Source organism: Physella acuta, unplaced genomic scaffold (assembly GCF_028476545.2).
Source record: "Physella acuta isolate Inbredline_101_S28 unplaced genomic scaffold, ASM2847654v3 ptg000715l, whole genome shotgun sequence".
In the NCBI taxonomy this organism is placed as follows: Eukaryota; Metazoa; Mollusca; class Gastropoda; family Physidae; genus Physella; species Physella acuta.
Window position 1 is genome coordinate 3,945 of NW_026732233.1, and position 66,056 is coordinate 70,000.

At 38.4% G+C, this 66,056-nt stretch overlaps 4 protein-coding genes across 9 annotated transcripts; 1 reads left to right on the top strand and 3 right to left on the bottom strand.

Moving 5' to 3' along the window:
* Positions 1–1,584: 1,584 nt before the first annotated feature.
* LOC131949816 (uncharacterized) lies at positions 1,585–7,966 on the bottom strand. Its single transcript, XM_059311802.1, has 2 exons — positions 7,897–7,966; positions 1,585–2,623 (listed from the first exon to the last, which is right to left on the bottom strand). The coding sequence occupies exon 2, from the start codon at positions 2,585–2,587 to the stop codon at positions 1,832–1,834; it is 756 nt and encodes a 251-aa protein (XP_059167785.1). The 5' UTR covers positions 2,588–2,623; positions 7,897–7,966; the 3' UTR covers positions 1,585–1,831.
* A 17,424-nt stretch (positions 7,967–25,390) lies between these two features.
* LOC131949820 (uncharacterized) lies at positions 25,391–36,568 on the bottom strand. 2 transcript variants are annotated; one of them, XM_059311811.1, is made up of 12 exons: positions 36,443–36,568; positions 34,546–34,670; positions 34,071–34,175; positions 33,539–33,593; positions 33,145–33,236; positions 32,566–32,686; positions 31,790–31,856; positions 31,352–31,379; positions 29,731–29,890; positions 28,777–28,909; positions 27,202–28,184; positions 25,391–26,590 (listed from the first exon to the last, which is right to left on the bottom strand). In XM_059311811.1, exons 2-12 carry the CDS (start codon positions 34,631–34,633, stop codon positions 26,506–26,508), a joined length of 1,917 nt encoding a protein of 638 aa, XP_059167794.1. In that variant the 5' UTR covers positions 34,634–34,670; positions 36,443–36,568; the 3' UTR covers positions 25,391–26,505. The 2 variants fall into 2 exon arrangements, with proteins under 2 accessions (XP_059167794.1, XP_059167795.1); XM_059311812.1 differs by lacking the exon at positions 36,443–36,568 and adding an exon at positions 35,890–36,274.
* A 5,031-nt stretch (positions 36,569–41,599) lies between these two features.
* On the top strand, positions 41,600–53,213 carry LOC131949817 (epsin-1). Of its 5 annotated transcripts, XM_059311804.1 has the most exons (11): positions 41,600–41,739; positions 43,712–43,773; positions 44,258–44,624; positions 45,071–45,307; positions 45,486–45,549; positions 46,669–46,868; positions 48,099–48,131; positions 49,512–49,773; positions 50,314–50,517; positions 50,975–51,133; positions 51,586–53,213. In XM_059311804.1, exons 3-11 carry the CDS (start codon positions 44,358–44,360, stop codon positions 51,789–51,791), a joined length of 1,632 nt encoding a protein of 543 aa, XP_059167787.1. In that variant the 5' UTR covers positions 41,600–41,739; positions 43,712–43,773; positions 44,258–44,357; the 3' UTR covers positions 51,792–53,213. The 5 variants fall into 5 exon arrangements, with proteins under 5 accessions (XP_059167787.1, XP_059167786.1, XP_059167788.1 ...); XM_059311803.1 differs by lacking the exon at positions 43,712–43,773; XM_059311805.1 differs by lacking the exon at positions 43,712–43,773 and having other exon boundaries at positions 49,515–49,773.
* A 433-nt stretch (positions 53,214–53,646) lies between these two features.
* Positions 53,647–59,772, bottom strand: LOC131949819 (glycerophosphodiester phosphodiesterase 1). Its single transcript, XM_059311809.1, has 8 exons — positions 59,732–59,772; positions 59,196–59,346; positions 58,337–58,640; positions 57,327–57,502; positions 56,229–56,334; positions 55,939–56,031; positions 55,077–55,288; positions 53,647–54,349 (listed from the first exon to the last, which is right to left on the bottom strand). Exons 3-8 carry the CDS (start codon positions 58,619–58,621, stop codon positions 54,217–54,219), a joined length of 1,005 nt encoding a protein of 334 aa, XP_059167792.1. The 5' UTR covers positions 58,622–58,640; positions 59,196–59,346; positions 59,732–59,772; the 3' UTR covers positions 53,647–54,216.
* Between the last annotated feature and the right edge of the window lie 6,284 nt (positions 59,773–66,056).

Below are 66,056 nucleotides of genomic sequence, written 5' to 3' on the forward strand. Positions count from 1 at the left end.
TACAACCAACCATACAACCAACCATACAACCAACCATACAACCAACCATACAACCAACCAAACAACAACACAACCAACCATACAACCAACCATACAACCAACCATACAACTACCCATACAACCAACCATACAACCAGCCATACAACCAACCATACAACCAACCATACAACCAACCATACAACCCGCCATACAATCCGCCATACAACCAACCATACAACCAACCATACAACCCGCCATACAACCAGCCATACAACCAGCCATACAACCAACCATACAACCAACCATACAACCAGCCATACAACCCAGCATACAACCAACCATACAACCAACCATACAACCAACCATACAACCAACCATACAACCAACCATACAACCAACCATACAACCAACCATACAACCAACCATACAACCCGCCATACAACCAATTATACAACCAACCATACAACCAACCATACAACCAACCATACAACCAACCATACAACCAACCATACAACCAACCATACAACCCGCCATACAACCAATTATACAACCAACCATACAACCAACCATACAACCAACCATACAACCAACCATACAACCAACCATACAACCAACCATACAACCAACCATACAACCAACCATACAATCCGCCATACAACCAATTATACAACCAACCATACAACCAACCATACAACCAACCATACAACCAACCATACAACCCGCCATACAACCCGCCATACAACCAACCATACAACCAACCCTACAACCAACCCTACAACCAACCATACAACCAACCATACAACCCGCCATACAACCAGCTTAACCCCACAAGTTGACATACCGCATCAGGACATGACCAATATGTTGTCACAAAAGATTATGTATATGATGGCGCGTGGCAGAGTACACAGACACCACGTGATCGATCCCCCCCCCCTGCTCCCAACCCTTTCCCAAGTGACCCCTTGTTTGTCGACGTATGCAACCAGCAGCCGATTTGTGAAGTACTGTACAAATAATGGCCGATATCAAGTTGTGTTTGTGAGCACACATTCCGGCGTGCATGGGACAAAGTGCGCATGCGCGAGAATTAGAATAACAAAAACCACGATCACAATAGCGACGCCATGACAAAACAGTGGATAAATATTGGCATCGGTGGTGGTTTAAGTGGGGGGGGGGGGGGGGGGGTGGGGAGGGGGGATATAGTGATCATGTCACCGCCTGGAGCACACTAATTTTAATGTCCCTGAAACGTTTTCCATTAGCTGTAACAAAATAGTCCCTTCAATAGATACAATGACCTTGGATAACTTTAATCTCGGAAGGATTATTTCTCGCCCCCCCCCCCCCGCCCTCTTCCGATCAATATCTTTATCATCCCATCCTCTACCGCCTCACCCACCCCACATCTCAACACACTGTCTCCTCTTATTTCTTTAATCACGTCCAATTGTAAAAAAAAAAAAATTAAAAAACAAGTTGGTACAAAAATACAAGTTTTATTTTAATTTTAATTTTTTTTTACAAAATAAAACAAATTGCAGTTCAGCTTAGGGTTAAATTAAAAGTATGGGTTATAAATACAACAGCTGAATTTGGCAATACATGAAATATCCATTATCTGGGTTAGAGTTACAGTTAATTAAAACAGCTGAACTGGCAACAATTGATCACATGACCGTGGCGGCTGGTTAAAAAAAAATGTCTCCTCACTGATGTTTGTACACACGCTTCACACGTGACGTGATGTTACCATAAATAGAAACTATTCAAAAACACTACCGGAATGAAGATTCGGTAACGAATCAATTTCCTCCATACCACGCGTGTTTAGGTATGTGTCGTATAGTTATGCGGTGATTGTTTTATTTTCTCCGGCAAGCTGTTTGTCACCCGTGTTTAGGCGGTGAAGCATGACGTCACTATAAGAGGGCGGGTTGCCCGCGGAGAGCGGGGAATCCCCTACGATATCCGCGTACTCGGGCGGCTTGGAGCTATATTTAGCCGCAGATTGAAACGCGGGGAGATTGTAAACCCCGAGTTGATCTATCGGCGACCGCGGGGGTTGTCTGACTCTGGTGCCATTTAGACCGGGCTCTGGAATTGATGACCGGGCCTGGTCAGCGCGTTCGATGGCGATGGTGCAGACGACCACGTGGCTGGGCGTGTCGGCGTAATCGAAGGACAAGATGGAGGCGCGCCTCGCCGGAAGTGGGCGCCGTTTTTGCATCGTCTGCACGATGTGGACGCAGCAGGTGAGAAGGTGAAGGCCGGAGGAGAGCAGCCCGCAGACGTAGTAGAGGGGGGCGGCGGTGTCCGTCACGAAGGTCCCGGCACCCAGTAGTAGAGCCGTCAGGACCAACCCCACCGGGGTCAGCACCGCCCGCGCCTTGACCTTGACCTCCGTGCTAGGCCCGAGGGACAGGGCGGCCAGCGCCCCCATGGTGCCGGCGCTGAGGGTCAGGGATGACGTCATGAGGAGGCTGGAGGGGAGGGAGGCCTGCTCCGTCCAGGCGAGGATGACGGAGATGCAGGCGGTGCCCAGGGCCAGGCAGTAGGTGTAGAAGTACAGGAGCAGGCAGCAGCGGGGGTCGTCGGACGCCATCGGCCTTGACCTTCATGACACGCGGAACAAGGTCACCTGCGTTTGTGAGAAAATAATAATGCATTTTTAGTGTGTAAACCAATTTGGGAAGCTATCGCTATAAATAAATGGCGTCGTTCGTTATCCCACGCCCCCACCCCCTCCCCTCATAAAATTACGTCACATGCTTCTCGATCTACTTTACTTACCCCGCCTCCTAACACACAAAATTGTTTTTATTTTTAGTTTTTCATAAAGAAATGCAAAAATCCAAGTTACGTTAGATTTGTTACGCCCTCCCCCCCCCCTACACACACACTGTGCTTCTTTCAGAGATTTTTCTATTTCGTCGGGTGATGTTGAACTTCATAAGTGGGGTGGGTGCACACACATCAAATAAAGTTACCCCCCCCCCCCCCCCCCCGCCCATAGATGAATGACGATAAAAAGTAAACGACTTCCTAACATGCCAATCAAATAAACTTAACAACTTCGTACAATCTACTGAAGACTTTATCGATAGAAAGGCACCATCCCCCCATACCTCATAGATAAATGAAGTAATATGTAAACAACTTTCTAACACCCAAATCTAATTAACTTAACAACTTCGTACAATCTAATGAAGACTTTAACGAAAGAAACTCGCCTATTCCCCCCCCCCCCCCCCTTTCCCATTTCTAAAGTTCTATTCCGAGAATTTTCATGCCAAATTCCAGATTTCCACACCCGATTCCCCTAAGGCTACGTCTAATCTAATTTCAAGCTCCCTTTAAACTTGGAGAGCCAAAAAAAAAAGATGAAAAAAAAATCTTCCTCACAGAGCATGTCAATAAATCATTATAAGGCTTTGGGAAGATTTGCTGTAAAGAGCACAGTGACAACACCTTTATAATTTTTGTTCGTTATAATGTTCGCTTGAAAGGAAACGTCACTATAGTGAAGGCTTGTATCTTTTTTAAGGATATAATTACTAGGAAGAGCTGCTTTTGATTTAAGTACGCCGAATAGGTTAAGAAATGGATCTGTTATTTTAACCCTTTATCTACTGACGGTACTTATAAGTACCACTTTAATTAAGTGCCTGTATTATTTTAAATTAAATACGAATTTTAAAAATTATTGATGTATTTTATAGTATTATCTCCCCCGAGTCGCCGGTAGTCGGAGGTATCAATGTTTTTAAAAAAATTAATGGTGTGGCGCTTTTTCAATGTCTTGCTATATCGGTAGTTCACAATTTTTCTGTACATTTCTCACACCCGTTCCTGATTTCCTTTTGTTTTACCTTATTTTTCAAGTTTTCAAACCCAAATATTTTTTATTGGCACCTTCAATAGTCAGGCAAACGCGTTTAACTTCTAGTTATACAAGTTTAATCAAATTGTCTTTGTATTAGATCAATGTTTACAAGTGGACTTATAAGTACCGTCAGGGCACACGGTCATTTTTTAAGGATTTTTTAGAAAATTGCAGATTTGTTAGGTGGAGTTACATAAATATTGTCTTGATAATTACTTATCGAAATGTACTCAAAAAATGATATTTACACATTTATAAGAAGGTTTGCATATGGTTTACCTAAGAAATATTGTAATTACATGTTAATTTCTAGTAGTAAAAAAATAACAAGAATAAAGGTATCAGTTGCAGGCTCGTTTATAAGGTTTAGTATACTTCATTTGTATACCAAAGCCTAGTTCAGGTTGTAAGATTTAATTTGTTAGTTATATTTACTGCAATGAACTGTCTTGCCTACAACAAATAGCATTTACATAATGTATACCTGTAGACTAGTAATAGTCCATACTTCTGCATATAGTATAGATCTATAAGGTAAATTTTAATCAGTAAACAGAAAAGAGTAATCCACTACTTCTTCCAAAACACATTGAGCTCACTTCTATTTATGAACTTTGCACTGTAGTGTAGACTTGTCATAACATTATAGTAGGCTACAATTATATTAGTATTTCTAGTAGTTGTGTGCTGAATGACTAGGCTTTTGTTTGTTTATGCGCCTCATTGTACTAGTTATTGGAAGCTGCCAGCAAAAGCATATTCATTCCGGCAACCGTTGCTAAACTAGAAAGACCACAGACAAGATTGAGGGAGCATGACATGTCGACTACTTTTGCTGTGTTTGAGGTCTAAGATGTGTTCCGATAGAAAATCCAGTAAAAATCGTACTCAAAATATACTTTTGTGCTGTATTTATGTGTGAAAATTACAAAAAGTGATTGTTATAATGATTGCCATTTTATTAGTTAATAAATTGTATCGTTTGTTCCTGTTTTGTAAAAAAAAAATTTTTGAAAAAAAAATGTCCTAGTTTACTGACGGTACTTATAAGTACCAATATCTGTTTGGGCCATTAAAAATTTATGAAACGAAATTTCCTTCGATATATGCTTTGAATGTGCCAAAAGCAATATAGTAACACATTGTTTAAGTAAAAATCTCATTCAGAACATAATTCCGTAAATAAAGGGTTAAGACAAATTACCCACCCGTTGTACTGAGAGCTATTTTGTATGAAGCTATTGTATGCTGTTTGCCTGTTTATTTGTTATATTGCTACTGTAGGCTGTTTTTTTTGTTATATTGCTGTTGTAGGCTGTTTATTTATTATATAGCTTTTGTAGACTTCATTTTTATATAGCTATTCTAGGTTGTTTGTTATATTGCTTTTGTAGACGCTGTGTTATATACTTATTTATGCTGTTTATTTGTTATATTGCTACTGAAGGCTGTTTTATTTGTTGCATTGCTATTGTAGGCTGTTTTATTTGTTGCATTGCTATTGTAGGCTGATCAATAAAGTATAGTTATTTTTTTTGTTTTTATACTTTTAACTTTTTTTTTGTAATAAATATATATCGTGGAGTGACGGGGGTGGTCGGATGGTAGAGCTAACGACTGCTACACTGTAAGTCTCGAGTTCGGATCCCAAACTTGAGGATGTTGGACGTCCGTGAGTTCACCCAGCTCTGATGGGTACCTAACTCACGTTAGGGAAACTAAGGCGGTTGGGCATAGTGCTGACCACACAATCCCCCATGTATGCCGAGGCCATTGAAACAGATAAACTCTACTTCATCTGCCCCATGTGTCTTGAGCACGAACGGGAAAAGTAACGCAACGTTCTTTTTTTTAAATAATCAACAATTATTTTAAACAGCTCATTAAAAATCCGCTTAATATTAAAAACGAAACAAACCAACATTTCTTTCATCCTCTTCGATTTTAACTCTAGTGCTGGAAGTGATTCCCTCCCGTTGACTCCGATTTAAGCCTGCTTTTCTATTAGGATTTGCTTCAAGAGTTGCCGTCCCTAGCTGACTAGCCTCATCTGCCTGATAGTTCGAACTCGAAACTTTTAGGATTTACAACCATGAGCTTTACCAACTCGACCCCAAATTTTTTATTTTTGTTGTTGTGAGTGACGCGTGATCACGTGTGAGCTGTCAACCAATCACAATAATGTTTGCCCCTATACCACAATGGAGTGTCGGCTGTGATTATCAATGTCGCATTTAACAAGTTCGCCATTTGACAGAAAACAATTTGCGCAGTGCCACCCACTTCATTATGCAGCGTGCATTCTGATAATCATAACAAAATATCGTGTCAACCCATCATTGGATGGCAGAATATGGGATTTTTTTACATGCATGTTTCCGTCGGAAATTAAAGCGATGTGCCAGATTTATTTTTTACAATAAATAATTAGATTGAAAAAAAATTATCCTTGTCGTTTTAGAAATAGAACTTATAGATGAGGAAGAGTGTGTATGTGTGTGTTGGGGGGGGGGGGGGGGTGGCTTGAGTTGGCCCCATTTTAAAAAATTGGAGGCATTCTCAACTTTGACATTAGCTTTTCAACCATTTCTCTCTAGATAAATTAAAAGAAAATGTGTATCGTCCTGGATGAATTACACACTGCGCACTCTCCCCCCCCCCCCCCCCCCACCTCAGTAACACATCGTACTTTTTATTCTTTTATCGTCATTACAATAATCAGAGGCGTAGTTAAGAGATGGCAGGTGGGGCGGTCGCCACAAGCGCCAATTCTAATGGAGCAAAAAAAAAAACAACAACGGAGTAGAAACAAAAATTTAAAGCTTATTATGAGCTGTATTAGTGAAAGACAAAATTACAGAAATAGACTACTTCCTTTCCTGAATGTTTTAGCTGAAAATAAAAAGATTATTCTGAGCTGCATTAGTGAATTCTACACAAAGTTAAGGAAATAGACTGCTGCTTTTCCTGAATGATAGCCAGTTGCTGAATCAATTATGTGGCGTTACAATAAAAGCAGTTAAGGGACAGTGACTAGTAAAAGGTGCTCACAAACTTTCCTAATTTGTGAAGAGAGGGGCGTTCTTTCGCCAAAGTAAATAACTATAAATAAATTAGTAATGGGGGGGGGGGGGGTCAAACCCAATAGTTTGCCCCTGTCGCCGGAATGAGTAATTATCCCTCTGACTGTAATTAGCTATAGTTTACCAGAGCATTTTGAAAACAAAAACCTAACAGATATATTTCGCACAGTAGCAAAAAACTGTTTCATATTAAAAGATTCAACTTGGCTGTAATCGCGGATCAGGTTGGAAAGTACAAACAAACAAAAATGTTTGTTAAATGGTTCGAAATGGTCTTCTAGATTTAATAAATGACTTTACACTTGTTTTGTGATAAGTGTGACTGGGGATTGTTTTGTAAACTTTTACCGATGTAATTAATTTTATTATTACTTTATATAAAGTGTATAGAATTTTGTTTTTGATTATGTGTAATGTAATACGTATTTTCTGCGTGTTGTTCAAAATCAGTTTTAAAAAGGGTTTCTTTCATGTGTGTGTTTTACTGATAATTCAGAAAATATTATTTAATTTAGCCTAGGATTTCAAAAGTAAATTTTATCTGTGTAAGCGGTGTAATACAATGGTGGGGTTTCCTTTGTCGTGACCATTTAGAGTTATTCTGACTTAAAATGCTTATATTTTGTTGTCTTTAGGCTAAATGTACAATTTAATATTTGACGTCTTTAACTAAAAAAATAATTAATTTAAATAATAAATAATTTTTGTCTTTAGGCCAAAGGTATGTTAATATTTTATTTCTTTATTTTATATTAAAAATAAACTTTTGACGCGTATTTGTGGCTGAGTATACAATTAAAACCAAATTCTAACTTTGTTTTGTCAGAAAGATGTGTCGCTGGATTTCATGGAAGGTCTAGAGAGAAAAACAACTTAAATGTCTTTTTGATTTACAAAATCATCAACTTAAAAACTTGATTTTTAATTACAAAATGATCAACTTACCGAACTGAAGTTGGAGAGAGAGGTCGTCTGTCAACAGGGTCTCCGTCATCCAGCAGTGCCTCACGGTCCGGCATCAGTGATTGTGACGTCAAACACGAGGGGGCAGTCAAGCGTGGAGAGTTTTATTTTTATCGAAACAAACAAGGGTGGCTGGATATTGTAGAGGGGAGGGGATAGTGGGTGGGTGGGGTGTGGGGGGTAGTAGTTTAAAAAAACGGCCAATGTGAAAAAAGGCCTCCGTGCCTACTGTTGTTGCCGTTAAATAAATAAAGTTAAATAAATAATAAATAAATAAAGGTATAAGTTGTGGTTGGAAGGAGTGAGGTTGGGTTTAATAAGGTAAGTAGGGGTTCGGTGTGGGTTGGAAAACGTGAGATAGGGTTCTGGGGTTCAAATGGAAGGGGCGAGGTTGGGTTTAATAAGGTAAGTAGGGGTTCGGTGTGGGTTGGAAAACGTGAGATAGGGTTTAGGGGTTCAAATGGAAGGGGCGAGGTGGGGTTCAAACGAAGGCCGATTGGGGTTTAGAGGTATGTCGGAAGGGGTGGGTGGGGTTTATTATATAACTGGAAACAGTAGTGTGGTTGTGTTTAAAAACACCGTGTTGTTGTTTACCCAGCCATTAAAAAAACAAACAAATATTGCTGCCTTCTTTCACCGGGCCAGCAGTTTTACAACTCTCCTATGGGTTCTTGTCACCTTGATTCCTGTATTCCAGATTCTTTATCATATGGATTCCTTGATATTTGCGATTCCTGTTATTGTGGTTCCCTGTTATATGGGTTCCCGTGTAATTTGCTCCCTATTATATGGGTTCCCTATTTGAAAAACACTTGAGATAGCGATTTAGCTTCGCTGTCCGGCGCAGTGGAAAACAGGAGTGAAATCAGGACACCGTCATTACACGGTGTGTCCATTAATTACACTCGTTCATTACATTCACTAGACTATACTTATATTAATTATCATGGCGCGGTATTTAGTTTAAGCATTGGTATACTTCTGGTTAGCATTACACAATCTCTTCTTTGTGCAAAAAATCTCCAGTGGACTTGTGGTAAAGACGGGATGTCGGCAAGTTGTAAACACAGTCATGCGGGTAATCTCAGAGTGTACTTGTGAGAGCTTTGACGATATCTTTGTGGTCGTATGGGGAGTGAGTGTGGGGAGGGAGTGTGGGGAGGGAGTGTGGGGAGGGAGTGTGGGGAGGGAGTGTGGGGAGGGAGTGTGGGGAGGGAGTGTGGGGAGGGAGTGTGGGGAGGGAGTGTGGGGAGGGAGGGAGTGTGGGGAGGGAGGGAGTGTGGGGAGGGAGTGTGGGGAGGGAGGGAGTGTGGGGAGGGAGGGAGTGTGGGGAGGGAGTGTGGGGAGGGAGGGAGTGTGGGGAGGGAGTGTGGGGGAGTGAGAGGGGAAGGAGTGTTGCAGGGAGTGTGGGAAAAGTGTAGGGAGGGACTGTGGGGGAGGGACTGTGGTTGGGAGTGTGGGGGAGTCAGCCAGTGTGTGTCAAGGAACATGGGAAGGGAGTGAGTGGAGGGACTGTGGGGAGGGGCTGTGGGTGGGAGTGTGGGTGGGAGTGTTGGGAGGGAGTAGGACTTTTGTGACGATGGACGGGATTGTTAATTTCTCATTAAAACAGTAACGCCATTTATAACTGATCATGTCATGAACTAATAACTAACTGAAAACAAATACAGCTTAATAGACCAAGCACATCACGGTATTCAAAAATGTGACATTTTAATCACTCTAACAGACATTTTCATAGACACAGTAGCGTCACAATGATAGGGATTGGGGTGCGGACCGCACCGGGGTGACACCAAAATGCCTACAGTTCTAGTACACCGTTGGCGGATGGGGGGGGGGGAGTGACACCCTGGGTTACCGCCCCCGGGTGTTGCCTGACTTATTGACGCCACTGTGTAGACCACCAGCGCTTATGTTATCTAAACTTCAAAATTGCTTCTCACCCCCCCCCCCTCACACACACACTCACACACACATAAGCCCACTATATTATTTGCTGGGTTTTTAAACAAAATTACAACAACGTCATTTTAAAGAGAAATAACTCGTCAGATCATTAGCAACAACAACAGCAATAATTATCGGGTTAAAAGAATAAATATGTAACAAGGTGGTGTTAACTCATTCATCTGATTATATACAATCACAAGAGTGTTACAGAAATAATTAAGGTATGCCTAGTCTAATGAAGTATTATATAACTACTCTTATTCCATCTTTCAACACATTAAATAATATAACACAACGATAGTCCAGTTCCTAAGTACATGATCTGAGACTACAAATTATGTAAATGCATGTAATTTATGTAAATTATGTAAATGCATGTAATTTATGTAAATATATGTAAATATATGTAATTTATGTAAATGTAATTTACGTAAATGCGCGTAATTTATGTAAATGTATGTAAAGTAAAAAAGTAAAAGTACAATTCTCTTTTCAAACCTAACAATCCATCGGGCCAATTAAATAAAGTACATTTTCTCGACCTCGGTATATGAAGGGATGGTGTGGTCAGCACTATAGCAAGCCGCCTTAACTTTTAGTAAAGTGAGTCTGGTGCCCATCAAACCTGGGTAGGCGCTGGGATGTTCAGCAGTGTTGTGTACCAACTGAGATCCGAACTCGAGACCTTTGGGGCTAGCAGTCGAGCGCCCCATACGTGTACATACTACGCTTATTTTTAAATCGCCACAAAACCTACGGCCTACCACAGTAAAACTAAGGTACATAGTCATAAGCTTGTGTCCAGCAATGGCGCAATTACGACAGCTGTGAGGAACCCTCTAGTTGGTATCCGAACGCTGGTCCCCCAGCTTGTGAGCTGGTGAGCTACCCACTGGACCATCACTTGTTTCCCTCGCTGCACTATGACACGCGCGCTTATGTTAAAGGACACTCACCAGGGCTATAAAACCGGCCGGGTGAGCTTTAGGGCGGGATGGGGATGAGGGGGGGGGGGAGAAACGAGAAGGGAAATAAATCTCATCTAAGAGACGTGTACTCCTAGGCGGATTTAGCCTTTGGGTTTGTTTAGGTTGGGGGAGGGGGGGGGGGGCGACGACGACAGGGGGGATGTATTAATATATTTATTTGAGAGGGGGGGGGGGGGGGATAGGCCCAGTGTATTTCTCGAGATCCACCCATCGATATATACGTTAATAAATATTTAGATCATACTTTATAACCATAAAAATGTTACAAAAAGCACCCAAAAAAGTGTTGTATTGATAATCCATCTTTCCCAAATCTTGCATCCCAAACAAGCCTTATAGTCTTGCAGCTAATTCAAAGAGCTGAAACTCGTCATCGGCTTTACAGAGCTGTCTAGCTGTATGGTAATAATGTAACGTTATTTACGGCTGCAAAAAAACTGCTACGTAAAAGAACTAACATTACAGTCTTTTTTTAGGCCCCTATATTAACAACCCTAGCATACCCCTTGGCTTTTACACTGACAACCCTAATGTACTTGTGGGCCCTACATTGACAACCCTAATATACCTAAGGGCCCCTACATTGACAACCCTAATATACCTAAGGGCCTCTACATTGACAACCCTAATATACCTAAGGGCCCCTACATTGACAACCCTAATATACCTAATGGCCTCTACATTGACAACCCTAATATACCTAAGGGCCCCTACATTGACAACCCTAATATACCTAAGGGCCCCTACATTGACAACCCTAATATACCTAAGGGCCTCTACATTGACAACCCTAATATACCTAAGGGCCCCTACATTGACAACCCTAATATACCTAAGGGCCCCTACATTGACAACCCTAATATACCTAAGGGCCCCTACCTTGACTACCATAACACCAAAATCCTTACTAAGCTGCAACTAAATGAAATCCACTTGTACAAAGCCAGAAGAAATTCTTTACGTATTTGTTTTCCCCCTTCCATACACTCTCCATTTCTCTCTATATCTCTCTCCTCTCTCTCTGTCTAGTTCAAATCCGCGTTCAAGTCTGAGTTCACCCAACCCCCACGTTATGGAAAGGAAGGCCGGTTGGACATAGTGCAGACCAGTACACTATACTATTCCTTCAAAGGCCGAGTTCACAGAAACAGGTGAACTCTATTTCACTACCCCATAGGCCGTTTTGTTCGAAAGGGAATTTTACTTTTTTTTTTACTCTCTCTCTCTCTCTCTCTCTCTCTCTCTCTCTCTCTCTCTCTCTCGCTTTATCTCTCTCCCATCTTTCTCTCCACTTACACACATATTACTCTTAGCTTACAGACGTTATGACACACGGTCATAATCCAAAAACACGGAGCTACATCCTCACACACACACACACACTCTTCATCACACACACATACATTCTCCATCACACACACACACATACTCCATAACACACACTCTCCATCAGACACACACTCTCCATCACACACACACTCTCCATCACACACACACTCTCCATCACACACACACTCTCCATCACACACACACTCTCCATCACACACACTCTCTCCATCACACACACACTCTCCATCACACACACAATCTCCATCACACACACTCTCCATCACACACACTCTATCACACACACACTCCATCACACACACACTCCATCACACACACACTCCATCACACACACACACACACTCCATCACACACACACTCCATCACACACACACTCCATTACACACACTCTCCATCAGACACACACTCTCCATCACACACACACTCTCCATCACACACACTCTCTCCATCACACACACACTCTCCATCACACACACACTCTCCATCACACACACACTCTCCATCACACACACACTCTCCATCAAACACACACTCTCCATCACACACACACTCTCCATCACACACACACTCTCCATCACACACACACTCTCCATCACACACACACACTCTCTCTCTCTCTCTCCATCACACACACACTCTCTCTCCATCTCACCCATACTCTCTCTCTCTCACTCTTACACGCACATATGTTTTGCTCACAGACATTATGACACTGGCATAATTCAATCACACGTCCCTTGCCCACAGAAATGGAAATTTCGGCTCGGCGAATAATTGGAAGCGAACATTTTGTGAGGTGACGTGTGAAACAATGCGAGCTTTTCTGATCACGTGTCTATTGGCAGCTGGGGGGGGGGGAATAAATCATGTGGGGTATGTCTGACGGATGCTGGAAAAAAAATCACGTGTGATGGGGAGAGAAGATGACAGTACCATACTGCAGTTTGTGAATTTTTTAAAAATATTTTTCTTTCTAGAATATTATGGAGCATATTGATCTATAATCTATATTGATCAATTTCTATAATAATAAAAACAAAGTGTTTATAAAAACGCGAAATCACAACTACAATTTAGTTTCTATAATAATTTTTTTTACAATGCTAAATTATGTCGTCTCATTTTCTGCCCCCCCCCCCCTCCCCGCCCTATTGTCAAACATAGTAATAAAAGTTCGAATCCCCCCACCCTTCCCACTTAGGAGATTGGGGTCATTTGTGGACGATCCCCTAAAGATACTGTGGAAACTTAAAAATGTATAAAACATTACTGATGTTAGCACTCTTCTAAACCACAAGTACTTTTAGTCAGTTAAAAGTAAATTAATTTTTCCTTCCAAACCTGACGGTCTATGGGGCAAGTGCAGTAGAGTTCACCTGTTTCTGTGACCTCGGTATATTGATAGATAGTGTGGTCAGCACTATGGCTAGCTGCCACAAACACTTTGCTTTCTCTAACGTGAGAGCTGGGTGGACTCAGGGACGATCTACTGACTTGAACTCGGAATCGAACTCGAAACTTGCGGATTAGCAGTCTAGCTCTCTACTGCTAGGTCACTCCATCCCATTTTATATCCAGGACAGCAACCGTAGTATCAAGGTTTGAAATTCTAATTCAATTTGTAAAATAAAAAAAAAATAAAAAAAAAAAAAAAAAAAAAACATCTCGTTTCGTTCATCAATTCCAGTCGGGACGATCTACTGACTTGAACTCGGATTCGAGACTTGCGGGTTAGCAGTCTAGCTCTCTACCGCTAAGCCACTCCATCCCATTTTATATCCAGGACAGCAACCGTAGTGTCAAGGTTTAAAGTTCTAATTCAATTTGTCACCAAAAAAAAAAAAAAAAAAAAAAATCTCGCCAATTCCAGTGGGCCTACTCCGCTCTTAATAAACAGGAAACCGCTTCATCCAGAAATACTAGATCATCATTTCTGTCTGATGAACGTGATCAGTGTGATAATTTTGTACATATATTACCGGCCTAGCCATAAAAACTAGTCATAAACGAAATATCGATCGATTTGAATCATGTATTCCAACCTTACAGTTACAGCCATCGTATAATCGAAAATTTGGTCTAAGCTTCGTGGATACAAATAAACAGTCCTACGTTATTGCTGTGATGGTCTCTCATGGGGTAGAATAATCAAAGGGAAGATAACCAAGGGACACAAAGTTAGAACAGTAATATTGTGTGTCTTGGTTGGCGGTGTGGTGTAATTTAACAGGCTGTCTAGTTAAACTGAGCAGCGTGTCGTGGTGTACTTAGCAGGCTGTTGGGTTTGGTCTAGTTTGGGTTTGGTCTAGCAGGCTGTTGGATTAGGTCTAGCAGGCTTTTGAGTTTGGTCTAGCAGGCTGTTGAGTTTGGTCTAGCAGGCTGTTTGGTTTGGTCTAGCAGGCTGTTGGGCTTGGTCTAGCAGGCTGTTGGGTTTGGTCTAGTCTAGCAGGCTGTTGGGTTTGGTCTAGCAGGCTGTTGGGTTTGGTCTAGTCTAGCAGGCTGTTAGGTTTGGTCTAGTCTAGCAGGCTGTTGAGTTTGGTCTAGCAGGCTGTTGAGTTTGGTCTAGCAGGCTGTTTGGTTTGGTCTAGCAGGCTGTTGGGCTTGGTCTAGCAGGCTGTTGGGTTTGGTCTAGGTTGGGTTTAATCTAGCAGGCTGTTGGGTTTGGTCTAGTCTAGCAGGCTGTTGGGTTTGGTCTAGAAGGCTGTTGGGTTTGGTCTAGCAGGCTGTTAGGTTTGGTCTAGCAGGCTGTTGGGTTTGGTCTAGTCTAGCAGGCTGTTGGGTTTGGTCTAGAAGGCTGTTGGGTTTTGTCTAGCAGGCTGTTAGGTTTGGTCTAGCAGGCTGTTGGGTTTGGTCTAGTCTAGCAGGCTGTTGGGTTTGGTCTAGTCTAGCAGGCTGTTGGGTTTGGTCTGGTCTAGCAGGCTGTTGGGTTTGGTCTAGAAGGCTGTTGGGTTTTGTCTAGCAGGCTGTTAGGTTTGGTCTAGCAGGCTGTTGGGTTTGGTCTAGTCTAGCAGGCTGTTGGGTTTGGTCTAGTCTAGCAGGCTGTTGGGTTTGATGTAGTCTAGCAGGCTGTTGGGTTTGATCTAGTCTAGCAGGCTGTTGTGTTTGGTCTAGCAGGCTGTTGGGTTTGATCTAGTCTAGCAGGCTGTTGTGTTTGGTCTAGCAGGCTGTTGGGTTTGGACTAGTCTAGCTGGATGTTGGGTTTGGTCTAGCAGGCTGTTGGGTTTGGTCTAGTCTAGCAGGCTGTTGGGATTGGTCTAGTCTAGCAGGCTGTTGGGTTTGGTCTAGTCTAGCAGGCTGGTGGGTTTGGTCTAGTCTAGCAGGCTGTTGGGTTTGGTCTAGTCTAGTAGGCTGTTGGGTTTGGTCTAGTCTAGAAGACTGTTGGGTTTGGTCTAGTCTAGCAGGCTGTTGGGTTTGGTCTAGCAGGCTGTTGGGTTTGATCTAGTCTAGCAGGCTGTTGTGTTTGGTCTAGCAGGCTGTTGGGTTTGGTCTAGTCTAGCAGGCTGTTTGGTTTGGTCTAGCAGGCTGTTGGGCTTGGTCTAGCAGGCTGTTGGGTTTGGTCTAGTCTAGCAGGCTGTTGGGTTTGGTCTAGCAGGCTGTTGGGTTTGGTCTAGTCTAGCAGGCTGTTAGGTTTGGTCTAGTCTAGCAGGCTGTTGAGTTTGGTCTAGCAGGATGTTGAGTTTGGTCTAGCAGGCTGTTTGGTTTGGTCTAGCAGGCTGTTGGGCTTGGTCTAGCAGGCTGTTGGGTTTGGTCTAGGTTGGGTTTAATCTAGCAGGCTGTTGGGTTTGGTCTAGTCTAGCAGGCTGTTGGGTTTGGTCTAGAAGGCTGTTGGGTTTGGTCTAGCAGGCTGTTAGGTTTGGTCTAGCAGGCTGTTGGGTTTGGTCTAGTCTAGCAGGCTGTTGGGTTTGGTCTAGAAGGCTGTTGGGTTTGGTCTAGCAGGCTGTTAGGTTTGGTCTAGCAGGCTGTTGGGTTTGGTCTAGTCTAGCAGGCTGTTGGGTTTGGTCTAGTCTAGCAGGCTGTTGGGTTTGGTCTAGTCTAGCAGGCTGTTGGGTTTGATGTAGTCTAGCAGGCTGTTGGGTTTGATCTAGTCTAGCAGGCTGTTGTGTTTGGTCTAGCAGGCTGTTGGGTTTGATCTAGTCTAGCAGGCTGTTGTGTTTGGTCTAGCAGGCTGTTGGGTTTGGACTAGTCTAGCTGGATGTTGGGTTTGGTCTAGCAGGCTGTTGGGTTTGGTCTAGTCTAGCAGGCTGTTGGGATTGGTCTAGTCTAGCAGGCTGTTGGGTTTGGTCTAGTCTAGCAGGCTGGTGGGTTTGGTCTAGTCTAGCAGGCTGTTGGGTTTGGTCTAGTCTAGTAGGCTGTTGGGTTTGGTCTAGTCTAGAAGACTGTTGGGTTTGGTCTAGTCTAGCAGGCTGTTGGGTTTGGTCTAGCAGGCTGTTGGGTTTGATCTAGTCTAGCAGGCTGTTGTGTTTGGTCTAGCAGGCTGTTGGGTTTGGTCTAGTCTAGCAGGCTGTTGGGTTTGGTCTGGTCTAGCAGGGTGTTGGGTTTGGTTTGGTCTAGCAGGCTGTTGGGTTTGGTCTAGTCTAGCAGGCTGTTGGGTTTGGTCTAGTCTAGCAGGCTGTTGGGTTTGGTCTAGTCTAGTAGGCTGTTGGGTTTGGTCTAGTCTAGCAGGCTGTTGGGTTTGGTCTAGTCTAGCAGGCTGTTGGGTTTGGTCTAGTCTAGCAGGCTGTTGGGTTTGGTCTAGTCTAGCAGGCTGTTGGGTTTGGTCTAGAAGGCTGTTGTGTTTGGTCTAGTCTAGTAGGCTGTTGGGTTTGGTCTAGTCTAGCAGGCTGTTGGGTTTGGTCTAGAAGGCTGTTGGGTTTGGTCTAGCAGGCTGTTGGGTTTGGTCTAGCAGGCTGTTAGGTTTGGTCTAGCAGGCTGTTGGGTTTGGTCTAGTCTAGCAGGCTGTTGGGTTTGGTCTAGCAGGCTGTTGGGTTTGGTCTAGTCTAGCAGGCTGTTGGGTTTGGTCTAGCAGGCTGTTGGGTTTGGTCTATCAGGCTGTTGGTTTTGGTCTATCAGGCTGTTGAGTTTGGTCTAGCAGGTTGTTGGGTTTGATCTAGCAGGCTGTTTGGTTTAATTTCAGCGAATGTTTGGGTTTAACGTTATCTGCTGAATTTTTAACCTAGTACACAAAATGAACGGTTCATCAGGCGAATCGTTTTAACAAAAGGAAGCAACCTGCACGGTTTCACTCCGCTAAAATCCACGGTAAACCTTAGCACGTGATACACGTTAAAAAGGCTAAATCGTTTAACCCAGCATCCGGGTAAAATGCGAGCCTAAGCCGGTGACATGACCCCTAGAGGTCAAATGGAAGATTGATCGTGTTTACATTGTGAAAGCTGGGAGTCTTGTTATCAGGATATCCCCCCCATATTGATTCGGCCGAGTCGCTGCGTCTTGGCTTTTCGAAAATTCGCTTCTTCACGAGAGTTGAGCTTAAATACCGTCCATCTGTCTGTGTTGAGTGCTGTATGTAAACATAGGCCAACTACAAATAGGTCTGGATATCAATAATCACATATGTGTTTCTGTTTACTCTTCAATACTAGTATACATATATATATATATATATATATATATATATATATATATATATATATATATATATATATATGCATATATATATATATATATATATATATATATATATATATATATATATATATATATATATATATATATATATATATGCATATATATATATATATATATATATATATATATATATATATATATATATATATATATATATATATATATATGTATGTATATAGGCATATATCTAATGCAAGTATAATATGTATATATATATATATATATATATATATATATATATATATATATATATATATATATATATATATATATATATATATATATATATATATATATGTTGTTTAGAGATAGAGGTCTACATATAAGGATAAAGAGGTTTGTATCTGACATGAGAATAAGACAGGTACATTATTTAGACATAAAAAGGATAGGTGAAATCATAGATAAACTGATGAGCCTGTTAAATATTCTAGTAATGTATAGTAGGCCTGTATCTAGTAAACAGAGCCACATTGCTCAAAGGTCGTTAGTTAAATCGATAGACTGAATGGTTAGTCACTCCATTATTTATAACTAAGTCTAAAAAACAAAAGACAGATTTATTTATCAAATAGAAAATGAAATAAAAATTCTGATACGAAAAAAAAAAAAACAACAATGAATTTTTACCTTGGATGTCGCCACTAGTATGAAACTGTTTACACCTCGGCCAGAAGGAAACAATTTTAAAAAGCCACTGAACACAGCGAGCAAGTGAAAAATCTGGCCAACGGTGGCTTGTGCCGCACGTGAGTGAGCCGTTAGGGCACACGCAAAATTAACGGAGGAGGGAGGGGGGGAGGTGCGTTTTTTTTTCTGTCGCGTTTTTCTATCGGACCGTAAATCCTGACCAGGATCACGTGACTGTGTTGATGCGGAGTAGCGGGTTGTTATAAATTTGGCTCACGACATTCAGTTGGGTGTTTTGTTGACACCCACCAACAACATTTTTGTTGACACCCACCAACAACATTTTTGTTGACACCCACCAACAACATTTTTGTTGACACCCACCAACAACATTTTTGTTGACACCCACCAATAACGTTTGTTGACACCCACCAACAACATTTTTGTTGACACCCACCAATAACGTTGTTGACACCCACCAACATCATTTTTGCTGACACCCACCAACAACATTTTTGTTGACACCCACCAACAACATTTTGTTGACACCCACCAACAACATTTTTGTTGACACCCACCAACAACATTTTTGTTGACACCCACCAATAACGTTTGTTGACACCCACCAATAACGTTTGTTGACACCCACCAACAACATTTTTGTTGACACCCACCAACAACAATTTTGTTGACACCCACCAACATTTTTGTTGACACCCACGAACATTTTTGTTGACACCCACCAATAACGTGGTTGACACCCACGAATAAAGTGGTTGACACCCACCAATAACGTGGTTGACACCCACGAATAAAGTGGTTGACACCCACCAATAACGTGGTTGACACCCACGAATAAAGTGGTTGACACCCACCAATAACGTGGTTGACACCCACCAATAACTTTATTGACAACTTGAGCTCAGGTATTACAGAGTAGGACTATAAATGTATTTCTTCAAGAGTGTCAGTTCCCCCCCCCCCCCCCCCCCCCGAAAACATCAAGCGCCCCCGGAGAAAAAAGATGTCTGAAAGAAACTATCCACAAAGGACGTCAAGCTCTTGGCCTACATCTCACATCCTTATAAATTGCCATCTCGACCCAAACCACCCCTCAAAAGTGACGTCACGACAAAGCGTATACCACTATACCCCCCCAATCCCCTTAAATATATGTATTTTTTTCTAAACAGCGATTTCTCAGTAAAATATTGACTAAGCTCGGTCAATATTCAGCACATTGGTCCATTTAATTTTTATTGCAATTTACAAAAAAAAAAAAAAAATCTTTTAATCGCGCAAAATGACGACTTAAACTCATTGGAGATTGGTGGGTCAATGAAACATCGGGTCTGGGTGGGTCAATGTAAACAATGGGTCTAGGTGGGTCAATGTAAACATTGGGTCTAGGTGGGTCAATGTAAACATTGGGTCTAGGTGGGTCAATGTAAACATTGGGTCTAGGTGGGTCAATGTAAACATTGGGGCTAGGTGGGTCAATGAAACATCGGGTCTGGGTGGGTCAATGTAAACAATGGGTCTAGGTGGGTCAATGTAAACATTGGGTCTAGGTGGGTCAATGTAAACATTGGGTCTAGGTGGGTCAATGTAAACATTGGGGCTAGGTGGGTCAATGTAAACATTGGGGCTAGGTGGGTCAATGTAAACAATGGGTCTAGGTGGGTCAATGTAAACAATGGGGCTAGGTGGGTCAATGTAAACATTGGGTCTAGGTGGGTCAATGTAAACATTGGGTCTAGGTGGGTCAATGTAAACATTGGGTCTAGGTGGGTCAATGTAAACATTGGGGCTAGGTGGGTCAATGTAAACATTGGGTCTAGGTGGGTCAATGTAAACATTGGGTCTAGGTGGGTCAATGTAAACATTGGGTCTAGGTGGGTCAATGTAAACATTGGGGCTAGGTGGGTCAATGTAAACATTGGGTCTAGGTGGGTCAATGTAAACATGGGTCTGGGTGGGTCAAGGTAAACATGGGTCTGGGTGGGTCAACATTGGGGCTAGGTGGGTCAATGTAAACATGGGTCTGGGTGGGTCAATGTAAACATGGGTCTGGGCGGGTCAACATTGGGGCTAGGTGAGTCAATGTAAACAATGGGTCTAGGTGGGTCAATGTAAACATTGGGGCTAGGTGGGTCAATGTAAACATTGGGTCTAGGTGGGTCAATGTAAACATGGGTCTGGGTGGGTCAAGGTAAACATGGGTCTGGGTGGGTCAACATTGGGGCTAGGTGGGTCAATGTAAACATGGGTCTGGGTGGGTCAATGTAAACATGGGTCTGGGCGGGTCAACATTGGGGCTAGGTGAGTCAAGGTAAACATGGGTCTGGGTGGGTCAATGTAAACATGGGGTCTAGGTGGGTCAAAGTAAACATTGGGTCTAGGTGGGTCAGGTAAACATTGGGGCTAGGTGGGTCAAGGTAAATAGGGCTAGGTGGGTCAATGTAAACATCCGGGCTAAGTGGGTCAATGTAAACATGGGGTCTAGGTGGGTCAATGTAAACATGGGGTCTAGGTGGGTCAAAGTAAACATTGGGTCTAGGTGGGTCAGGTAAACATTGGGGCTAGGTGGGTCAAGGTAAATAGGGCTAGGTGGGTCAAGGTAAACATTGGGGCTAGGTGGGTCAACATTGGGGCTAGGTGGGTCAAGGTAAATAGGGCTAGGTGGGTCAAGGTAAATAGGGCTAGCTGGGTCAAGGTAAACATTGGGGTTAGGTGGGTCAATGTAAACATTGGGTCTAGGTGGGTCAACATTGGGGCTAGGTGGGTCAAGGTAAACATTGGGGCTAGGTGGGTCAACATTGGGGCTAGGTGGGTCAAGGTAAATAGGGCTAGGTGGGTCAAGGTAAATAGGGCTAGCTGGGTCAAGGTAAACATTGGGGTTAGGTGGGTCAATGTAAACATTGGGTCTAGGTGGGTCAATGTAAACATTGGGTCTAGGTGGGTCAATGTAAACATTGGGTCTAGGTGGGTCAATGTAAACATGGGGTCTAGGTGGGTCAATGTAAACATGGGGTCTAGGTGGGTCAAAGTAAACATTGGGTCTAGGTGGGTCAGGTAAACATTGGGGCTAGGTGGGTCAAGGTAAATAGGGCTAGGTGGGTCAAGGTAAACATTGGGGCTAGGTGGGTCAACATTGGGGCTAGGTGGGTCAAGGTAAATAGGGCTAGGTGGGTCAAGGTAAATAGGGCTAGCTGGGTCAAGGTAAACATTGGGGTTAGGTGGGTCAATGTAAACATTGGGTCTAGGTGGGTCAACATTGGGGCTAGGTGGGTCAAGGTAAACATTGGGGCTAGGTGGGTCAACATTGGGGCTAGGTGGGTCAAGGTAAATAGGGCTAGGTGGGTCAAGGTAAATAGGGCTAGCTGGGTCAAGGTAAACATTGGGGTTAGGTGGGTCAATGTAAACATTGGGTCTAGGTGGGTCAATGTAAACATTGGGTCTAGGTGGGTCAATGTAAACATTGGGTCTAGGTGGGTCAATGTAAACATGGGGTCTAGGTGGGTCAATGTAAACATGGGGTCTAGGTGGGTCAAAGTAAACATTGGGTCTAGGTGGGTCAGGTAAACATTGGGGCTAGGTGGGTCAAGGTAAATAGGGCTAGGTGGGTCAAGGTAAACATTGGGGCTAGGTGGGTCAACATTGGGGCTAGGTGGGTCAAGGTAAATAGGGCTAGGTGGGTCAAGGTAAATAGGGCTAGCTGGGTCAAGGTAAACATTGGGGTTAGGTGGGTCAAGGTAAATAGGGCTAGGTGGGTCAAGGTAAATAGGGCTAGCTGGGTCAAGGTAAACATTGGGGTTAGGTGGGTCAAGGTAAAGATGGGTCTAGGTGGGTCTAGGTGGGTCAAGGTAAATAGGGCTAGGTGGGTCAAGGTAAACATTGGGGTTATGTGGGTCAAGGTAAATAGGGCTAGGTGGGTCAAGGTAAACATTGGGGTTATGTGGGTCAAGGTAAACATTGGGGTTATGTGGGTCAAGGTAAATAGGGCTAGGTGGGTCAAGGTAAACATTGGGGCTAGGTGGGCAAGGTAAACATTGGGGATAGGTGGGTCAACATTGGGGCTAGGTGGGTCAACATTGGGGCTAGGTGGGTCAAGGTAAACATTGGGGCTAGGTGGGTCAACATTGGGGCTAGGTGGGTCAACATTGGGGCTAGGTGGGTCAACATTGGGGCTAGGTGGGTCAAGGTAAACATTGGGGCTAGGTGGGCAAGGTAAATAGGGCTAGGTGGGTCAAGGTAAATAGGGCTAGGTGGGTCAAGGTAAACATTGGGGCTAGGTGGGTCAAGGTAAATAGGGCTAGGTGGGTCAAGGTAAACAGGGCTAGCTGGGTCAAGGTAAACATTGGGGTTAGGTGGGTCAAGGTAAAGATGGGTCTAGGTGGGTCAAGGTAAATAGGGCTAGGTGGGTCAAGGTAAACATTGGGGTTATGTGGGTCAAGGTAAATAGGGCTAGGTGGGTCAAGGTAAACATTGGGGCTAGGTGGGCAAGGTAAACATTGGGGATAGGTGGGCAAGGTGAACATTGGGGATAGGTGGGCAAGGTGAACATTGGGGCTAGATGGGCAAGGTAAACATTGGGGATAGGTGGGCAAGGTGAACATTGGGGCTAGGTGGGTCAACATTGGGGCCAAGTGGGTCAAGGTAAACATTGGGGCTAGGTGGGTCAAGGTAAACATTGGGGCTAGGTGGGTCAAGGTAAACATTGGGGCTAGGTGGGTCAACATTGGGGCTAGGTGGGTCAACATTGGGGCTAGGTGGGTCAACATTGGGGCTAGGTGGGTCAATGTAAATAGGGCTAGGTGGGTCAAGGTAAACATTGGGGCTAGGTGGGTCAAGGTAAATAGGGCTAGGTGGGTCAAGGTAAACAGGGCTAGCTGGGTCAAGGTAAACATTGGGGTTATGTGGGTCAAGGTAAATAGGGCTAGGTGGGTCAAGGTAAACATTGGGGCTAGGTGGGCAAGGTAAACATTGGGGCTAGGTGGGCAAGGTAAACATTGGGGCTAGGTGGGTCAACATTGGGGCTAGGTGGGCAAGGTAAACATTGGGGCTAGGTGGGCAAGGTAAACATTGGGTCTGGGTGGGTCAATGTAAACATGGGTCTGGGTGGGTCAATGTAAACACTGGGTCTAGGTGGGTCAACATTGGGTCTGGGTGGGTCAACATTGGGTCTAGGTGGGTCAATGTAAACATTGAGACTAAGTGGGTCAATGTAAACATTTGGCTAAGTGGGTCAATGTAAACATTGGGGTGAAGTGAGTCAATTTTAGCCCCACAGCTTATATGTTCAATGCTCATTTTTCTATGAGTAAACAAAGACAGAAGGAGAATATATTGGTTTATTCTATCTCCATAAATGTACATAAAATGTCTAACAAAAGTTAGGCTCTTTTTTTCAAAGATAATGTAAAATATTTTAGAACATATATCAAGGGACTGTCAATAAAAAAATATTTCAGAACATTTGGGAATGTTAGTGGAAAATTATCTTAAAAAGATGCTGATGGAATGTCAATCTACAAAAAATTTCATTCAAATGACATAAGAATATCAATATAAAAATTGTACATGTCATAGGTAGGTCAATGTAAAATATGTAAGATGTCTCTGTTATGTCATGTAAACTTTGTAAATGTCATGGGGATGTCAATGTAAATCTTGTCATGTCTTGGGAATGTCAATGTAAAAATTTTACATGTTATAAGAATGTCAATGTAAAATTTTTACATGCTATAAGAAAGTCAATGAGTGAGAAAAAAAGATTTTAAAAAATATCTCCATGCACTGCATAGTTAGGATTGGTCATCACATTTCTCTACTAGGCCTTCAACCAAATGTGCTAGTATTTACAAACAAAAAAATATATAATTGCTGCTGTATATAGTATATACACAAAAGATCACCAATACATAAGCAAAGATAATATGTAAAGTATCAGAGTCTTTACAAGGTAAATGAAGCAGATAGACAATAAGATGAATGAATGAGATAATCAATAAGATGAATGAACAAGATAGACAATTTAAAAAAAACATAAATTAATAAGAAAGACAATAAGATAAATTAATAAGATAGACAATAAGATAAAAAAAAACTAGATAGACAATAAGATAAATGAACCAGAAAGACAATAAGACGAATGAACGAGATAGACAATACGATAAATTAATAAGATAGACAAAGAGATAAATGAACAAGATAGAGAACAAGAAAAAAAAAATGAACAAATGTTTGTGCCAGTGTATGTGAGATGTATCAGGCACCTTCATCAAAATCATGGTGAGATATTGCTTGACTGAGGGAACCACTGGCTAGGTATAAAGTTTATGTGAGATAATGCTGAGATTTGAAGATATGTGCACTGAGATTTTCTTTGGTGAAAATAAACTAGTACTTTAGTAAAAGTTTGCATGAATTTTTCTTGGTGAAAATGAATTAGGTTACTTTAGTAGTTTTCCATGAACTTATTTGTAGTCACATATCTCAGTTCATGTTCAAAATGGCTAAATTAGTATCTAACACATGGACTACAGTTTGATGGCCTAGATCTAAAATCGCCAAATTAGCATCTAACACATAGCTACAGCTTGATGGCCTAGATCTAAAATGGCCAAATTAACATCTACATGGCTACAATTTGATGGTCTAGATCTAAAATGGCCAAACTAGTATCCATGATATAAGTCTTAAAGTAAAGAGGTAATATTTAGGGCCAACACTAAATGGAAACCTGCACTATATATAAACAGAGTTTCTTCCAGGCATCTCCCCCCCCCCTCCCCCGAAAAAAAATTTACCCCCCCCCCCCCCCGAACGAAATTTATATAGAAAATATATACTTTTAACAGTGTCCGCCCTCCCCCGAAGAAAGTCTACCGCCCCCCCCCCCCCCCCTAAGAAAAAAGTCTGGAAGAAACACTGTATATAAATCCAGGAGGGTGGGTTTATTAAAATGTCTCAATTTAACTAAATCTCTACACTACTGTGTAAGGTTACAGCTTGGTGATAGAGAAGAATATATATATTATATACCCTGCTGTGAATGCTACCCTCTGGCTTATATAGTGTAAAACAATTAATTCAGTTACCCAAAAAAAAGGTCTAAAGATGTCACCCTATCATTGTATTTGTATCTAGGGGTTAAACTATGTTTAAACTAACCAAGGGGAGGTAACTCCCATAATTTTTACAAAGACATCTTTAAACCACTAAAAACTAAAGTTATTTATAACAACATTAAACATGACATTCATTCAGTTGAAGATCATCACATTTAGTTTTAAAAAACCTATGGCTACACATTGTAGCAAGATAATTTAAATTTATTTTGACTACATGATTGAAACTATTAAACCAATCATTCTTAAAAATAAATACTTTTTAAGTCAGTCCTTATTGAATTGCAGTACAGTTCCTTGTTAATAGAAATATAGTCAAATACTTTTTTCAAAATTAAGTAAATAATGCATAGCAAGTCAGGCAACATGGATATTGCATAATGGTGTTCATTGCATGGATTGGCTAAACAAGCACAAGGTATTGTAAATTGTTGAACATCTACTTGGGACCTACAATATTACTGTACTGTATGGCTATCTGTAACCCATGGCAACCTACAAATGACATTTACACTAAATGACACCCAGGGTTGAAAGACATTTACACTAAATGAAATCCAGGGTTAAATGACACTCTGGACTGAATGACATCCTGGTACTAAATGACACCCAGGTGTGAAATGACACCTTTTGCTAAATGACACTCTGGGCTAAATGACACCCAGGGTTAAATGATAGTCTGGACTAAATGACACCTTTCGCTAAATGACACCCTGGGCTAAATGACAACTTGTGCGAAATGACACTGTGCTAAGTGACACTTTGTGCTCAAAGACACCCTGGGTTATGTGACACCTTATGATAAATGACACCCTGGGCTAAATGACACCCTGGGCTAAATGACACACAGGGTTAAATGACTCCTTGTCCTAAATGACACCCTGGGCTATATAACACCTTGTCCTAAATGACTAGACTTCTACTGGCTCCGTGGCATCCCTGAGGTCAAATGGGAATACGTCCAGGTCACCACCACTAAAATCAGAGTCATCATCTCTGGGGAAATAAGAACAAAAAATCAGAGTCATCATCTCTGGGGAAATAACAAAAAATCAGAGTCATCATCTCTGGGGAAATAAGAACAAAAAATCAGTCATCATCTCTGGGGAAAACAAAAACAAAAAATCAGAGTCATCATCTCTGGGGAAATAAGAACAAAAAATCAGTCATCATCTCTGGGGAAATTAGAAAAATCAGAGTCATCATCTCTGGGGAAAACAAGAACAAAAAATCAGAGTCATCATCTCTGGGGAAATAACATAACAAAACCAGCTCAGGGTTGAAAGAAATCACTAGCATGTATTTAAAAATGGGACAGTGTGGTTGGACAGCAGAGCACTCAACTGTTTACCCAAAAGCCTCTAGTTTTGATCACGTGCCCAGGTTATAGAAACAGGCGAACTCAACTTCATTGACCCAATGGTCCACCAGTTTCAAAAGGGTAACTTTAGTTCATACATTTAAATATTTCCATGCTTGCATACGTATTAAAAAATTTTAAAAATGTGTGACCACTAGCTAAATATTGTTAGTGACACACCTTATTAAAAAAAAATTTTTTTACACCAGAACAGTCTGAAAGTTGTACAAGTTAAAGAAAGACTCACCCATCCTCCGATTGGTCACTACAAGACTCAGATGGAGGCTGGTCGCCGAGGAATGTGGACATGACAATGCTGCGGTCGCTGTAGTTACTTCCTGGTGCATAGACTTCAGAGTCTGTCCGAGGCATCGGGTTGGGGTCATAATAGTGACCATTGGCAAAGTAGCCAATATTTGGGACGGCGTATTTTGATAGCGAGTTGGATTTCTTGATTGCATTGGGGTTGGTGATGATGTTCTTTTTGATGGAAGGATAACTAACGACCGAGTTGTCTTGTTGCAAGGAGCTGGGCTTCGGGGGGATGGGAGGTTTCTTGGAGGTTTTCACAGGGTATGTGGACTCAGCTTCTCTAAACCTGTTTACATTCTCTAAAGTTGGATTGGATATTTGTGGGCTGTGCACATGCTTTAATGTTGGGTTGGATATTTGTGGGCTGTTGTGTAAAGCTGGACTGGATATTTGTGGGCTGTTCTGTAAAGCTGGACTGGATATTTGTGGAGATGTCATGTCAGTGAAATCGTAGCCGCTCCGAACACCTTGCGTGGACTTGTTTGATTTCTGCCTGGACGAGCTGATCAAAAAGTTTTGTAAATCCTCCCTGCTGAGGACAGAACTTGTCCTGTGGGTCACCTCGTGCTTGGGTTGGTATGTCGTTATGGGGTAGTCGTCAGGCTCCCGTGTTACGACCTCAGGGTCCGGGTGACTCGGGTAAGTCAGCGTATCACAGTGGTCAGACTCGAGAGCTCTGATCAATGCAGCGTTGGTTACCGATGACGCGCGGTTGATGGTGGCGTACCCCGACTTCCTGCCCAGGCTGTAGTAGGTTTGTTTATCTTTTGTGCGTGAGGTGGGGAGCGTGGTGTAGTGGGCGTCGACTGATGTGCCGGGGAGGCTGGCATCTGGGATTGTGTAGATGGGCGTGTCAGTGTCCAGGACTAGGTCGACAGAGGGCAGGTAGTCCCCACACAGTTCAGGGTTGAATGCAGACTGAAAAATAGGTAGCTATGTTTTAAAGGCTATAGGTAGTCATGTTTAAGGATATAGGTAGTCAAAGGCTATAGGTAGTCATGTTTAAGACTATAGGTAGTCAAAGGCTATAGGTAGTCATGTTTAAGACTATAGGTAGTCAAAGGCTATAGGTAGTCATGTTTAAGGCTATAGGTAGCCATGTTTTAAAGGCTATAGGTAGTAATGTTTAAGGCTATAGGTAGTTGTGTTTAAGGCTATAGGTAGTTGTGTTTAAGACTATAGGTAGTCCTGTTTAGGGCTACAAGTATTCAAGACAATTGTAAAATAGGAAATGTATAAACAGTGCAAATTAGTCTGTTTTCTAAATCAAAATTTGCAAGAAGAATTTAAAAATAAGAGCTTAATTATATACAGATTAGTTAAACACTAAGTCATGTTAATTTTAGTCCTGTTCTATGGATAAAACAGTTCGATGAATGTTCATTTAAAACAATTTATAAGATGAAATAAGATACGTTTTTCATTACAATTCAGTCACACTGGGAAAAATGACACTAAGACTTTGATTAAAATCTTTAAAATGAGCATAACACAGTTGTGCTGCACTTACCTCCTGTTCTCTGTTGTCCTCCAGCATCTGATGGGCCCACTGGACCAGGGCCATGGCGTCAGACGGGATACTGACCACTGGGTCCTTCTTGTGTAACAGCGCCAACACTCTACACAGCTGGTGGATCACACCCCTGGGTCAGGTCAAGCAAAAATTAGGTCAACTTACAACTACCACTTACTTGTAAAGTACAACATTTACTCTCCAATTAAATATAACAACCACATAAAAATACAACCCACAACTACAGATTAATATAAAATATAGGAAACTTATATTTATTTTTTTATCACAAGAATATATCTAAACAACAAATAATTGCCACTGACATATAGAAGAAAGAAAGCATACAAAAAGTTAATTGATAGTATACTACAACAAAAGGTCTATAATTGTTGTATATAAACCTATACCAGGGGTCTGCAACCTGCGGCTCGCGAGCCGCATGCGGCTCTTTTGATATCAAGATGCGGCTCTCCAGCTCCTTGAACAAATACTAATAATCTTAATAAAAAAAATCAAAATATTTGAAATAAAACAAATGTTAGTGGCTCTTTAAAAACAGGGAAATTTTGAAAATTGTAACTTTTGGCTCTTCTGCTTCAAAAGGTTGCCGACCCCTGACCTATACATATACTAATATGCTAGAGTATAATTATAATCACAGAACATTACAAAAGAATAAAACATGATACAGGGTACTGCAATTTTTAAATTTCTAATAATATAACTGGTTGAATTTTCCAGATACTTTGACCTTCTTTGACAAAGCTCATCCTATAATAGACAACTAGTTAAAGCAGAAAGTAGCCTACATGTAAATTAATCAGCCTATTTAAACAATAAAAGTCAATAATAAGCTTTCTTGTGTAGTGTGCAGATAACTAATGCATAAAATACATAGTTAAACCCATCTAATGACAAAAGTACCCGCTTTAGTAAAAGAGTTCTCACTTGTATGTTGGAACTCTTGTGTCTGTGGAGTCCATTGCCCTTGTTTTACCCCTGACCTGACTCAACATGGCCATCAGAGCGTCTGTGTGTGGCCGTAGTCTGTCCAGTTCACCTATGTACTCCAGCGGGTCAATTTTACCATATGTTGTTGTTTCGCTTTCTAACAAAGACATACAATCAAACATTCTGTTCATTAATAAATTACAACTTTAAATATTACATTTTCCTATATTTAGAGTTTAAGGGACTGCTTGGTTGAATGGTGGAGTGTTTGGATGCAAGCCAGAATGTATCAAGTTCAGATCTCAGTTTGGACTTGTGACTGTAGGACCACCCAGCTCTAATGGGTGCCTGAATTAAGCTGGAGAGGGTAAAGGAGTCTGGTTATAATGCTGGCCACAGAATCACTTCATATGTCAAAGTCAAGAAATATATAAACTCTACTTCATCTGCCCATTGGATCACTAGGTTTCAGAGGAAATTTAATATTTAGCATGTGGAAATTAAGTAACTTAAATATTAAAACATCATTTTTAAAATAAATTTTTGTTTTACCAATAAATGTTAAGTCAGCAACTCAAAACATCTAAAAACTAAAATGAGGGAAATCAAGAAAAAATTAATTAGTAGATTAAGCCCTAAATGAAACTTACAAAACAAGTAGTAAAATTAACCTCATTATCCTAGTCAACCAAGGTGTTGTCCATAAATGACGTCACACAAATTTTAGTCAGTTTTCTACACCCCCCCCCCTCTACTGTCATACATAACAATACTCCTTAAAAAGATCTCACCAAACAATACACCCCCTTCCCCATTCTTCCACAGATGCCATAGAAAGAATACAGGCCTGTGTTTTATATAAAAATATACACTATAACCAGTGCCCCCCCCCCCCCCCAAAAAAAAAAACTTTCTGAAACAACCTCTGGATAAAAAATTTAAAAACTTAGAGGCAACTTAAACCAACCCCTACCTCATGTAACATTATAAAATTAAGTAAGAAACTACCTCCCTACTCTTTTCTTTAACATTGTGTATTATGTAGGCCAACATTATCCCTAATACATATCCACATTAGAAATTCAATCCAGATATTTTTTGTTTCAATAATTATTTTTTTCTAAAATCCATTATTTTTAACTTCTAAGCCTCCAATTAGCATGCCCCCCCCCCCCCACTCCACCATGTAAACTTAGACACATTCTTAAATTTCACAATGACAATAAAAAATGTCGTGTAGCCGTTAAGTTTCAAGTGCCCTAATATCAGTCATGCGGAACAACACAAAAGGAATGTTCACTTATATACACATATACATACACTCAAGTGTGTAAAATCGCTCAGGTATGAAGAAAAAAAACTAGTGTGCAGGGTTCAGATAAAGATCAAATGTTTCAAAGTTGATAACACATCTGGTGTTATTTATAAAAATATGACATTGTTAGTTTAAAAGGCTGCAGGGAACTACCTGCCTCTCCCCTCTCCACTATAGGTTAATGAGAACATAAGTTACATTTTCCCTACAGATGATGGGAGAAGTTGATGTGTGTTTAGCTGGCTCAGTAGACAAAAATCAAATTATACAATTAAAATTAGATTTTTTTTCTAACATACATACCAAATGCTGAATTCTCATAAGTAGGAAACTGCATAAAAAATGTAAAGCAGATTAAAGTATAATAAGTTTAGAAATTTAAAAGTTTAGTGCAAGAAATTGATTCTGACTAACATCTAGATATAAACATAAATAGCAATGGGCCTATATAATTTAATTATAAAAAAGCCTATAGAGCCAAAATTGTGGTAGAATTTATTTTAATTTTTTAGCAGAAGATTATGTTAATGTCAAACAAAGGAGTATTTATTTCTAAATCTTGTTGTTAGGCAAGATGAAAATATTTTTACATCATTGTGATATTGATTTTAAAAAAGGAAATCACAGCCATCTGCAGTAAATCAATCAATATCAACCAAATAACTCTTATTACAGATATACAAAATTACTCAAAGTTTATAAATTATGAATTAAACAGCAGATAAGGGTTTAAAATAGTACCTGCTTGATATGACCATTATCCATTTGTCTGACTGTGTAGCTCTTCTTCAACAAGTTTATGTTTTTTCTGGGGGGGAAATTTAGTTAAAATATTAAATGTAAACATCTGGTTTTATCTTTTATTTTATTAGTTTAAGTTGGAGCTTCTTCTATGCTACAGGTTATTAATGGTATCATGTGATTACTGTTCTTTCACAAATCTAGTTAGGGCAATATTATGATGTAATTTTTTCTCAGTCCAGTATTATAATTGGGTCAGGTTAAAGTTCAGAAAAATTGGATCAGTGTTTTGGCTTTTTTGGGGTAAAGGTTAGAATTAGGGCTATGGTTTAGGTAGAGATGCACTTAACTCCTGCCAAAAAATAACCATAAATAATTGGTACTAAGCTTATTTTTCTTCCATGGGGCAAGTGAAGTAGAGTTCACCTGTTACTTTGTCCATGACATATGAAGGGATAGCGTGGACAGCCCTATGCCCACCCACCTTCACTTCCCCTAAAGTGAGTTAGATACCTATCAGAGCTGATTGAACTCAGGGATGTTCTACTGACTTGAACCTGGATTTTAACTCCAGAATTTCAAGTTAGCAGTCAAGCGCTCTACCATTTAGGCCATACTGTCCCCTAACCCACTTTTCCAGGAAAATAAAAAAATAAAACTGAGTTGCTGATACATTTTTTTTTCATCTAGTAAAAGAAGGATATTTAATTACCTGACCCCAGAGAACAGACAATCAAAACTATTTTTGTCATTTCTGAATGTAACAAAGTGCCTACCTTGACCTGCGTACACAAACACATGCGATGATGATGACAACAATACAGATGATGACTCCAGCACCTACACCGGCTACCACAGCAATGACTAGATTCACTTTGGTGCCATCATCACTCTTCTCTGTCAAAATATTAAATATGTCAGTTTGAGATAATAAAATACAAAAAAAGAGAAATCTTTCCAATGGCCAAGATACTAAATTATCAATGAAAACAAAGAAACAAAAACATGAAAATAATGGGAAAAAGTTGAAAAGAAATGGAAAAAATAGCAAAGGACAGAAAAGTAGAGCTGATGTTCCACAGGGAGATGGAAAAGGCAAAAGAAAGAAAATTAGAAAACTATTGTATTAATTAATGGTCAATAGTAATTAAAATATTTTTCAGTTCATTTTTCTGTTTAACAATAATACAAAAGTGGAAAAAGATAAATGGTACAATTCTAAAGGCAAAGACAACAAACTATCACTTTATGTTTTTTTGTTTGGTAATTTAAAAATATTTTTAAAAAAAAACAACAACAGTCAACAGAAAGTAGAACACTAACAAAATGCAATTAAATTTGACCATGCTAATGACCTGAACAAATTAAATTATCCTCCAGCATCTGCGAAGACCCAACACACACCTTCAGGCACAGCCCACTGGTCGCGGACAGGAAGTTGGCGCATCTGACAAATTATTCACACACATTTCAACATCTAATCATTGACAAACATGTAAACATAGTAGAAAAAAAATTATTTATTTAACCCAAAGTGTTACCAAAGTCTTTGAAGGATGAGAAAAGACTACTGTATTAGTTATCAGTTTTATGTAAGACAAGTTGGTTATATAGTTTATATCTCTTTTAAAAAAAATGTAAGTTTATATAAAGAAAATATTAAATATTTACAACTGATGCCGCCCCCCCCACCCCCCACCCCACCTATTTGGCTGATAGTAATTTTTTAAAATATTTTCATCAACTTACTTTTTACAAGTGTTTGGCTGTAGGCACTGTAGGCATTCAACGTCAGTACAGGAAGCTAAAATAAGGGAGATGATTAGAAAAATGAATACACATTGCAATCTAGAAAACATTTGTGTAATAGATATGATGAAACATTATACCAGCATGACAGTGATAGCTGAAAGTTATCTTCTCCTGTTTAGCCAGGAGCAAATAAAGAATTCTTCTCTGAGGCTTGGGCTTAATTATGTAATTATTATTCTCAATTATGTGAACAAGGAAAAATGTTTCTGTGCAACTCTCTTTATGTTTTGAATAGATCATTTATCACCTGTATATGAATACTTTGTATACAAAGTATGTGATATTGCTTTTGTAAGTAGGTTTGAACTAAGATGAGGGTTAGGTTGGAATTATGTAACTATGAACAGCTTTACTGATTCTAAGTAAACTAACAAACATAATTAGCCTTTCTTATGTTTTTGGCCATGCAGATGTAAGTTTCCTAGAAATAAAAACATGTAGAGTTATAAATGTGTAAAGCAGGGCCTACCATTACGACAGTTTTTGCCATCTGTATGAAGAACAAAGCCAGACAAGCACACACAAGTAGAGTTGGCACATGTTGATGACCACCCACATTCTGTGCTACAGGTATCTATAAATAAAGGGAAAGCCAAAAATTGGTATGAAACTGTAGGCCTATTAGACTATGCATTATTTAGCAAAACAAGCTAGTGTGAGTTTTTTTTTTAAAAAAACTGGCTTAAAACATGAACATTTAAAAATTTAAACCAGACACCATTAAACTGAGATTATTGGTAATTAAAATTTAACATCTGCACATCATTTTTGAGTTGTTTTTTCTGCTACATTTAGGCCTAATTTTCAATTTTTTTTCAAAAAGAAAATGACAGCTAGTTTTATTTTATTTTGTTAATATTTGAATAAATAACAATAAGCCTATACTGTTCATATTTAGAATAGAAGGAAAAAGACAATAAACCCCATTACAGAACTGGCATTACCTGTTTGGCCATGACCTTCTGACATCAACAGACATATCATTACCAGGAGAAGTGAAATACTTCTCAAATAGTCTGCCTTGGCTTTCATTGTCACCCTAGCCAAATTTGTCAAGCATCTTCCTTATCTGAAAAAGAAAAATTGCTCTTTTTACAAGCTTTTATTTAACTCACTTCCTCTGTCGACAGTCTGTCGTCAGTCTAGACGGAAACGCAGGAGTGAAAATTCGGAAACTTCTACTTGACCGATACGATTCACATTTGGCACGTGGGTCAAGACATGAAGACAATGCAATCTGAAACTAAATTTGACTTAATTGGATGCCTAATTGATTTTTAATGAATTAATTAAAATTTGGATCGAATTAGTAGGCATATCTAGCCAACCACACCACACGCGTCATCACCTTCAATAGCTGCGCCATCACGTAATGGCTGCGTTCAAAAACCATTGCGCGCCTACTGAACGTGAGGTTCAGTAGGCGCGCAATGGTTTTTAGTCATATAACTCTATTGTAAATAAAACATGTAAAGTACTGAAAAAAAATTCATAAAAAACGTTTTAATAACAAGCTTTTATGTAATAATGCACTAAAAAGTAGAAAATAAATTATAGACTACTATTTAAATAACTATAAAGAAAAGCGTGGGTGTCTTCCTTAACATTAGTAAAGGTATCCAATAGATACTAAAGTGACCCACGCTTTTCTTTATAGTTATTTAAATAGTAGTCTATAATTTATTTTCTACTTTTTAGTGCATTATTACATAAAAGCTTGTTATTAAAACGTTTTTTATGAATTTTTTTTTAGAAAAATCAAATGGGGTCATCCTTTTTAAAAATGAATTCTACTTTTACCTAAACCTACCCTCTCACATTATCACAAAAGTCAAACACCCACCCACACCCTTTTGAGGCTTAAAATGATAGGTCACTTCAGCCTTACCTCCCCCCCCCCCCCCCCCCCCCCAAAAAAAAAAAATTACCAGTAACTAGATCTACACACTAGCTATTCAAATGATAAATATTAAATAAAATTAAATATTCTATCAACTTAATAGAACTAAGCCTTGCAAGTTACATTTAATTTATTCTTAAATTAAAAATTAAAAACTTGATTAAAGAGCAAGCTAGAAAGAGTTACTTAGTAATAATACTTAGAGTTAACTCTCAGTTAACTTAGAGACTTAGACTAGAGTAGTTAGAGTTAGTAGGCCTAGACTAATTAATTAAATCTTAGAATCTAGATTATTTTAAGATTAGGTTTCCCACCAATTGAATGTTAAAATAACCTACTAGATTCTAGTTAAAGATAAGATATTTAATTAGGTAAATTAGGCCCATACTTTGTTTGAAGAGGGTAAATCAAATCATGTTTGATGAATAAACATTGAAAATATAAACACAAGTTTTAAACTGCTGATAGCGATAGGCATCCAGCTCAACACTTCGGCCAATGGGTTCGGAGATCTATTAATAAACTCATGTGACACAGGTGTTGACACCTTTACAATCCTCTCGTTAGGGCAGCCGAATCAATGTCACGTCTCTCAAACTAACGTTATATTCTCACGCCTAGCAAGCAAATTCGAACAGATTTTTAACCTTTTACACAGAAACACATTGCAAATAAAAACACAACAAGGCGTTGCTTCGTTACCAGTGGATGTCTAATAGAACTTGCATCGTACCGCTACAAAATATGTTACTAAAGCTTAGCTTTACATTTTGGCAATGAAATTACTAAATTAACAAAACAAATTACTTATCTTTATTTTTATTTTTTTTAGTAATTAACGAACCTAAGAAATAGACAACTATACTTATAGAGGTAAGCGAGATCTATTGCAGAATTAGCTGTAGCTAAAATATTTGTTTAAAAAGTAATTTGATATTTACCTGCTTTTAAAAAGTAGAAAGAAACCGATTAAAGAATGAATTACAAAATCCACAGGTTGAACATGTTGCCAAATTTGGTTCTTGTCTTAGCCCTTGTTTGCCCCGCCGCGAAAGTGTGTTCCGTGTAGTAGCAGACGACAGCCGAGGACAGGCGGCGTTATGCCCGGAATCTCCGCGAGACGCGAACAAACCTTGGTTTCGCATTGTTGATCGAATAAAAGGGAGGGGCAGGTCAGAAGCAGGTAGGAGACAACCCGAAAAAAAAGCCAACACAGCTATCTCTAGGCTATGTAAGATTGATCGGCCTCTAAAACCCAAGGCTAATCATTGAAGGCTGTTTTTAATGCCAAAATACATTACAGTGATTATAGACTGCTGTCTTTCAAAGGTAGTGTGCGTGTCAAAGGGGGTTAAGAGGGGTGCGTCACGAATAGCCTAATAGCCATCGAGCGAAGGCATCAACAGGTTTTTTTTGTGAGGGATTTATATAGGGGAATATGTAGAGAGGAGGGGAAGCAAACCTATACAGAAAACATGTAGATTTAGTCCTTAGTTACCGTGTCGGCGTGGTCGAGTCGGTAAAGCTCATGGTTGTTTAACCGAAAAGTCTCGAGTTCGAACCCTCAGGCAGATGAGGCTCGGTTAGCTGGGGACAGCCACTCTTCTAGGAGAGACAACTCCAAAATCAAACAACTGCTGCCTTGTAGTTTGTTCTTGGTTGGACAAAGGCTATTTCTTGGTTGGCAAATCCAAAAAGAAAAGCAGGCTGAAATCGGAGTCAATGGCCTCAATGGCGCATAGCCAGTTGACACGTAATCCTTAATTGTGATGGAAGCATGGTCGAGCTCATAATTGATAAATTCGAAAAAAAAATTTCAAACCCTCTGGTACATAGAGCTCGATCCCTCACAACACTAAAAATTAAGAACGAAGAAGAAAAAGTTACCGCTCCTTAGCGCTTTACAATGTCACGAGCCGACCCGCTGCGTATCATACGCCGCTATTTAGTTGTTTTTTTTTCTACTTTTCAGTAAGTCATAATTTGTGAATTCGACAGTACCAATGCTGCCACTGAAAATATTTGCTTAAAAACACTAACCCCCCCCCCCACGTGAAAGCAGCCTCCTCTTAGTTTAGTTACCTCCTCTAAGTTTAAAATCGTTTCAAACTAAATTATCTGCCCCTAATAGCCGTCACCAAACCCGTCTCTATGATTGTAAAATGTAAACAGCGTGACCACAGCTCACCAGACAATGTGGGGGTGGGGTGGGGGTGGTAGTGATAGTGATAGAGAGAAAGAGAGGGGACTGCAAGGAGGTGCTTGCAGCTTGTTTTCTAACGGCTCCCAGAAGAGAATTATATATATAGATTCACCTCAGTCCTTAGTTACCACTAACTTAGCGCTTTACAGTTTCATCCACCTCAGTCCTTAGTTACCACTAACTTAGGCGGCTGCCATGTCCACTAAGTGGTCTCAAAACCAACAGATTGTATGGTGTAAAAAGTACATTTCGTGGTCAAGCACGGTCAGTAACCCCGGTAGTTGAACTGTTGTGCTCCCTGTATGGTAAGTAAACCGGTTGATTTGAACTGACATGCTCCCTGTGCGGTCAGTTAACCGGCTGTTTAGAACTGACGTGTCTCTATGCGGTCAGTAAACCGGCTGTTTAGAACTAAGGGGTCATCCCTAAATAACGTCACGCTTTATTTGACGATTTTTACCTCCCCCTCCTCTCCGTCACACATCGTCACAAAAAGCTAGACCCCCCCCCCCCTAAAATGACGTCACACATCAGCCTACAACCCCCCTCAAGACTGCAGTTGAATTTTTTTTTTCAAAATCTTGTCTGAACTCTGTCAAAATAGAGTATTTTAATCTATTCCTATTACATTTTATTAAAACAGTTTTCTAAAACGCGAAATAACGTCTAAAAATAAAATAAGTTTTCTAACATTGTTTTTTTCTAATGCAAAAGTGTGAGGTCGCACCATCTGAACCCCCCCCCCCCCCTCCCCCCCCCCCCATCACACACCGTCACAAAATTAAGGACCCCACCTCCCCCCTACCAGTGTGACGTCGTTTATGGACGACCCCTAACGTGTCTCTATGCGGTCAGTAAACCGGCTGTTTGAACTGTGACGTTCCCTGTGCGGTCAGTTAACCGGCTGTTTGAACTGTGACGTTCCCTGTGCGGTCAGTTAACCGGCATTTTAAACTGTGACGTTCCCTGTGCGGTCAGTTAACAGGCTGTTTAGAACTGACGTGTCTCTATGCGGTCAGTAAACTGGCTCTTTATAACTGTTACGTTCCCTGTGCGGTCAGTTAACCGGCTGTTAGATCTGTGACGTGTCCCTGTGCGGTCAGTTAACCGGCTGTTTGAACTGTGACGTTTTCTGTGCTGTCAGTTAACCGGCTGTTTAAACTGTGACGTTCCCTGTGCGGTCAGTTAATCGGCTGTTTGAACTGTGACGTTCCCTGTGCGGTCAGTTAACAGGCTGTTTGAACTGACGTGTTCGGTGTGCGGTCAGTAAACACAACACGAGTGTTTCTTTCAGGCATCTCTGAAAAAATATAGAATTTATATAAGAAATTGATATTTTTGGGGGACGGACTAAATTTTCCGGGGGGGGGGGGGGGGGGGGGGGCACTAGTAAAAGTATCTATTGTCTAAATTTCATTTCATGGGGGTGGTACACTTTCTTCGAGGAAGAGATGCCTGAAAGAAACTTTCTATGGAAGACAGGCGTAGCCTAATATTGCCAAAAACAAAAATATGCTCTGACTTAACGCGAAGTTACAAAATTGCGATCACCCTTAGATCTCGAACTATGAATCATTTCTGAAGTGGTGTTATTGGCGAATACAATATCAAAGGGTCTCTTAAAGCTCTGGGCGGTACTGATGTTCTCATTCAAGAATGTTGGTCTAGCTTTTCCTCGTGCCTTATACTTACAGACTGACGACAGACAGAGGAAACTAGTAAATAAAAGCTTGTAAAAACCAAGGGGTCGTCCATAAATGACGTCACACTCGTAGGAGGGGAGGGGGTCCGTAATTTTGTTACGGTGTGTGATGAGGGGGGGGGGGGTGTTCAGATGGTGTGACGCCACACTTTTGCATTATTAAAAAAAAGCAAAGTTAGAAAACGAGTTTTAGATCTAGTACTCGCGTTTAGTATTTCGCGGTTTAGAAAATGTTTATAAATATATGGGACGGCGTGGTCTGGTGGTAGAGCGCTTGATAAAAGTGAAGTTCACTTGTTTCTGTGACCTCGGCATATGAAGAGATAGTGTGGTCAGCACCAGTGGCGTAGGCAGGGGGGGGGGGGTTAGGGGGGGTCATAACCCCCCCCCCCCCATAGACCCCTCGGTATATATATATAAAGTATGAGGGGGGGTGCAAATCGAAAGTTTGAGGGGGGGGGGGTGCAAATCGAAAGTTTGAGGGGGGGGATGCAAATCGAAAGTTTGTCCCCGGGTAAAAATTGGAACCCCCCCCCCCTTGAGACGATCCTGGCTACGCCACTGGTCAGCACTATGCCCAGCCGCCTTTGATTTGATCCCAGATTCGAACTCGAGACTTACGGGTTTGCAGTCTACCCCTAGACCACTCTGTCCCCCAAGAGCGCTTGATAGCTAACCCAAAAGTCTCGAGTTCGGATCTCGGCCCTGACTTGATCTCCGAGTCTACCCAGCTGATGGATGTCTGATTCATGTTAGGGAATGTAAGGCGACTGGGCAGAGTGCTGACCGCAGCATCCCTGCAAAACTCGAAAACGAAGTCAAGAATAATTATGAACTCTGTCTGACATTAGGATCGATAGGACTGAAATGGGAACTTTACATAAAACTCGATTTAAACATAAAGTAAAAATATCACACCCAAATTTAAACAGTGAACATGTATTTATTTTCTAAAGCTTATGCTATGATACATGTACTAGATCTAGATCTAGGTATAAATATATGGTCCAACTAGGCTTAACTATATCAGCATGTTGACTTGAACTTTTTCCCGCCATCGTGAAAAGTTTTAAAAAGGTCAACTATAATTTTTTTCGAAAGTAAAATTTTCACACGAAACAATTAAATACAAAAGATTAAAAGTTTCAACAAAAAACAAAAAATTATATCATCTAGATCAGGGGTTCCCAACCTTTTTTAACTCTAGAGCACATTCTAAAATATCGGTAGGGTGACGGGCACCACCTATTTTAAATCGACAAACTCTTTCCAGAGGCGTAGCGACCCTTCCGACAAAACTTTCGATTTGCACCCCCCCCCCCCTCAAACTTTCGATTTCCATCCCCTCAAACCTTTCAATATGTTTATAAAAAAAATCCTGTCTCTGTTGAATAGTGAGAGGCGGGCACATACGAATCGTTCGGCGGGCGCCATGGCGCCCGCGGGGTTGGGAACCCCTGATCTAGATCTATTTAATTTTTTTTTTTTTTTTACAAAATAGGTATCCCATATTACTATGCTAGCAGAATACCATATGATATATGAGATTGTATTTTTAATTAAACAGTTATTTCCAAAAAGAAAGGAAAATTTGGAAAGGAGAGTGGTGACAGACGTAATTTCAAGCGGTTCTGACTTTTTGTGACCATGTATGACGATTTAAGTGTGTGAAGAAGGGGGATAGGCAAAGAAAAAATATTTATGATGTGATCAAACATTGTGATTGATTGACGATCCGCCGAAGGGACAAGCCTCATTTTATTTAATCTTTGAAACGTCAAGTTTCGTCCATTGATTGTACTTAAATGATTTGGCGCAATGTTGTTCTAGTATATATAGCGAAATATGCATCTGTTAAGATAAATAAGTTTTAACAAAAACGAATGTTTGAGAACCTTTGCATTTAATATTCATCGCCGCGATTGTTTACTTCAAAACAGACGACCGCTGTTCCTTCAGTTGTATTAAATTTATGGACCATAATTGGTTTGAGCTGTGTTAGTTTGAAGAGCACCCATTTTAAAATTCCAAAAGACGTTCCGAAGAGGGCGGATGTTTGTATTATAAATTAAAAAGCATTAAGATTAATCTTTCTGATTAATAGCACACCTAAAACAGTCAAGATTAGTTAAAGGATACAGTCCAAATGTACGCGCATTCCATTTACCCCCCACGTACGGATTATTTTTAGTTCAACGGAAGTTGTGATTCCGTCATAGATTCGTTCCTTTGCGAAAATAGAAGGAAGTGACATTGCACACAACTAATTTTTTTTTAAGATAGCTATGGAAAGTTTATGATTTTTAAGATTACGCCAATATTTATTACAAATGGTAAGTATTCCATTCGAATGTATTCAAATAACTTATTAAACCCTATTGAGATCTAGATTCTAGTTCTAATAACAAGTAGGAATAGACAAGTTGTACAAACAAGATCCATCTCTTGTACTGACTGACTGGTCAGTGTCACACCACCAGACAACAACCACCACTCTCGACTGAGTAACTCGCGATCTATTCTAGATCTAGATCTCTAGATTAGATTTAGTTCTACATATAGTCTATGGAGTGTAGTGAGTTTTGTTCATTAATTAATATTTTGATTTAGTTCTAGAATCTAGAAAATCTAGATTAAGCAGATTTTCTAGAGTGAGAATGAGTCTGAGTCACTCAGTTCAGTTAGAACCATGACGTGTTTTGATTGTTGTTGATCTTTCTTATCTGGAACTGAATCATTTTTATTTTTTATTGTCAGATTTTTATGGCTTACATTACAATTGAAAGCAAAAACTTCATAAGCTTTGGCCCTAATCATTTATGTTTAAGGCTAAGCACAATCAATGGCAGTGGGGGTGTGTTATCCCAGGATCGGATAATCATAATGTTAGGCCTAAATGTAATGCCACAATATTAAACAGTTAGGTTAGGCCTAATCGATAGCAAGGACTAATATTCTAATAATATTAATTTAAATTTAGACATATAATACCAAATACTCCAGCATGGTAAATCGTTAGACCTAGGCCTATTTTATTTTAATATTTCTAATTTGGGGGTCTACTCTAGAACTTTAGGGTTTTTATTTAACTTAGGCCAAAACTAACAGAGTATGTTAAAAATTTAAATAGTGGCTTGTCTCACTAAATTCTAAACTTTAATAAAATATATTTAATTTAGGCCTACATATATTCCAATCATTCTGTTAGCAACATAAGCAAGGTATGCATATAGTTAGGCCTAACTGTTGTAGATATTGATGTAGGTCTGTAGATTTAATACATTACAGTTTACAGTAACATGTCTTTATAATAATAATAGATAGGCCTATACATTTTAGGATACAAGTTAGTTTAACTTAAACACCTCATTTAACCTTAAGGTACGAACAAACTTAAGGAATTGGAATAATTCACTTAATTTTTAAAAATTCATTGATGAAAATTGTGGTAAACTATATTGGTACCAGCTGACAAGCTGACAAATAGAATAGATTAGGCTATGCTTTCCTGTTTTGATTTTTCTCCATGGTTTGTTTCTACATTTTATAGGCCTATTTCAATTATTTATGATTATTATGAATCATTTCTTTTAAAATACATGTCCTAGTTATTATTAAATAGGCCTATTTTTAAAAAGAAATAGAAAGATACTAATGTTTTTTTTCATTTCATTCAGTAAATATTTATATTGGGATATGAAATATAGATTGCCAAATTGGCTTAGTATAGTATAATGCTACTAAAGTTAAAAATATATAGAATCTAATAGGCATCAGCTATACATGACTACTTTTTGTAGACATTGCAGATATAATCAGACATAGGTGCTTATCTTTGGGGATTTTTAATGAGGTATTGTCTGGAATTATCCACACAAAAAAATCTAATTTTCTTAATTAAAAATTAAAAACTGGAACCTCAAAAGAAGTCCCCCATTGATATTGAATACTGTCACCCTGTTAGCAATTTTAAAAAGTATTAAAAGTAGGCTACATTTTATTTTAAACTTTATGTATGAATAATAATATAAAGTATTTTAAATCAAGCACAATTGAATGAAGCAACTTGTTAAATTAGCTTAAACTTAACTACCATGGGCTAAAATTAAAAAGCGCCTATAAAGAAAATAATGTAAAAACTCAAGTTACCATATTATTAGCATTCCTACCCATAAATAGGTCTTCTTAATTTAATACAACATATTTCTATTATTCGTTTACTCAAGCTTCCGACTAAAGAATAGTTAGGTTTTGAGTTTAGGGTCTGGTTAGATGTGCAGCCATCTAAAATTGTTACTTTTGCAGGGTTAGACATCTGAATGTCATCTTGGTAAAAACTGAATATAGTAAATGGATTTGCTTCCTAGGTAATTTTGTTTTTAAAAGTGTAAAGATTTGTTTTTGAAGTGTTACAGAGTTTGATAAAGTGTTCTAAATTAAATTGCATGTTATAGTGAGTGTTAGTCTACAGCCTAATAGGAATTTTTTTTTTAATTATATGAGCAGACGTAAAGGAAAGTATATATGAAAAGTTTTATTGACTGCTTGTGTAATAATTGTTAGTGATAGACTGACTGGCTGAACTTTAGTGAAACAAGAATCTTTTAATGGAAGGTTTATTCTGACGCCCAGATAACAGCCAACAAAACGTATTGTAGTCAGACAATGACATTGCAAACAGAAACCCAAGATAAGCTGCATAAAACTTAACCTGTGATTGAACTATTGTTGTACATAGCTTGAAACTTGTACTTTGGTGTTGCAAGTGCAAAGATCATAATATAAACAGTCAATTCTGTTTTCAATGTTTTACAACCATATTAAATTTTGGTAATTCTGCTTCTTTTACAGCATATAAATCTAATGATTAGTTGGTTCTGAGGGTAAATAAAGACAACAGGAAGTTTGAAAAATCTATTTCTGATAGAATTTGTCACCACAAGAACAGAAGATGCCTGCCATTAGAAGAACGTTAAAAAATGTTGTCAAGAACTATTCAGATGCTCAGGTTAAAGTTCGAGAGGCAACATCGAATGATCCCTGGGGCCCCTCCAGTACACTGATGTCTGAGATAGCAGATTTAACTTATAATGTTGTGGCTTTTACTGAGATTATGCAGATGGTATGGAAAAGACTTAATGATGATGGCAAAAATTGGAGACATGTCTACAAATCTTTGCTCGTCTTAGATTACATTATAAAAACAGGAAGTGAAAAGGTAACGTTCAGTTCTTTTATTATTTGGTAATTTTAACTGGATTTTTTATGTGCCTTATTCTGGATTTTTGTTTTCATTGAACCTATGAATTATGGTATAATTGTAAAACATTGTATATTGATCATTATAAATTATTTATTAAGATATTTAAAAATTTGTGATGCAAAATAGCATTACAGTTACAGAGAGATTAGCTTTTCTGGCTGTTTTAAGCTGCTTTGAAGAATGTTTAAAACAGAAGATAAAGTTTGAATGAAGGTAGCCTTAATTTTTGTCAAATTTCAAAGCAATCAAAGAGAATCTTAACTCACTGTCAATAAGAGGTAGTTTGTGGGATAGGATAAAAATGTTGGACTCTGCATATGAGGGATATATTACTTTAAACAGATTTCATTGAGACAAAGTATAGGCTAAGCTCTAAAAATCTGTCTTCCATTCATCCTCAGGTTGCCCAGCAGTGTAAAGAGAATTTTCATGTCATCAAAACTCTGACCAACTTCCAATACTCAGATGCTGATCAGAAAGACCATGGCCAAAGTGTCAGGGAGAAGGCAAAGCTTTTAGTTGCCATGTTGTCTGATGAGGAGAAGTTTAAAAATGAAAGAGCCAAAGCACTTAAGGCTAAAGAAAGGATGGCCCAGAATGCAATGGGAATGGGCAATGGTACAAGTAGTAGAACTAGGGTATGTTTACAATACATTTATGTATTACTGACTTCTTGAAGTTTATCAGCAGCTTGTTTTGATGAAGCTCGTGTGATTTTTGTGGATCATTTAGAATACAGAGACATGTTTGTACTTATAATAAGGATTTCAATTGTTGAAAAGGAAATGCAGTTTTTAACTCTTAAATTTGTTGCAGGTGCGACTGGGTGGAAGTCCAACAACAGGGGCAGGTTATCAGGAAAGTTATGGCTACCCTGACTGTAAGTCCTCAGTGGTTTAACTTGTAGTGGGTATAATGTACTAAAGATTGCACTGCACATATTCAGAGATTGTAGATTCTCGTACTGGCTTACATTATTTTGTAGAAACCCGGCCTTTAAACTACCTGATACTGCTTCATGGCTACAGCTGGATAGTTTAGTTTTTGGGGATTGCATTGTGCAGTGATATCCTTTATCTACATTCTGCTCATAAAATTATTATAGTTAGAAACAAGAAATGAGTAATAAAAGACTGGCGGGTGAAACAATGCTATTTATATTCTATTTGTTTTCATTTCAAGTTATGTTTGAACCCACCCACCTTACTACTCTTCACTGTGTTTGACAGGATCGAGAAGGTTGTAGAGTAATTTCCCCTTTTGCTTATTTAATTCACCAGCCATAGACCTTCTGGTAAATATTGGTGAACTGTTAACAAAGTTATCTAACCTTTTGTATATATAAAAAAAAATTCATCAATGTGAGAAGCTAGAATCTTAAGAAATGGAGTAAAAATTATTTTATTATGCCTTTAAATTAGCACAGCAAAATATGTTATAGTGATTAGGGGAGGGTTTTAAAAGAAAATAAGGTGTTGACAGCGCAAGTTGGTATCATTATCACATGTTACCAAGTAGGTCTTGGCTTATGTTTTGTAGTGAGGTCTTATTGGTATACATATTTTCTTGTCTGGCTATGCCATCACTTTGTTCTCTAAAATAACACAAGAAAATTATAAACATGACACTACTAATAACCTCATTGTGTGGAAACTGTCTTTTAAAATAGTCCAAAGTCATAGATTCAGTTATTTAAAAATATTCTGTAAATTAGCAGTCACATTTCTCATCAATTTTCTAGAAATTCTCTTCACATTTCTACCATTTAAAGAATGTTTTACCTTTTATTTTTCTATTGAAGCAACCACTAAAACTTGATTGAGTCAAAGATGTACTTATTTTAATAAGATTCTTAGAAATAAACTAACCTAACACTTTTTGAAACTTTAGCAGAAAATGCAATGAAGCTTATGCAGCCTGTTAAATTGGGTGTTATTTTAATAAAAGAAATCTACACCATATTTAGATTTTATTTTTTAAACATATAAAATGTTTCCAGCATCACCAGGCAGTGGAAGTGCTGGTACTCCTTCAGAAATTGAATCAGCCAGACCTTCATCAGCTGGAGAGGAAGAGCTGCAGCTACAGCTGGCTCTGGCCATGAGCAAGGAGGAACACGAGGAGCATGTGCGCAAACAGAAGTCTGATGACATCAAACTGCAGATGGCAATTGAGCAAAGTAGGGAGCAGGCCAAAAATGTGAGTCTCATGGTGGTTCAGTTGCTAGCTGCTACAGATAAATTGGTTGAGTCCTAGCTGCTTCAGATATGATGGTAGAGTCATAGCTGCCTCAGATATGATAGTTGGTCATGTCGTGGCTGCTACAGATGTGTTGGTTAAGATGTAGTTAATAGAGATGTTGGATGAATTATTTAGTATTAAAAAAAACACCCCAGGCCTATTTTTGTGGCTGTTCTTTTCATATGATCTTGTGCGTGTACACGCTACCTTTGTGCACATCTCTTTATGCTATAGAGCCATGTGAAAAATCTGCCATCACAACATTGCAAATGTGCCTATGTATAAAATGCCAGTCTGCTGAGTGTGCATGTTTTAGTGTTCCGTGTTCACATGCTTCAAACATGAACTCAGTCTATTTCAGTTTCAGACTATTTCAAGTTCTCCACTCTGCTCATCGGCAATGTAACAATTACTTTTGTCATTGAAACATTCAAATAATTTGTAAGCCTTGTAAATCATCTGCATCAGACAAAGAATTTTTTTCTCAAATTTATCTAGAAAGCTTTAATGCTCATAGGAGAACTTGTATGTAAAATTTTAAATTCTGGGGTAAGGTAATTGAACTGTTGCAGATTGTTGAACAGGTGAATTTTTATGAATATCAAACACACTGAGAACCATGTTCTTTTGAATGGAGTTAACTTACTGTTGAGAGACAATCACATCACTGTACTTGTTTTAATACAAAAACTGCTTTCACTTTGTTGCTGTTGCATTCTTGGACTATCACATTGCTGGTTGTAATTAACTAGCTATCTCAGCATACTGCGGACTGGAATCACATCGTACTCTGTCAACATGGCTGAGAAAATGCACTGTTAAATAACATGGCTGAGGAAATGCACTGTTAAATAACATTTGTAATACACAGTCCTGTTAGTTTTTTTTTTTTGCCCCTCTAAAGACATCAGTCCTTCTTACTTTTTGTGTATTCATAAATTGATTGTAAAATTCTGGAGACATTGGGTATTTTTTTACTGACGAGTGTGACTTAAATTGCTGCTAAGATGTTATGTCATTTCAAAAATGAATTTTCAATTAAGTTGTTTAAATTATTTGAAATAACAAATCTTAATATATTTGATAATTTATAAAAAAAAAGTGTTGAAGACACAAGTATTTTGAAAATGATAATAAACATTTCACACAAGTTACTAAGATTTTGGGCAATTTTTTTTTCTCGAATAGGACAGACGAAGACAACAGCAAGAGTTAGCCACAGTAAGCTGTGTGTTGCTATCTTTCTACTGCATGCTCGTTCTAGATGCATTAGAAAAACTTTCACTCCTGTATTTACAGCAAACTTTATTCCTTTGCATTTTATATATCCATTAAATTTATCTTTGAAATTTCCCTGTCTTCTGATTGTTCAAGTTCATCTATATACAAATTTGTTGCTGTATTTTTTTTCAGTTGATTTAATATTTTGTTTTGGCTTTCATCTTGTTTGAAATAATGATTTACTATATGTACTATATTTATCATGTCAAAGCACATTAATTATTATTATTTTAGTAGAAGTTACATATAGTAAGCTTTTTAAAAAACACATTCTTATAGTATATGTTCTTGGCTGAAAAACTTGAAAAAATATTTGAAGCAATCGCTTACCAATCCCTCCCCTCTCCAACCAACACCTTGCTGTTAATGTATTTTCCCTCAAGGTCAGTTTTTCCATAATCTGTAACTCTGTTTTAATTAAGTAAAATTAAGAAATCCATTTTTAAAACCAAAATCATGTGGTTATTAGAGTAAATCTAACAAAGTAAAAAAAAAAGTAAAAAAAACTGCTTAGCTTTGTACTTGATTGAATCACACTTTTTTCTTTTTTAAAAATGTTCCGTATAGGCAATGTTTCTTAATTTTCTTCCAACTATTCCAACCATAGTCATCATACTGAAGCCCTTCTTTTTACACCTTTATATACATTAAACTAATTATGGTCTTTAAACAGTTATTTGCTTCCCTGTAATGATTTCTGATATAATTTTTCTATGGTTTAGAAATGAACATGATTTTTACTTTTTAACTACCTAATCAATATGATAAGATATTGAAGTCTATAATAGTTTACTATTTAACTCTAGCTGAACTCAATGAAAAATAAAGGAAAAAATTCAAATAATTTGTCACTTGACTAAATTTTATGATCGAGTTAAATTAAAAGAACCCAGTATAAGTAATGTAAGGAAAACAGGAACCTATTTGTGTTTGCTGATAATGCTAACACCCTGTCTGCCTGCAGCCACCAATATAGATATCTGATAAGCTGTTTGAAGTGGATGTTGTCATTTGTTTTGATGTTGTGCTGTGTATGTTTTGCTTTTACTAATATTAGTGTCAGCTGTTGAGTGTTTTTATATTATATTAGTTTGTTAGAGAATCAATTGTTGACTAAAGACTTAGTTAGAAAGTACAGTACAGACATCAAGAGGATGGTCTGTCTGGTCTTGGTATTCTATTAGACCCAATGAAGTTGTTTATCTGGTTATAGACATTAAGACATGTATCTGATTTAACATTTGAACCTGATCTCAAAACCCAACCCAGCTCCATCATTAGCCCAACAAGGTATTTGACTTTGTGTTAATTTCATCTCAGCAGAGCCCACAGTCCACCACACTACTGGACCTTGCTGGTCCCAGCACGGCAGGTGCCCATTCTCTCAACACTGACCCATGGGGCATGCCGGTACAGTCTTCTGTGTCTGCTGACCCCTGGGCCGCACCCTTACCTGGACCTTCGAACACAGTTCCACCGGACCCGTGGGGGGCTTCAGGAGGTGTCAGAGCCCCCGCCGGTAATGTCGCAGCACCAGTAGACCCTTGGGGGGTAACTTCATCTAGTCCACAGCCAAGGGCAGGTAAGCCATTGTGTAGCTACACTCAGTTTGAGTTATGTGACCCTTACCTTTTTTTGTGGCTTGAACCTTAGCCGATGTACCTTTCAGTTGGAATGAAAATGTAATCAGCCTCTAAATGATTTCTTCTCTATGTTGATCCGTACATTTACACCACCTCTTCCTGGTTACCTCTAGCTACTGTACATCTGCAGATAAATTTGTACTAAATAAAAATATTAACCATGTTTTTTTCTGAAAATAAGACAGCCATAGACATGTAGTATCTTTGAAAAAATTAGAATTATCAAATACAAAATTTTAATTTAGTAATAATTTTTAAAAAATTATTCTAAGTCTGTTGGTATTCCTTACTTTATGTTCTGTAGTGATTAGAGCCAGAGATATGGTGATGATGTGGGTGAAGCAAATCATGTAGTAAAATATGCAATTATAATACATTCTGTCAACATTTTAATATGAAATAGATTCCAACCTTTTTGTGCAACTGTTATCCAAATGCTTTTCCCCTCCCTACCCTCCCTTCATTCAATCATGTTGCAGGTGCCTGGTCCAGTGCCAGTCCAACACCGCTCGCCTCAGCCCACCAGTCAACAGCTGACCCTTTTGGCATTGTTGCCCGCAGTGGCGTCTCTAATGGAACATCAGCACCAAACAACATTGATAATGAATTTGATTTGCTGAGTGCACGCAGCGCTGACACGTCGCCAGCTAAATCAGCAGTGCTCGATGAATTTGATCTGTTAGGTAGGTGAAATGGTTTACCGGTTATTTTTAAATTTTAAATAATGAGAGCAGCGGTTTTTAAACTTAAGTAATGCAAGAAATCAACAATGAGAAAAGCTATTGAAGGAGTTGTACCTTGGTGTTTTGAAATAATCTTTTCTTGATGTAAAAAATAAAGTCTCCTCACTTTGCTGGAACCGTTGGCTGAGAAGACACTGGAACTCGATCGCTTGGAGAAACATATGATATAGACCAGCGTACAAATTGGTCTAACATACAGGGATTGTGTTGTCTCAGCAAAGCATAAACCACCCATTTTATTGACTTAAGTTTAGGTACTCATCAATGCTGAGTAGAGTTTGTCAAAATTTCACTAGTGAGTTCATGCACTCTTTACTCCCATTACTTAAGCTCTGTGTGTATTAATGTTTTTGAGTGGTTTTTTTAATTGACCATTTTCATTTTTCCTTTCTTTTAGGTGTTTCTCATACTAACGGTTCAAATGCTGATGCTTTTGATATGGACAGTTTAAATCAAGATCTGCCACAGAATAAAAAGAAAAGTGCTGAGGCATTTCTAGGTGGTCATGCCAACCTGGTCAATCTTGACCAGTTGGTTTCAAAAGCTCCACCTAAAGGTAAAACCTGGCAACAGGTTAAGTTTGTTGACCCCTTGACCTTTCTCCTTGTGTGCCTTCCCAGCCTGCATTCATATGATACATGCATTCAATACTTTTTTAGTATTATTATGATTATATGCATTTAGTACCTTTGTTTATTTGTTAATTAAAAAGTAAAATTTTATAAAAGATATTTTACAAACAACAGTCTCAATCTGTGCTTTTGCACTTCTGAGTCATATTAAGACTTTTTTAGTTAGCTTTGCAGGACTAGTTTTGTTTATGCCAATGGTGAAAACTGTTTAATAATTGTACTAAAATAACTACATAATTAGAAATGATTAAATCTCTAAATTAATATCCTACACTAGCCACAAATTTTTACAATTTCTCTCGCAAATGCCAGATCTGCAAAATGATGCAACTTATTGTGTATTGTTGTCTAAAAAACAAGATTTGTTTTGTTTCAGGCAACAACCCATTTGCCATGACAACGGGTGCTAGCAACCCTTTTCAGGACCCCACCACTGGGGTGAGGATGCCCATGGCTCAGATGGCCCCGTCAGGGCCGGGCTTCACACAGCCTGTCAACACAGGGTTATTACCTGCCCCCCTGCTTCCACTCGGCTCAACACAAGCTATGCAGACCCAGCAAGGATACAACCCATTTTTATGAAAACATAGTCCATCTTGTGAGGGTTTGTCCCCCGTCTCATAGATGGACTCAGCCGTGTTTGTGAGGGACTTCACTTGGGGAAATGAAGAGAAATAAGGAGAAAAATATAATTTTTTTTAAAAAATTGGTTTGTGGAAAAAAAATGTCAAAGCAGAAGAACTTTGTGTTAAACTGTAGGATGGATGTAGTGATTTCATTCCTACTAGATCATCTTACCTTTGAAGCAAAACTTGTGGCACGTCAACAGGATATTCCTTGCAAAGTTTTTCCAACATATCGGGGTATGAGTGGGTAAACAGCAGTCGCCTTCCTTACTGTGGTCAAGTTTTGAGTAGAAACCAACACCCTCAAGATACATGGGTCACAAAAGTTCCGATGTGTTACACAAAGGCATGGCATGTTTGACAAGTGTGGACATAGGATGAATCTTCTGTATATATTGAAGTGTATGGCAGCTGTATGTCTCATATTTTGAGTGTCTGTTGAAGAATGTCATTGGTCATGTTATCTATCTATACATACAAACACATATATATATATCAAGTGCCACTTTGGTTATGCAATTGTATTATCATGTCGATATTTGTTTTTAAAAAGAATTACTACCTTTTCTTCATGTATTACAGAGCATTATTCACTCTATATGGAAAAGCAAAGAGATCTATGTCTTGTCTGTTTTCATTTTTTTTTTCTGTGTGCATTAAGAAATAAGTAATCAACACAAGTCCAATTTGCCTTTTTTTTTTTGTTTAAAAAAAATAAACCGAATATTTACTGTGTATTGTCATTAAAGCATGGACACCTTTTTTTTTTTATTTTTACAACATCTGTGTAAAATACCTTTTTTTTTAATAATTGCAGATAAAGGCTTAGTAATGAAAATTTTGAAATACTTGCCATATTGCCTTGTATTTTCTAGCTTTACTCTGAATTTATTTCATGAGGGAGACAGTAGAGGACAATAAACACTGATAAGGTGAGCCAAAACCACTTGTACATACAGAGGTGTACAGAATGCCATTACCAGTGGGGCCCAGTGGTACAAACTACAGGGTGTAGTTGTTTCAAGCAATAATGTGGGGTGGGGACAGATGCACGCACCAGCTTCCTGCATAATAAGTGTAGCTTTGCCTGTTTTTGATGCTGAATTGTTGCATGAAGATTAGGTTGCTGAATAGGTCATGTTTTCTTTTTTTTTTATATTACAAAATTGGGGTAGTTAATTTGGAGTTTTCAGGTAAAAGAGAAATATAACCTGTTAGTGGATTATCTGTATGGATCTGCTCCTGTATCTTTATACATCTCTAAAACAGACATTGTCTTACAGAATTCTGAAACCTGTGAGTTCTATGGCAGTAATATTGTAATGTTGATAACTATGATTTTTTCACTAGCTCTTATAAATAAAGCAGTTGAAGAGAAGTGCTTTTGTTTCTTCTTGAACATAATTTATTGGGGCCATCCATTTATGACTTCCACACTTGAGTCCAAGTGGACATCACATCAAAAATCTTCAGAAAAATGCTTAGCAGGTTATTAAATTATTACTGCAACTATGTACATAATAAAGTGTACCTCTGCAGTAACTGATAAATGATAACAGAAATATAGAGGCCATGAACTTAATGTGTCCTTATACTGTAAACAACTGAGAACAATATTTCAAGAACTTTCTATCCATAAAATAAGTCTTACACAATGTATCAGTCTTAAAATATTGTTACAAAGGAAAACAAAATATTTGTCTTACTCATAACAATGCAACCTACACATACATATAGAGGATCTATAGGCTAGAGTAAAATCTCATCTATATACTTGAAAGTTATCTAAAATGATGACACAAATTCATGTTCAAATTCAGCTGTATTTTAATTCATGTAATAATACAACATAATAAAACTTATCTTGTCAACAGGTCTAATACAATCATACATTATAATATACTCAAGTTAACACAATGAGATCAAAAAACTAGTTGATATTCCTTCTTTTAAGCAAATTGTGATACTAGTTTTTATACACAGATAAATAAAATTGGATTTTTAAAAACTATTTGAATGGTAAGAACGGAGTATATATAAATTAGCAAACATATAGACTACAAATATTGAGACCTGCTCATGTAGTAGATTTCAACCAGTTGAAAACAAAACATTCTGGTCCACAATAACCCTAGTTGGTTTAATTATGACAATTAATAGCGGTATAATAGTGTATATCTCCTAACTTAAGATTACATGGCCAGTCAGATCTAATCCATCAGGTACTTTTTAATCTAGACAAACAAGTTCCTTAATCAACTCAATCAATTTGTCTTCTCTGAATAAACAAGTCCTAGGTAAAAATATTCTAATTATTAAATTATTAGTAACGGCAAGTCATGTAGTGTACAGAACAGCAGGGTCCTAGCCTAAGACAGCTGTTATAGCTCATGTAGACCATCAGTGATGATAGGGACCTTGAGAGACTTGAGGAAAAACTGTTTCTCTGCTACATCATTGACTGTCCATGCTACTAAGGTTACACCTAGACTGTCCCAGAACTTTTTGTTATCTCTGGAGAAGAGAACAGGCAAACTATGAGATGCACATGTGCTGGTAAAATAATACAATTAATCTACAGCTAAATTCTTTTAGTAGTTTAAGGTAAGTTAAGTTTGTAAAGTAACTGACAACAGATGAAGAAGGGCAAGGACCCTTGTAAAGGGATTGTGTGGTTTGCACTATACTCTGTTAACTTTACTTCCCATGACTTTATTTAAGTGCCCTTCAGAACAGGATGGACCAAGATGTCCTTTAGACCAAAGTCAAGGGACCAAACTTGAGAATTTCAGGTTAGCAACAGAGTGCTCTACCACTTGACACTACCACTACCCCATAGTTGTACTTACAAACATTGTCCTTGCAGCACAAGAAGAAAGAGTTGCCACAAATGTAAACACCACCACCCCATTGTTGTACTTACAGACAAACATTGTCCTTGCAACACAAGAAGAAGGAGTTGCCACAAATGTAAACACCACCACCACCCCACTGATGTACTTACAGACAAACATTGTCCTTGCAACACAAGAAGAAAGAGTTGCCACAAATGTAAACACCACCACCACCCCATTAATTTACTTACAGACAAACATTGTCCTTGCAGCACAAGAAGGAGTCGCCACAAATGTAAACACCACCACCACCCCACTGATGTACTTACAGACAAACATTGTCCTTGCAGCACAAGAAGAAAGAGTTGCCACAAATGTAAACACCACCACCCCACTGATTTACTTACAGACAAACATTGTCCTTGCAGCACAAGAAGAAAGAGTTGCCACAAATGTACCACAGTATAGCCCAATGGGACCAGGCCAAAGCTATATCAAGCCAAGGGGAGACAAACTTTTTCCACAGCTCATTGTTTCTCTCAGACCCATTCCCCAGCAGACTCAGTATGTAGTTTCTGTGGGTCAGCCCAGTCAGGATGGCGGGGTCAGCTTTACGCACCTAGACACAACATATAAAACATAAACATTTGAAAAAATTCACAGTTGCAGTAAAACTAAAGGTTTAACTTTAGTTCATTACATTTAATGTGGGACAGTGTAGTCAAAAGGTAGTGTGTTTAGCTGCAAGCCAGAAGGTCTCGAGTTCAAATCTCTGTTTGGACCTGTGACCATGTTAGGGAAAGTATAAGGCAGCTGGGCATAGTGCTGACCACACTTCCCCCTCATATGCCGAGGAAAATAAATGAACCTTCGGGGTTAGGGTTCGCTGGGTATAAAGAGGAACTTTACTTTTACACTTAATGAAAATCCTTTTAAACAGTTGTCACACAGTAGGCAAATCTGTGAGGGAGATGTCTGGTTAAGCAAGAAAGCTTTTTAAACTATTACTGGCACTAAAGATTTATATTAACCATTTTAATGTCAGTTATTTCTTATTATTTCCCTCCTTACAAATATTCTAAAAACATTCCTTATATAGTTTTTGTATAGAAGAATATTCACTATCTTAGTAAAGCTTCTAGGAGCATGTTAAAGATTGTACAATATACATAAAATAATGCATTTTGTCTAATACACTGAGACAAAAAAAGCAATTAACTACACAATGCATTATAATACTTGAAAGTAAAATGGTAACTAAATACTTACTGCGTAAATTATACTGGGATAAAAGGAGCAAACTATTCCAAGCTCATATAGATCTGGATACTTCTTGTAGAGTCTTGAAATTAGCTTGGCAGTCTGTTGATACAAAAAAAGCTCTAGATGATGAATGATTTTGTGTATGTGATTAGCAAAATTTTGGCAACCAAGTAATTAGTATTGGAAAATATTTTTAGTCATATGGTCTATTTTCAAAATCAACAATGACATTTTATGCAGTGTATTGTTAAAATTGATACCTGGGATTTTTTAACCTGATAACTAAAATGGCATACCTGTTCAGGATTACTTTTACAGTCAATAAAAACAACAAGCTTATGTTGGATGCACATCTCTAGGCATGCTTCTAATGTGGGTATACGGACTGCAGTAAAACCATTTCTGTGAAAATAAATGGTCAACAATCAGATTAGTTGCTAACATACAAGTAAAAACAGACTAAGAATATAAGTACTCAATTAAATGAAAAAAAAAAGAATTGGCTAATAAATAAATTTTACAAACAACTGGCAATCAAGACTACCCTAAAAATAACTATTTTTTTTAGATAGCATTAACAATACTTGCCATCCTGACATGTGAATTATGCTGTTCATTAATTGAATATGATGTACAACTAAACCCCCACCCCCAGGTTTCCATTCAATCTATTGTAAAGTTTATGTGATTTGATCTCAGCTCAAAAAAAAAAAAAAAAAAAAAAAAAAAAAAAAAAAAAAAACTATTGACATTCTAAACCACTTAAAGTATTTTAAACATTGAAAATGGTCTTAAATTGTATATTTCATCAGCACAAGTGGATTTATTTTTTAACTCTCCAGGCTAAACTAATTTAGACTACAGTAACAAGAACAGTGGGAGATACAAGGCAACACAAACTCATAATTGGACGGACATGGAATTAAATGTGTCTTTAACCTAAACACAACATTGACCACTAGAGGGGGAGGGGGGAGGAGGGGAAATTTCAAAGAAATGTTATGAAACTTTGATAGAACAAATTGCCAAGAATGTTGCCATTGGTGAGATTCCAGTAGAACAAATTTTTCTAAGTGAGAAAAGAAGAATCTATTACAGTGGCCCCCAACTCTGTAGATTTATGTTTGTTTTACTCTTAAAGCTCTACTTTGCTTATGAATGTTTACTACACTGTTCTATGTTTCCCTCTTAAAGTAAACCTCTACTTTGCCCATGAATGTTTTCTATACTGTTCTATTTTGTTTACCTCTTTAAGGTCTAACAGTAACTATTGTAGCCATTGTGAATTAGTTGTGAGATATTCATATTCAAATCAAACCACCACACCAAACTGTACGTGCTAAGTGTTTAGTTAAGCAATAGGTTGGCAACCACTGTTCTAACACACTGTATACCTATTGGCAAACTTTGCTGCGGCATTCAGTTTCTGAAGCTCTTCAAAAGTGAAATCAGAGACAAAACCAGACCCATCTGTGGTGTCATTCACTTTTGGCCCATGTATAAGTACACCAATATCATCCTTGGTGAAATCTAGGTCTACTTCTATAGATGGGATTCCTAACTTAACCGCCTGCATTGGAGTAACATTGGTTATGTGCAACAAAAAAATAACGTAAAAAAATTCAGACCAAGAAAAACACAACTGGTCAATAAGAGTCTTGTAAGAAAAATTAGTCAACAGCGTAGTCTAGTTGTGGTCAGTGGGATAGTTTTGTTGTGGTCAAGCTGTAGTCAATGAAATAGGCTACTTGTGGTCAATGATATAGTCAAGCTGTGGTCAATGAAATAGGCCACTTGCGTCAATGATATAGTCAAGCTGTAGTCAATGAAATAGACTACTTGTGGTCAATGATACAGGCTTCATGTCAACTGGATAGTCTAGACCTAGTTGATGTCAGCAAAATTATAAAAAGTTCTTGTAATTGCTTTTCATTCAACACTTTTTCATGGTTGATTAGGTTTACCCGTCATGATAAAATTGTATTTCAATCAACAACAAAACCCCTTATCCAGAGAAATGTAAAGAATGAATGAACCATCATTTACACTTTCATAGCCAGTACTGAGTTCACAAGTAGGATGATGTCATCTATGCTGAATACATCTTCTACCAGCTAATGGTAATTTTTTTTTCTTTCACATTTGTTTTGTATTCTTGAATCCAGGTTCTATCAAAATAACCCACAACACACTTGTGCCAAATACTTGTTTTATGCTGATTTGTCACCTTTAACTCTTAGAAAGTACTACATGATTTTCTTGTCATGATATAGATCTACATTGCAGAGAGAGAATTGATTGAGCTAAGAACTATGGTGAGGAATCTCAATTTTTCTGCCCAATACACAGCAATATAAAATAACTGTATACATGTAACTCAAATGCTAGTATAAAAATCTGTTACCTGTGCAATGGCTTCTAAAGTATTTTCAGGAGCGTGTAGACCACCCGCTTTATGGAAAATAGTGTTGTTCTTGTGATTTTCTGCGTCAAACTCAAACAAGTTGCGGACCCTTTCACTGGTCCTGCTCTTTGGAACTGGCTTGATTCTAAAGTACTTGACAACACCAGCTAGGACAATTGTCAGAGATGCGGATATCCAAAAGGTTGAGACAACCAATGTGGATATAAGCATCCACAACAGCACCACATTTCCCAGCAGGATGATGGTCTTCTGGGATAAACTCATGGCACAAATGAGTGAATTTCTAAAAGGAAAAAAAAAGTTTGGTAATTTAATTTTTAAATTGCGAATTATAGGCCCCTATATAATTATAATATAGTCTAACAAAGCAAAACTTTAGTGACAATTACTCTAGAGTCTAGATCCTAGTTAGTTAGTATAGCTAGATCTAAGTATACTACTACAACATCTCATTTAAAATCCTTAGAAAAAAAATTTAGTCAAACTGTTGAAATGTTATTAGATCTAGATTAGAATCTAGATCTATATTCACACTAGATCTATATTGTAATGCTATTTAATAAGTTATTGTTGTTAATAAAAATAATATCTGTGTTAAACTTGTTAGGCCTAGGGCCTAGGGGCCTAGATCTAGATTCTAGATCTAGAAAATCTATATCTAGATTCTAGATCTAGATCTAGATCTACTTGTTAAATTAATTGAATAATTGTTAAATGTTAATTTTAATAATTTAATTGTTGGGTCACTGAAAAATCCCTGTTTTTTAGAATACTAGATTTCTAGATAAAGATACTGGATAGACTTCTAAACATAAAACTAAAGGCTAGATCTACTCACCAGCGGATAGAATATCTAGATCTATACTAAGTATAGATTAGATGCCTGGTTAAATCTTTGAATGAAAAATTTCGGCCACCCAACCAAGATTCTTAGATTGCGCTGACAGGTCATGAACTCATATTACGTGAGTAGATTAAACTGGCCTGAACTGAAAGAAAAAAATGCCTGGAGTATTTATTAAATAAAATTGAATACAACTAAAGGTCTTGAAAGGCAGTTAAACGAAAGTTGTATCTCTGTATGGAACTTTTTATAGTATTTAGATCTATTATATACTAATTGCAAAGTAACGCAGAAAGTATGCATTTATGTATTATTCTCTATAAAAAACTTGATTTTTGACTGTTCTGAAAAATGAACACTCCGACATACTATTTAAAAAACTAGATCTAGGATTCTAGGTCATCAATGACTCAATGACAATACAATGTATTAATTATTTTTTTAAAACTAGGTTTACCCGGTCAAACAAAATAGTTCAAATTCTCTCACATAGCATTTCAATGTGTTAGAAACAAATATCACTGGCTTACCTAAAGGCTAGAATTAAGAAATGGATTTAGTGTCGTCGGCATCTGAACACTGGTCTCCGGGTTATCTCAGGTCATGAGTCATGGGTTTTATCTAGGACTTCAGGGTAGGCTATGGTCTAAGACTCTAAAGAAAGGTTATGAACTCTAATAAGAGGGTTAGCCGCTATACTTAAACAATTCTTAAGTGTAGACCTTACGATGAATTAATAAAGTCTTTTAAATCAAATTTTCAGCAGTGGCCTGTTAGACCTGTTAGGATTATAAACTAAAAAAAAAAAAACGAGTTGTACTATATCCTAATCCATTGTCATAAAAAGTCAGGCTCCCCACCATATAAAATGACGTCACACCTTAACCTGCGCACCCCCCCCCCCTAAATAAAAAAATTCAGTTTTTGTTTTACTTTCTCGTATAGACCTTCAGAATATAATAGCAAATATCATAATCGTGCACATAATTAAATGAAATTTTGACAGTTTTCGCAGTTTTACACCTCCCTATTTTAAGATATAGGCCCCTACGGAATATAAAAAATGTATTGCATTAGTGCAAAAAATATAAATCGATATTTTTACAAAAAAACCTTTCGGAGCCCGAAAAACATAGTTATACCATCCTGTCTTTCTGTGTGTGTGTGTGTGTGTGTGTGTGTGTTTGTGTGTGTGTGTGCATGCGTGCGCGCGCGTGCGTGCGTGTGTGTGTGTTTGTGTGTGTGTGTGTGTGTGTGTAAACACAATAACTTGAGTACCGTTTTATTTAGGTTGGCGGAATTACATAAATGAATTTTCATAAAGGAATAATTATATCAAATGTGTAGTTTTCTTTCAAATTTTGAGCGATTTCCGGTCATCGTAACATTCCTACTTAATTCCCGGTTTCCCAAAAGCTTATAATTTGAAAACCACTCAACTTAGTTGGACGAGATTTTAAAATATAAGTACCAGATCATGTGCCCTGTTTTTTATCAACTTTTGGGGGATTTCCGATAAGCTGAAGTGGTATTTTACTCAATTTCCGTAGAACACTATAACTTCAGTACTATTTTAGTTAGGTAGACGAAATTTTATGTATAAGTGTAAAATCTTATACTTGGATTACTCTCAAAATCCGAGTGATGTCCATAATTACTTTAATCTATTTACAGTTACAAACAGTTTCTAAAATACCAATAACATATGTACCGCTCGAGGTAGGTATACTAAAGTTCATACATTGGTATGATATCTTTCTTTTTCTTTTGATACCAACAAACGTATATATATATATATATATATATATATATATATATATATATATATATATATATATATATATATATATATATATATATATATATATATATATATCGGAAATTTTAAGTGCGCCCTTTCGAAAGGTTCAAGTACGCTCCCCTTACCACCCCTCACAACGGGGTAAACTGAAAGAAATACATGGGGGTTTCCCAAACGCTGCTTACTTACTACCGGCGGCTTCAACAAATTTGACATAATGTAAATGAAAAAATACACCCAAAAACTACCGAAACAATAAATGATTTAATTTAGCTCTAATCAACAACGTACATGGGCTCAACTAAAGAGAGCTGCCCGGTGGAGAGGTCTAGCCGCAGCCCTTTGCTACTTTGTGGCTTCACGAGATATAATAGACAGTCTTAATCAAACAACTTAATTAACAGAAGTGTTCTTCAAAATTGTAATTCGGCTTTATCAGTAAACAAATCAACTCAAGGCCGTGTGTTTTTGCGGACTTTGTTTTACCCGATGACTGCCTGTGTCCAAAGCGGGTCCAGACTGCCATTGTGCCAAATGTTAAACCCGAGTGGGGGATACATTTAAAAAGAATCTTCTTCTTCGTTCTTAATTTTAGTGTTGGAAGGGACCCCCCTCCAACACAATTAAGGATATGTGTCAACTGGTTATGCGCCATTGAGGCCATTGACTCCGATTTCAGCCTGCTATTCTTTTTGGATTTGCTTCCATAGCCGTTGTTCAACCAAGAGAATAAACGATTATACATTTCTATGGCAAATAATGTGACCCTAAGTCACTGACGAGAGTAATAAGTTAAATTATAAGAAATACGGCTATTTTCTTTCTGGATTTGTTTTCATAGCTTGTCCACCCACGAAAAAGGTAGCAGTTGTTTGATTTTGGAGTTTCTCTACTAGATGGGTTGCTGTCCCCCAGCTATCGAGCCTCATTTGCCAGGGCTAGATCTATATACTAATTAATTAAAGCTAAGGGTTGGGGTCGCACTTCAAGTAGAACTAAGCTATAAAAATGTTAGGTAAGTTTCTGACAAAACCGGTCGTTTTAGGCGAAATTATAAAGGTGAAAAGTTCATAAAATATGCAGCTTTTTAAAAAAAATATGTAAAAATATAATAGATTACCTATAAAATTATCAAATTCCGTTTTTTTAATGTGTCCACTGTAGCACGCACCACTTCTTTTTGACGGTACTTTGGTGCGGGATTTCGCTGTTATGAGGTTTTGTGTTTATTATCACACCAACTCCATAGCTATTGATTGATTTGTGAGTGGTACTGCTAGGCCAAGAGTGAGCTAATAGGTTTTGTTGGAGGTGTCAAATCTCTTGGGGGATTCAACATGTGAGGAGGGTCAGACCTCAAATATTTCAACCATCGTGTGGCTAAAGTCAGTCTTAAAATATTTAAACCATTTTGTGGCTAAATTCAGTCTTAAAATATTTAAACCATTTTTGTGACTAAAGTCAGTCTTAAAATAGTTAAACCATTTTGTGACTTAAGTCAGTCTTAAAATATTTAAACCATTTTGTGACTTAAGTCAGACCCAGAGAATGTAAACCATCGTGTGAGGAAAGACAGTCATAAATAAAATAATGGAACCATCTTGTGAGAAAAAAGTTAGGTTATTTTAAGAATATTTTAAATATCTTTTGAGGGTAATGAGGGTAATTGCTAGTTAGTCGAAGAATATTTTAAATATTTGATACCAACTTGTGTGGAAAGTTATATGAAAAATATTTTTTCAAGGTCGTATTACTATGTAGGTTTCATGTACCTTACTGATAGCGTAGAGTGATGTATGGAGAATATGGTAAATGCAGCGTAGTTCGATGAAGTTCGAGTTAATCATAATTTTTATTTAGTATATTAATACATTGACAACGTTAATGTGGAAACGTAGTTATCTCAACACGGTTTAAAATCCTTATCTTTCATTATGTACCTGCTGAGTCAGCGTTTTTTGTTTGGTTGTTGAAGGATTAGATAAGAAGAATATTTGCTTGGTATTTGTGTTACCATTCCTCATCTAGGTAAGTTTCAGAGGAGTTTTACATATGTTAAAGTATGGAAGAAGATTTTTTTTAGAAGACTATGATGGCAGAGCAAGGGGAAACAGAGGGTGAAATTGTTGAAACAGAGGGAAACAGGTGAAATTGAGGACAACATTGGGGAAAGAGAGGGCAACATGGGGGAAACAGAGGGGAAACATATGGGAAACACAGGGCAACATGGGAGAAACAGGGGGCAACATGGGTGAAATTGAGGACAAGATTGGAGAAACAAAGAGAAACATTTGGGAAACAGTGGGCAACATATGGGAAACAGAGGGCAACATGGGGGAAAGAGAGGGCAACATGGGGGAAACAGAGGGCAACATATGGAAAACAGAGGGCAACATGGGAAATAGGGCAACATGGGAGAAACAGAGACAAAGGATACAGTGGACAGTGAGAGGTACATATGATACAGTGGACACAATATAGAGAGGTACATAGGATTCAGTGGACATAGAGAGGTTCTTAGGATACAGTGGACACAATATAGAGAGGTACATAGGATACTGTGGACACATCATAGAGAGGTACATAGGATACAGTCGACAGAACATAGAGAGTACATAGGATACAGTGGACAGAGAGAGGTGCATAGGATACAGTGGACACAATATAGAGTGGTACATAGGATTCAGTGGACAGAGAGAGGTACATAGGATACAGTGGACACAACATAGAGAGGCACCTAGGATACAGTGGACATTACAGAGAGACACGTAGGATACACTTCACACCTTTACCTATGTTAAAAATACCGAAGACATTTGGATGTGACCTAATGACACTACTGACCACTGCTTTACTTGACCAAGATCAAACGGACCCCATTTGTCAATGTAGTACCCTCCCTCTCCCCTCTCTCTCTGCCTTTAAAGCGACATAAAATCACCTCTTTTTTTTTCTTTGTAAAAAAAAAAAAGAACCATTAGATAATGGAGCTTTAAGCGCGTCCATCTTGTGCTATTTATAATTTAACAATGTCCATCTTAAGTGGACACTGCCGAAGCTCCCGAGACTGGGTTTAACAACATTAATACTCGCTAGATGGCCAGTCGACACTTTGTTCATTGCTAAATTCTGCCTGTAATTTCCCTTCCCGTCTCGCTTTGGCCAGGTCCGCGGCAAACGGGCGGCCACTCCGATCACAAGTTTACGACCTGCTTAGCTTTAATCACCCATCGCGTGTCGCCGTTAGACCTAACCAAGGCACTACTTGATCCGGCGCGTTGACATTCCACCATTAGCGAACAATAATCCTACCGAGGTCTCGACGGAAATTTTCCTGAGCAACTTTTTCTTTTTTTTTTTCCCCGCGCGCGCGCTCCGTCTTCAGGGGATGTAACGCTGGGCGGTAGTTGAGATTTGAACTGTCATAAAATATGGAATCAGCTTCCCAACGACACAAATTCACGGGCATTAATATTTGGCTTCCATTATAGCCATCGGCCGTTTTGGTGGAGTTCGCTTCACGCGATGAATATTTCAATTGTGAAGAGGAAAAAAAATGGATTGTCTAGGGCGCAAGCAAAGACAGAAAGTGTCAAAACGTTTCAATCATTCTCAAAGATTAATCACTTTCAATCATTTTTTTTTTAATTAATCCGCAACAGGTAAATCATTTTCGGGGATTTTAATTTTTTTTAAACCTGGAAAAAAAGGTTAAAAAAATTGTTAGAATTTTTTTTTTACATTAATTGTTTCAATATTCTTTTTGTCCAAAGGCTTTAATGCAAATGTCAAGATGTTATTGAATGAGCCAAATTCAACTTGTTGCAAAATTCTTGGCTTTCTTTTATTTCATGTTGTAATAACAATTTCGCTTGGGGAGGGGGGGAATCGTCAATAAATGACATCACACTATTTTAGACGAGAATGTTACAATGTCATAGAGTTCTACCCCCTTGCCTAAAGAGTTTCCCCTTATTCTTGTCTTAGAAAACCTAAATCAGTAAATATTTGACGTCACAATTCAGGACCCCCCCCCCTCACAACCCATGTACAACATCGTCACACAAACATGACCCCTTTCTACTTCCACCTTGATGGTAGAACAAAATTTTTGCTTTTCTATTATAACAAAATTCTAACCTTTTATATCAAAACAAAATTCTTACTTTTATATCAGAACAAAATTCTTACTTGTCTATTTGAACACAATTATAGATTGTCTTTTAGAACACAATTCTTGGTTTTCTAATAAAACAAAATTCTTGGTTTTCAAATAGAACAAAATTTGTGCTTTTCTATTATAACAAAATTCTAACCTTTTATATCAGAACAAAATTCTTACTTTTATATCAGAACAAAATTCTTGGTTTTCTATTGGAACACAATTATAGATTGTCTTTTAGAACAAAATCCTTGGTTTTCTAATAAAACAAAATTCTTGGTTTTCTAATAGAACAAAAAATATTCTCGTTTACCTATTACAAAAGTTCTAAATTATAATCTATTATTAGAACACAATTCTTGCTTTCATATTGGGTCAAAGTTCACGCTTATCTATTGGCACATCATTTTTCCCTATCTATTAGTACATTTGAACCGGTAAGGATGCCAATTAATTAAGAAAACAAGCATATCTTAAATGTGATTCTGTTACTACAGAGCTCAACAACAATAGATAGAAAACACGTTTAAAAATATTTTATTGTTAGTTGCTGACAATATGGAAGTAGACATATTTTCAGAAGTCGCCAGATTTTCAGAAGTCGCCATATTTTCTGAAGTCGCCATAGTTTCAGAAGTCGCAAAATTTTCAGAAGTCGCCATATTTTCAGAAGTCGACAGATTTTCAGAAGTCGCCAGATTTTCAGAAGTCGCCATATTTTCTGAAGTCGCCATAGTTTCAGAAGTCGCAAAATTTTCAGAAGTCGCCATATTTTCAGAAGTCGACAGATTTTCAGAAGTCGCCAGGTTTTTAGAAGTTGGCATTTTGGTTTAGCTCAGACCCACCATTTAGGTTTAGCTCAGACCCATCATTTTGTTTAGCTCAGACCCAC

Bases quoted from the DNA above. Each gene is read 5' to 3' on its own strand.
- LOC131949816 (XM_059311802.1), bottom strand. From the start codon at position 2,587: ATGGCGTCCGACGACCCCCGCTGCTGCCTGCTCCTGTACTTCTACACC.
- LOC131949820 (XM_059311811.1), bottom strand. From the start codon at position 34,633: ATGAAAGCCAAGGCAGACTATTTGAGAAGTATTTCACTTCTCCTGGTA. The intron at 33,594-34,070 runs GTAGGCCCTGCT...CCCTTATTTTAG, and splicing joins TGGCAAAAACTGTCGTAATG to CTTCCTGTACTGACGTTGAA. The intron at 33,237-33,538 runs GTAAGTTGATGA...ATAATTTGTCAG, and splicing joins CAGCCAAACACTTGTAAAAA to ATGCGCCAACTTCCTGTCCG.
- LOC131949817 (XM_059311804.1), top strand. From the start codon at position 44,358: ATGCCTGCCATTAGAAGAACGTTAAAAAATGTTGTCAAGAACTATTCA. The intron at 49,774-50,313 runs GTAAGCCATTGT...ATCATGTTGCAG, and splicing joins TAGTCCACAGCCAAGGGCAG to GTGCCTGGTCCAGTGCCAGT. The intron at 50,518-50,974 runs GTAGGTGAAATG...CCTTTCTTTTAG, and splicing joins CGATGAATTTGATCTGTTAG to GTGTTTCTCATACTAACGGT.
- LOC131949819 (XM_059311809.1), bottom strand. From the start codon at position 58,621: ATGAGTTTATCCCAGAAGACCATCATCCTGCTGGGAAATGTGGTGCTG. The intron at 55,289-55,938 runs GTAAGTATTTAG...TGTTGTGTCTAG, and splicing joins ATCCCAGTATAATTTACGCA to GTGCGTAAAGCTGACCCCGC. The intron at 54,350-55,076 runs GTAAGTAAATCA...TCTCTTCTCCAG, and splicing joins TGCAAGGACAATGTTTGTCT to AGATAACAAAAAGTTCTGGG.